The 72,089-nt window shown below is 41.6% G+C and overlaps 3 protein-coding genes across 8 annotated transcripts in view; all 3 read right to left on the reverse strand.

Moving 5' to 3' along the window:
• Positions 1 to 4,550: 4,550 nt before the first annotated feature.
• mark4a (MAP/microtubule affinity-regulating kinase 4a) lies at positions 4,551 to 38,565 on the reverse strand. Of its 5 annotated transcripts, none has more exons than XM_019857763.1 (18): positions 37,721 to 38,565; positions 33,930 to 34,127; positions 32,654 to 32,707; positions 20,999 to 21,047; positions 20,846 to 20,911; positions 20,069 to 20,139; positions 19,910 to 19,966; positions 19,254 to 19,490; positions 14,733 to 14,852; positions 14,552 to 14,651; positions 14,316 to 14,425; positions 12,561 to 12,750; positions 12,160 to 12,371; positions 10,881 to 10,984; positions 9,884 to 10,165; positions 8,383 to 8,465; positions 6,036 to 6,084; positions 4,551 to 5,980 (listed from the first exon to the last, which is right to left on the reverse strand). In XM_019857763.1, exons 1-18 carry the CDS (start codon positions 37,772 to 37,774, stop codon positions 5,623 to 5,625), a joined length of 2,394 nt encoding a protein of 797 aa, XP_019713322.1. In that variant the 5' UTR covers positions 37,775 to 38,565; the 3' UTR covers positions 4,551 to 5,622. The 5 variants fall into 5 exon arrangements, with proteins under 5 accessions (XP_019713322.1, XP_019713319.1, XP_019713318.1 ...); XM_019857762.1 differs by having other exon boundaries at positions 5,800 to 5,959; positions 6,040 to 6,084; positions 37,721 to 38,564; XM_019857761.1 differs by having other exon boundaries at positions 5,800 to 5,959; positions 6,040 to 6,084; positions 12,160 to 12,386; positions 37,721 to 38,564.
• A 14,794-nt stretch (positions 38,566 to 53,359) lies between these two features.
• exoc3l2a (exocyst complex component 3-like 2a) lies at positions 53,360 to 67,975 on the reverse strand. Of its 2 annotated transcripts, none has more exons than XM_019857774.1 (14): positions 67,211 to 67,975; positions 67,107 to 67,117; positions 65,280 to 65,844; positions 64,559 to 64,776; positions 62,350 to 63,109; positions 62,113 to 62,227; positions 61,928 to 62,038; positions 61,715 to 61,815; positions 60,400 to 60,510; positions 60,161 to 60,296; positions 58,867 to 58,989; positions 58,614 to 58,769; positions 55,980 to 56,101; positions 53,360 to 54,189 (listed from the first exon to the last, which is right to left on the reverse strand). In XM_019857774.1, the coding sequence occupies exons 3-14, from the start codon at positions 65,822 to 65,824 to the stop codon at positions 53,868 to 53,870; spliced, it is 2,820 nt and encodes a 939-aa protein (XP_019713333.1). In that variant the 5' UTR covers positions 65,825 to 65,844; positions 67,107 to 67,117; positions 67,211 to 67,975; the 3' UTR covers positions 53,360 to 53,867. The 2 variants fall into 2 exon arrangements, with proteins under 2 accessions (XP_019713333.1, XP_019713332.1); XM_019857773.1 differs by having other exon boundaries at positions 67,061 to 67,117.
• Positions 67,976 to 68,674: 699 nt separating this feature from the next.
• The window catches only part of ppp1r14aa (protein phosphatase 1, regulatory (inhibitor) subunit 14Aa), a 7,005-nt gene continuing 3,590 nt past the window's right edge, over positions 68,675 to 72,089 (reverse strand). The window contains exon 4 of the mRNA XM_019857781.1: positions 68,675 to 69,758. Within this exon, the coding sequence (XP_019713340.1) occupies positions 69,585 to 69,758 (174 nt within the window). The 3' untranslated portion in view covers positions 68,675 to 69,584. The remainder of the gene's footprint in view (positions 69,759 to 72,089) is intronic.

The raw sequence follows: 72,089 nt of genomic DNA on the forward strand, positions 1-72,089 counted from the left end.
CAGTGGAATCATATATTAATTTCTCTGTCTGGTGGGATCACAATTTATTTATTTACTTCAAGGTTTGCATCTCAGTATGTTACTGGAGCTGAGTAACTACGCCATTAAGGGCCCTATTTTTCTGCCCAGCTCAGGTCTAGCATAAAGTGCAGTCAAATTATGTGCATAGGTGGGAGTTTTCTTTCGTTTGCCATATTCGTAGACGGGTATAGTTACAAATAGGCGTTTGCGCCATTTTGGGAGTGAACACAGCCAACTTGATTCTCGATCAAACAAAGCAGCTTCCCTCATCCCCTTTAAATTCGGTGCGGTCTAGACAGCGGAAGCATAACTGACTAGCTGGATTAGGTGCAGGAGATCGTCGCATGCAAAGCCCATTTTTGAGGAACTCCAAGAAGATCTCCACTTGCGGATGATGTACAGTTGGCCGTTGCAAAGCGGGCACTTGCTGATCGTCTTCAACTCCTGATCAAACAAAATTGTAGTTATGGGGGAACCCGAGACAAAAATGCTCTTTGCAATATTCCATTCTATTTTTCCGCACAAGTCTAAACACGCTGTTCTGATTAAAATTCTGTTGGTGTAATAAGAATTAATTAGATTATTTCAAGAGTTTTCATCCACTTCAGGGGGTTCTATTGTGACATTATACCGCCCTCTGCTGTTGACCAAAACTGATTTCAAAGTGCCCTCGAGCTGGCAATACTTGTTTTCTTGGTTTGCTCACACACTTCAGTACGTACTGCACATACTTTGCATTAAAACGATAAATGGTAAATACAGTTTATTCGCGAACCTTTTTAAAATTAAACATTGAAGTGCACAATAACATCCTGTGTTATTTCAAATCCATTGTGTGCATAAAGGAGAAAAAAAATGGGCGAAAAAGTTCTTCTGCAACAAACTATTGTGATTGATCGTGACAGTTTGCACACCCAACGACAAAGACAAAGACAAAGAAAGAATGCCAACATCAGTGAATTTTATTAACCTTCAGCTCGATGTTCTCCTGTAGATATCACAACCACTGAAGCTCAGTTTACAGTTGTTTTTTTTTTCGTTGTTGTTGTTGTATTTGGGGAGGAATTAAAAGAGCAAAGCAGTGAAAAGGCTACCAAACTTTCATCGGTCTCATTGAGGCTCTTTTGCATACATCGACTTCTTTTCTTTCCAAGAACAACAGTGCATGTTTAATACTGTGCACTCTGGGTTCAAAAATACTGTACCAGCCGTCAAAACTACCTTTACCACAAAGGTATTAAAAAAAAAAAACTGAATAGATTGCACCTTTAAATGAATGTTTATCCATCCTCCACTAAGTTGTTTGCTTGAGACTTTTTTCTTTCCTCTCTCTCTTGAGTTGGTTCCACTGCGATGCTTCACCTGATACACAACCCAGTCAGTGGCGTAGCTTTCTATGGCTTGAATGCAACACAGGGCTTTTTTTCAAGGATTGGCATCAGTTTTAGATAAATGCTTCGCGATTCCCAATTGAAAGAGGGATTTCACATTTGATGTTTTCTCTTTTAGTAGGTTATGTGGGTACATTTCGAAAAACAGGCGTACTTTCTCATGAGCCTGACGATGCCCTGAATGTAGTGAACAATGCGAAGTCACTGCGTTATACCCAAAAGCTATCTGTCCATGTGTGAGAGGGGAAAAGCTTGCAGCCATACCGATCCTAGCTGTGCGTCATATTTCATTTCTCCCTTTGAATCCAAACACTGAAGTCATGCGGGATTGCAAGTGGGTTGATTTTTTTTTCTTCCCCATTGTCACTGACAGAAACAGCTTTTGTAAATTAGATTGACGATCTCTTGCTCTAGCTATAAATAAACCTTGAGCTCTAAGATATATAGTATTTTTCATAAATTGTATATGCAGTCAACAACTGACTGATATAAATCCTGTTTTCATGATATTATTCTAAAAAATAAATTAAGTACCTGTGCAAATATCCACAAATTGAAGTTGTTTCACATTTAAGACATTGGCGCCTTCCAGTGGCGAGTTGGGGTTATCCCAGAAAGGTCCACTGGAAGGAGCTGATTCAAGTCAAAGCAAAGTGCACTGAGGTCGATATGACCTCATGCAAATATATACCACAACGAGTTAACGTCCAGGCAGAGGACAGGGAGAGACCCCCTGGTGTCCACATTGCTTTTCACCCTAAAGAGGAGGTCAGGTCAAACCCAGTCTTCCTCCTCCTCCTCCCCGGCCAAAAAAGCGCACACACCAATCAGCAATGAAAAGATGTCATACATGATTGTACAATGGCTCCCAGTACAATTGAGAAAAACAGGGTCTTGAGGTTGAGAAAAACAAAAACAAAAACAGATGTTTCTTGGAATGATTGAACTTGAAGGTGGTAGACGGTTGAAGTTGGCATCCCTGTTTCATCGAGTTGCTGATTTGGTATGAAAAGGAAAAATGGACATGAGGGATGATGATGGGTGTTGGTTTGGGGGTGTCATCATGAGAAAAGCCACAATTGAGAAAGAGTATTAACAGTAAATCAGCAGCCAAACATGATCTCTGCAGCCTACGTAAATATCACAGTACGGTATTCACTAAAAACAGGGTGGAAGAACAGAAAGCAGTCGCGACTGGTTCTGTCTCTTCCTTTTTGTACATTTAAATATACTGTGTGAAGGCGCTGGGGTAGTTCACTTTAAAGGCAACTGGACTAACAAGAAAAAAAAAACAAAAAACGTCCATAATGCCTTCATCATGCCTTTCCGGGAAGTACTCCCCCCCCCCCCCTTATACGCAACAGCCCACAGTCATCAAGAATGGACAGACAAGTTTATATACTGTGCCACAACAAGAAGAAGAATGTGGAGTGTGTTTTTTCCGTATACTCCGATGGGTTTTGCTACTTGGCTCATCCATTTTTTTTTTTTTTAGGTAGTGACAGTGGTAACCCCTGCATGGCGCAGAGTGAAGCACGACCACTGCATCGCACTGAAAGTAAACCAGTTGCGATGGCACAACGGTTCTACCCTCGAGGGCAATAATACTTGCCACATCTTCAGCTGCCCACGGCGTCGTGAAACCGTACTTCGTAAACGTTGAAGTGAATGAGGGCTACAGGTTTGGACAGATTCTCTCAAGTATCTGTCGGAATTGCTCTTTCGGTGCTATGCGTTTGACGAAAAAAGGGGAAGGGTTGAGTCTGACACACCAGGACAGGTCGAATAATTATGATGCTTCAAACGAGCACATGAACGAGAAATCCGGCAATTTGCAATCTGTTTCACGTACAGTTAAGCCATATATTATTTATACCCTGGCCAAATTTTAGATGCATTAAAGTGATAATGGTTTGATTGAAAAGGTCGGAAAGGACAAAGTAGCAAAATATTTGCTTGTTTTAACATTTCGAAATTTATTGACATCCCTATGGAATACTTTACACCATTCCACAGGGAATGAACAAGTTTGCGTAGGAAAAGAAATGTATTACACACATTTTTTAATTTCTATAACAGCCAACAAGTGATTCGGTCACTGTAAATTCGTTTAAAATGAAATCATGGATTTACTTGTTCTTATTGCCTTGAATATGAAAAATTTTATTTATTTCAAGTTTTATTACTCAATCATATGAATCCTTTTATTTTCAAATACCATTTAAAGTGCAACTACCCCGTCATAAATTTTGAAATATACAGCAACCAACTTGGCCATTTGACAGTTATTCAACGCAGGTGACACACAGGTCAAAAGCCGTCGTTCATCCTGGGCAGGGATGCTGGTTCGACAGAAATTCACCTTGCTCCTCTTCGTTGAATAGTTTCTTTTAATTTTATACACTGAAAAAAAATGGGATGGTGAATTTACCGGTATTCAGTTTTATTTTGTCAAGTGGCTGCACGCTATACAATCATCTGGATCCAGTTACGTATTTTTAAGCAGATGTATCATTTACTTAAAAATTATATCTGTATGTAGATGATTTTACTTGACTAAATACATTCAAATAAATTACATCCATCCATTTTCGGATCCACTTTATTTTCACAAGGGTCGCAGGGGGTGCTGGAGCCTATCCTAGCTGTCTTCGGGCAGTACGCGGGGGACACGCTGAACCGGTTGCCAGCCAGTCGCAGGGCACACACAAATGAACAAGCATCCGTGCTCACACTCACACCCGAGGGACAATTTGGAGTGTTCAATCAGCCATGCATGTTTTTAGAATGTGGGAGGAAACCGGAGTACCCAGAGAAAACCCACGCAGGCATGGGGAGAACATGCAAACTCCACACTGGAACGCCGGAATCAAACCTTTGCACCTATGCACTGTGAGGCCGACGCACTAACCAGTCGACCACCAGGCCACCCACTTTGCACAACCACTTGACAAAATAAATTACAATAACTTCAAACCACCATTTTTTTTCAGTGTATAGTCATTATTTGGTGCCCCGTAGAGTCCACGGCGCCGTTAGGTCTGCCTATCGCGCCTAATGGTTTGTCTGTATTTACTCTGTGATTGACTTGCGACCAGTCCAGGGCAACCCTGCCTGCCTAAATTCAGCTGTGATCGGCTTCAGCTCATATCCTCATGAGGGCAAGTTGTATCGAAACATTTCCATCAAGAGATCAATTCACCAAAAGATTAAAAAAAATAACTTTAGGTCCAAATTTGGCCAGGTTATTAATATATTTCGGCAAAACTACCAAATGTGAAAATATTTTCCATACATTTCACTTGGAGGTTGAGCGTTGAAAACAAACAAACCAAAAAAAAAAAAAGCTCTATTCGTTGAATGAGCTCATCTGTGTTCTCTCTGCTGACACTCAAAAGTATTTTTCTGCTCATGTGGCACCGGCAAATGTGTTGAGAAGCCAAAAACCCACAGCCTCGTTAAGCTGAAGATGTCACAGACTCATTATTGTTAGTCAGTTTCCGACTGGCCAACCCTGCTCCCATTGACCTTAATCCGGTGCAGTTGTCACTGTCGTTTGTACACGAGCGATGTGGACTAATCAAAGTAACGCAACTCCACTGCTTGTCTGGCACAGATCCAACCCATCTCCATATGTTATGTCCGGAAAGCGTATGAAAAATTGAATAGCGTACGTCAAGATGAACAGATTGAATATTTCAAGAGGATGGAGCTTGTCAGTGAAACACAATTAACCATAATATTTTTTTCTGCACTAGTAAAAATAATCGTGAATTCAAAACAACCATCAGAGCAATAAATTAAAAAATAATATTAGAGTTATGGCTAGAGTAGTAGTAAAAAATATTGAACTAGATTCAGTCAGATCCAGGTCCAGTGGGTGAAGTTTGTCAGCGAGGAGAGCTGAGCTTTTGTGGGGTGACTGGACGGAAAGAGGGTGTGGGGAGGTGGCTTGGAGTTGTTGCCTCAGTGCGCGTGTGTCTTTGTAAGGAGCAAGTGTGTGTGCATGTGTGCGTGTCTACGTGTGGGGAAGTTGTGAACAAGCAGGGGAGAGAAGTTATTTCTCTTGAATCCAGCCCCTTGCCGCTTCTCCGCTCCATTATTTTGAAATCGTCCCAACTCCCTTCCCTTTTCACACCTAAACACTCTTTCGACCACTCGCACACACACTGACACATCCCCACACCCGTTGTCAAAGCCCACCCTCCATTCAGAGTTCAAGATCCTTGGATATTTGGGTGGCAATGTCCCGAAAAGCTAGTGGTGCCCCCCAGAGTCGTGTGTAGCGCACCCCGTTTGAAGTCCCGGAGGCGCCCGTGGAAAGATGGCACACCTCGGCCTCAAAAGCCACACGGCCCCCTGCCACGCCATGGGTGCAGGAGAGCAGAAAGGGGCCGGCATGGTGCACCTGGCAGCCACATCCGAGTGCTGCCTCCCGCAGAGCCAGTACAACCTCCGCAGGGTCCCGCCGGCCACTGCTTCTTAGATTCCAGCCACGTCCGACGGCCCTGGGCTCGGACGCTTTTTGATACCCAGGTAGATGGCAACTGGAAAGGTAGACACAGTGACTGCTCCGATTGTACTCAAAACAGGAAATAAGACTTTGAGATGTGACAAGCGCACTGACCTTGTGACCGCAAATCTCCTGATTCCCTCAGATTCATTTGTGACCCTGGAAGACAGAGATGCTATGTAAGAGGTAATCCGGAGTGGTCAACAGCCATCGAAAACTGGCCAGTGAGATGAGATGAGGTTCCGAACAAGCAAGCATCAACAACAAAGCAGGCCATATATAACCTTACCAGCTAGCTCACTTCAATTTAAAGCATGCATTGATTCCTCTTTAAAGTACAACAGTGCACATTACTGGAACACATGAAATAAACATTTAATGAGTTTCAACCCATTAACCACAAATTGATAATGAAAACTCTCTGGCAACATTGAGCACATAACGTATGCAGAGGCCGTTCACAGTGCAGCTGCTGGAAAGCAATACTGCCATCGCGATCAATCAACTGACTTAATCAGGCATGAGAAGTGCACGGAAGAGACATATGTGTTGTGGAGCTTCACTGTGAATGAACTTTCACTCTATTTGAGGATGTGACATGACTACAGACTTCTTTCCTTTTTGTGTCGTCGTTAGTGGACAGTAGTCCGGTCCTCGAGAGCCCCGTGCCAGACTGCTTTACATGTTTCCTTCCTCCAACATAGCAGATGATGAGATCATCAGCAAGCTTTGCAAAAGCCTGCTAACAATCCTTATCATTTGAATCAGGTGTATTGGAGGAGGGAGACAAGCTAAAAACAGGCTGAATAGGGGCTCTCGAGGACCGGACTTCGGCAGCTCTGGTGTACCTTAATTTGGACACAAAAAGCAAAGGTATGTAGTCATGTCATGGTGCCCCCGGTGTACACACATGTGTTTTGGATACAGTAGAACCTTGATTCAACGGCCCGAGAACCAACGGACCCCAAAATCAATGGACAGAAAAGAGTGTCCACTGCCCATAACGGCACTGTGGCGCGATCAGCAGACAGAGACTGGTAAGCTGTTTCTGGCTTGCATTGCTCTCTTTTCTTACATAACTAACAGAATAAGGGGCTCTTCGGAAAGTCAAACCTGCAACCTTGATGCCATCTTTCCTTATGTTGGAGTACGTCATTGGGTAATGGAAAGATGATAAGGTCTTAATAGTAGACGACAGCTAGCAATGCATGCACATATGTAGCGGCCATATTAGCAGGGCTGACTGTCCCATCAAAGGTAATGTAAACAGGGTCATTAGCTTACACGTAGCATGACATCGCATGCTTTTTACTCAGGTGTTAGCTGTGTACATGCCTCTCCAACATGCTATTTTTGGTACAGTACGCAGTTGTTTTTGGGTAAACCCTTATCTCGGCATCTAATAATAATAATAATAATAAAAGGAAGTAAAAATATCATGGCTCATGAACCTGACGACAAGCACCCCATTATTTTCCCCCAAAGCACCAGCAAGGTATGTTTGGATCAACGGGCATTTTTCAAACAGTTTAAATTGTTCATCCATCCATCCATCCATTTTCTAATCCGTTTATCCTCACAAGGGTCGAGGGCATGCTGGAGCCTATCCCAGCTGTCTTCGGGCAGTAGGTGGGGTACACCCTGAACTGGTTGTTGGCCAATCGCAAGGCACACATCGATGAACAATCATTCGCACTCACAATCACACCTCGGGACAATATAGAGTGTTCCATTAACCTGTCATGCGTGTTTTTGGAATGTGGGAGGAAACCGGAGTGCCTGGACAAAATTCACACAGGCACGGGTAGAACATGCAAACGCCCCTCAGGAAGGACAACCGAACCCTGAACCTCTGCACTGTGAGGTGGGCGTGCTAACCAGTCGACCACCATGCCGCTTAATTGCTAAATTAATGGGCATAAACAAACATGCCTTTTTAAATATCTGTCTCACTTCCTGTTACAGTCACGTCATCTTAGGGCACGACACCATCAGACCTTAATTTTTCATTCAACAGACTCATGGGAGTTGACTGGCTAGCTGTGTATCGATTTGCTTTTTTTTTCTATAATGCCCGTTTTTCACGTTATGAAAATGTCTGAAGTGTGTTCAATGTCACCAGAGTATATGGGCATACATGGATGGATGAAGAGTTACAACACAATGACATTGTCTCATTTGTGGATTACAACGACCCTGCAAACAACAAATAATAAAGGCAAATCAGGCTTTCTTGCTAAGTGCTAAGTCATGCTTCAAAACCTAATGGATGACAAATGCATAAAATGAAGATCGTAGTTGGAAAAAAAAATCATGCAAAGTAACAATAATGAACAGATAGAGCCATACAGAAAAATCTGTCAAGGCATTCATGTACTGACGTAACTCCCATGTGACCAGGCAGACAATGGAGCAGTGCAGGCACACAAGGAAGAAGCAAGACACACGGGAACTTACTAACGGTTTTTGATCCTTGTGGAAGAGTGCAACCCGACACTGATTTGTTTGAGCCCTGGCGCTTGGACGGGTCAAGGTTGACCCTGATGCCACGACGGTAGGAAAGCAGATTAAGAAACAATGGCGGAGAAAAGAGGGCAAGAGCGGTGAAGGGAGGAGGGGGGTGGGGGGTTTCAAGAGATACAAGAGAGATAATTGAATCGCGGGAGACCGAGTGGTAGAGGAGAGTGTGGCACAGGAATTGAGTGAGTGGTAAGGATAAAGCTGTGGTTTGATTAGATTAGTCATGTGTGATTATGACGACAAGAGAGAGAGGGGAACAGGGGATAATCCGGGGCCACAGACAGATTTGCAAAGATGCTAATATGAGTAAACAGTCTAATACGTATGGATCCCAGCAGGGTTGAACTCAAGTTGAATGGAAGAAACTTTTTTCACTTTTTGATGGTATTTGAGGATTTTCCCCTTCTCGTATTGATCTTATTTTTATTTATTTATTTCACTGGGACAGTGCACATTAATCAACAAGAATAAACAGCCTAAATGCGCCGGATTTAGCAATATATGCTAATTTTCAGCCGTAGTCCCAAGGTAGGTTTCTAAAATAATGTAGTGAGACACATAAAATTTTAAGACAGAAATGAAAACGTTTAATTTGATGAAATTTAAAACTTGAAATCTTCAGAGCACCTTTCACTCCCCACGAGCCGAGCACAAACTTCCAGATTTCAAAACAGGATGTAAATAGATACTTAAAGCCTGTGTTTTAGTTTCTGAAGTTATTTGTCAGAATGGTAAAGTTAGCTACGGATTGGACAGATGTAGCAAATAAAAATGCTGACGTTTGCCAGGTCAAGATCTGCTAGAAATAATGCTTCATGGCTATATGTAGAATAATAGAATATTGCTTTCGAAGCTGTTTGGTAAGAATAAAAGTGGGCTAAAAGCATTTGCCACTAAAAGGAACAGTTAGCAATTATAAGATAAGATAACCTTTATTTGTCCCACACTGGGGAAATTTGCAGTCCACAGCAGCAAAATTGGGGGGAAGAAAAAAAATGTATAAATGTATTTAATCATACCTAAACTAAGTTGTGAAACAGATTGCGGGGAATAGATTTAGTGGAGCCTTGACAGCAGCTCCTATACTTTTTGTTCTTCTGCTTTCTTCCTTTCATAACTTTGCAGTTGTTAATTGGAAATTTCTCCATTGTGAGACGAATAATAGTTTTCTTATTAGTTATTTAAAACCAAGCTAGACGATTTTATTGTGTTTTGATGTTGTTTTAGGTGGCAGGCGTAAAACCGATGAAAAGCACTGATGAAAAATTTTGGCTCCCCCTAGCATTTCAGTTGCCCATCCCTAAAGCAAATGTTAGATTTTTGCTTTTATGACATCTATACACATTTCCAATTCGATACTAGATCTGAAGCGCAGTCGTGAATTGTAGATTATTCCTAAACACAGGGAATTGAATGACGTAGAAACCGTACAAGTTACCTGCGAGTGAGTTTGGAGGTCAGTTTGGTGAAGAGGTTGGAGGTGGCCCTGGTGCGAGCATGGGGCAAAGGGCTGGCATCATGGTGGGACAGCGTGGGTGAAGTGGGCGGGGCCGAATAAATCGGAGGGCCACGATCCCTCAGCTGTCCACCGTGGAAGGTGCTGCGGATTGTGGATCCTCGGGTCAAGCGGCACCGGTCCGAAGAAGAGGACGATGCCGCTCCAGCCCCGGAAATGCTGAGTGTGGAGGGAGAAGCCGCGGGCATGCGGTGGCCCAAAGAGCTGTATTCAACAAACAGAAACAGGAGGTTGGGGAAAAAAAAAGCCTTATTTCCAAGTGCGATCATCAGCTTATTTGAATCATTGAAGAGTTGAACAGTTCAATCGAGAAGTATTTTGACTGTCACGTTTGCGAGGTGATGGTGTACCCCAAAAAGCAGGCAGGAGGGAGGAGCAGGGTGTACTTGAACAATTGTATTAAAACGTAGAGAAAACTAAATCCAAAACAAACAAAGTCCAAAGTATCAAACAAAACACATGACTGAAGATAAAACATAACAATGACCAAAACATGACTGAAACAAACGTGACAGCAGCCAAAAATCAGCAACAACGACCCGACACTGAATGGTCGTGCCGGGAGTCCTTATATAGCCACTAATTACCTAACGACCAACAGGTGTGCAGCTGCAGGGAAAAGCCCCACAGTGCCACCTGTTGGTCACAAACCGAAACATGACATTGACCTTGACTTTGATGTATACACTTTGCACTATATGCGACTATTTACGTCCTGTCAAACCAAAATGTTTCCATACCCGAAACAGGACATCCACGCATATTTCTGGGGAGCTCAAAACCTGAAAAAAAAAGCCTGCGCCCCGATCAAATTCAACAAAATCGCATTTCCACATACTCCGTCTATGAAAATGGAGCCCCCTGAGTTGGTGTATCTTTGAAAAAAAACAACCAACAGCAACAAAAGACAGAGCAGTACCTGTTGTCTTTGCCGTTCTGCAAGAGAGAGTGCCTGTCGGCCCCTGAGCGATCCGTGCACACGTATGTATTTCGGCGTGTCATTGCGCTTCCAGGGATGTTATTCTTGATAGTCAAAAGTGAGGGAGAGAAACAAATATTTGTCACATGGAAACCGAAGAGAATGAAATGTACGTTGCGCTCATTCTACTGGTCTTGCACAAAAAGCGAGATCTAACTCTCATTCCACGTGATGATGTCAATGAAGTAGTTTGACAACACGCTGTAGTCTATCATTAACTTTTTCAGGGGCAGCGGTTAGTGACTACAGTGGACATCTTATCATATTATCAGGTTACAGGGTGCATGAAAGGGTTAACGTCCACACATGTCGGAATGAAATCTAGTCATTTGTGGGTTGATTTTTCTGTCCAATCATATTTCAGCTTCAATGTGTTGCCATGCAAATATTAGTTTGTGATTCTGCTCCTATCGCTGCAAAAACTGCCGTATTTTCCGCACTTTAAGGTGCTTCGGAGTATAACGTGCACGTTCAATGAATGGCCTATTTTAAAACTGTTTTCATATATAGGGCGCACCGCATTATAAGGCGCATTGAATAGAAGCTACAATAGTGGCTGCGGTTGCGTTATGCATCCACTAGATGGAGCTACGTTAAAGGTAATACAATACAATACAATACAGCTTTATTTATATTGAGCATTCACAACCGCTGCAGTTGTAACAAAGTGCTTTACAGAACATTTAGAATACTATGTCCAAGAAATCAGAATATCGATCCATATATAAGGCGCATCAGATTATAAGGTGCATGGTCGGCTTTTGAGCAAATTGAATGCTTTTAGGTGTGCCTTATAGTGTCGAAAATACGGTAGTTCATTCTTTTCCATTCCTAACCTCATAATCACATATGTGAAGACCGCTAGGAACTAAGAACTTCCAGTAGAGCTTTTCATTGTCACAAACTGAAGGTTGGGCATTGAGTTGGAAGTCCGGTTAACCATAAAACTGTCAGAAAAATCATCTCAAAGGGTCATATATGAGAATTTAATGCTTGATACCCGCATCATTTGCACATTTGTCGTTGTATCAGTATCCCCGCACTACTGATATGTTACTTACTAATTTACACTATTTTACGCTATTTTGTCATGGTGGCTTGTGTGCTGTACTACAAGAATGCCTCCAACTCACAATAAAGATTATTGTGATACAGGTTAGGAGAAAGGCCTTGAATAAATGCCAGTGGCCCCTCGCGCACTGAGTGGGAAAACACTCACTGTGGTGGCAGTCATGTCTTTACGGCGGTCTGGTATCTCCGACTTGTTGGGGTTGTTGGCGCTGCTAACCATTGGACTAGAAGGGGGGAGGCTGTGGCTTCCCATCACGCTGCAACTGGCCTTACGTGAAGGCATTCGTCCCTCTCGCAGCTCCCTCTCGCCCGTGCTCGTTGGGCTCCTTTTGGGGTGCATGACGGGCATGGACGGTCCGCCTTTGTTGTGGAGGACAGCAGTGCATAGACAGACAAGAGACTCATATAAGGAGTATTCTGCATCGGCAGCCCCCAGTACGCTTATCAAAGGATCGCTGAAAGTTGAACCAGCTTCGCTGACGAGCTACATTCCACACTCCACTGTAACAGTAACACCTTCGGAAGTCACAAGTTAGAGTAGATACTCACAGAAGTCGCTGTGTCGTCGCTGCCTGTGGTAAGTGGAGGCACTGCGCTGTGTCTTACTGTGTGAGGAGGAGGTGGAAGAGGAAGAGGAACCAGTAGCTGTTGAAGAGTGTTTGTTGGTTCCGTTGGTGATCGGGCTGGGTCGCACCCGCGCCAAGGACAGGGTACTAGCTGTGCGGGCCTCGCTGCCCTCCTAAAATGAGATGCAAAATGGATGAAGGACACTTTAGAAAGAATGATATGTCAAGGAAGCTGTCGAGGATTTTTGATGCACTATAATGTTTTTTTTTCCTCTCTAAATGGTAGAGGTTTGGACTTGCTCTGTATGTTTTGGACACTGTGTATGTATCAGGTGCATCCCAATAAAGTAGAGTGTTGTGGATTTGTCGATTCACAAAGTGAAGATTCGCTTCACACAGTAAAATATTTGGTGTTTTTATTTTAAATAATTTTCCTGACCATAGCTAACATTTGACCTTCATTAATATAAACAAAACAAGACCATGCAACCTGAAAGATGTGCTTTGGACTCTTTCCGTTTTAGGTGAGCGATTGCTTTTTGACCATTTTGGGGGAAAAAAATTAAGAATTTCAAACTTCTCCTTTTTTACAGGAATTAACCCTATAATGCCATTCGTATCATATTTGATACATGCAGTTTAATTATGTAACTCATTCTTTATAGTACATGAAATCATCTGTATCAAATTTGATACGGCAGGTTTAAAATATGATTTTCCCCAAATTTTCAGTTTTTGATGTAATCTACATAATGCTTATAAATGTCATACAACAAATATCTAAAACAAAATAATATGGCAAAAATATTTTTGTGGATTTTGTTGTAAGGGTTAATGAACATCTCAGTTCTCAAAAATCTGATTTTTCTGGCTATTCCTTGTCGGGTCAGGCATTAAAGGGTTAAGGCTGCTCACTTTGATTCTCTGAGAAGTCACAAGTTAACACAACTACCAAAATATTACTTTCTGTTCAGGAATCCAGGTAAAATTTTGACAGTTTGTTATGTTTTATGTATTATGTTGATGTGCCTCATATGAATTTCAGCTGACCAGCTGTTTCTGGAAGTTCCGAAGTCTAAATGGCAGCTTAGAGAGGAGATCGCCTTTCCTTTCATGGTCCTAAATTGTGGATCAACCTCCCCCAATGCACATCAGACAAGCACCCTCACTACCTATTCTGAGGTTCAGAGGTCTCTTTACTTCAACTGTGGTCTCTTCATAACCTGACAAGAGCGTGATTGATACGTGAATCAATAAAAGGAGTTCTCCACAGTATGAATCTGGGACTGCTCCAATGTGATCCTATCAGGAACAACGTGACATTCAGTACAATAATTGGCGCTGATTGGCTGATGCGGTACCAATCCACTGCAAGGCTTTGAGATATTTTCTTGGTTAATAAAACTAAAGATTTTTGACAACGGCACTTTTTCGTTGGATGCTCATATTTAAATACAAATAACAAAATAGACAACTTCAGAACTGTTAAGGTAACTTGGCAAGAGTGATTAGCCTTGAAGTTGATCCACCCGGTGAAAGACAGCATTTAACAAGAGTAGCTAAAAGACTTCTTGAGAGTCTGCGTTAAGAACCCGGTAGGAGATTAATAACGATGAATCGTGACAATCTCACTTGACAGGTACCAAGGGCAGCAGGGATGTAAATGATGCCGTAAAAGAAACCATATCACATTCCTTCATACATAGATGATAAATACAAGTCGGTGTATATAACTCACATCGCCTTTGCGGCCCAGCAGTAAGTAGGTAGCGGTGACCTCATTGTATTTCTGATTGAGCAGAGAGTCCTTGATTTCATCCGGGGTGAAGCCCATGCCGACCATTACCTCTGAATCACACAAACAGTAAACGGTGATGTCAATCATCTCGCATCCTGACAATATTGAGCATGTTCGGTCAGCAAACAACCAATAGAGATGAAAAGTGTATTATTGTGCGGCCGCAGTCGACTCACCAATGCGGGCTGGATCGCTGTAGTCTTCAACGGGTTCTATATGGGGCTTTAGGTCTTCACCATCGTACCCTGAATTTATCCACTTGTCCTTCATGACTTGCTGTAGAGACATAAAACGTGAGTTTGCCTTGTTTGAATCGGAAATGAACTCAACTCGTTTTTATTTTTTGGTGCTCCTCACGTCTAGGGTGCAGCGTTTGGCGGGATTGAGCACCAGGAATCGACGAAGGATCCCTTCACAGTCGGTGGACATGTAAAAGGGCACGCGGTACTTTCCCCTTAGCACACGCTCCCTCAGCTCCTGTCGGTGGGTACAGGATTACAGATGCTTAACATTTTGAGGCGGTCGGAGCCACAAGCTTATTTTCAACACACAAGAAAGTCTAACATTGGTCACAGCCCATTTATATTACTCATAGCCATTTAAATATTTAAAGGACACTAACTTTATTTTGCAATTTTCAAGAGTAGGAGTTAATATTTTGTCTTTGATGAATTGGATAACTTTGTTATTTTTCATGTGCAACAAAGACAGCTTGCCAACGTCACATCAGCCATGATTGGTTGTTACCTGAGACCCGAGTGCGTGTGATGCCATTTTCAGTTGACAGCAAGAGGCAATATGTGCACTGAAAAAATGTATTTTGACAAGTGGTTGCAGTAAAGAAAATTATCTGGATCCAGATTACATTTATTAAATTGACTATACGTTTACTTAAAAAATGTATCGGGATCCTGGTGTTTTTATTCAGTGTAAAGATCTGCTGAAATAAAATTGAATAAATTCAACAAATAATTTTTTTTCAGTATGTTCGAGGTTAATTATACATGTGCCAAATGGTACTGCATTAAAATTTGCTGAGAATCAGAATAAAAATATGACTATTTCAAAAGCAATCACGCTCCTAATGCGAGTCTCATTAAACTGCACACAATATCAACGTGACTTCACATACAGTGGATTGAAAGTAAACACACCCCTGTTTAAATACCCCCTTTGTTAATATAATAATAATAATAATTAAAAAAAAAAATCAACAATGAGACCAAGATAAATCATCATCGGATGAGTGAAGCAAGGTGACTATAATCTCCCAAACACGTGTGAATGAAAATGTGCTATGGGCCAGTGAAAACTGCTGAGGGACAGCGGTTACGACAGTGGACAGCTTATCATGTTATCTGTCATGATTCGGTTTGGGACCAACAGGTGGCACTGTAGGGCTCTCCCTGCAGCTGCACACCTGTTGGTCATTATGTAATTAGTGCTTTAAAAGGACTCCCAGCCCGAGCACTCATGGTCGGGTCATTGTTTGTGTTTGTTGCTGTTTGTTTGTGGCTGTATGTTTGCCTCTGTCATGGTTGTTCCGGTCATGTTTCTGTTCTAGTTTTTTGAGCTTCAGTCATGGTTTTGTTTGATACTTTGGATTTGTTTTGGTTGTTTGCACTTTGTTTTGGATTTAGTTTTCTCTGTGTTTTATTAAATACAATTCATCAAGTTCACCTTGCTCCTCCCTCCTGCCTGCTTTTTGGGGTCCACCACCACCTCGCTATGTGACATTATCAGGTTACAGGGTGCGTGAAAGGGTTTTAAACTTTTTGGGCAATAATTACAAAAGGTTAGTTTTTCACTAGTTTTTCACCCAGCTGGCCTGGGAACGCCCCGGGATCCCCGGGAAGAGCTGGAAGAAGTGGCTGGGGAGAGGGAATTCTGGGCTTCCCTGCTAAAGCTGCTGCCCCCGCAACCCGGCCCCGGATAAGCGGTAGATAATGGATGGATGGATAGTTTTTCACAAACACAACACTGCAATAAAAGAACACCATAATGACTAAGAAGTATGGTGGTGGTGGGAACATCATGCTTTGGGGCTTTTCTCTGGGGCCGAGTCCATAAATGTCTGCACTTTGAACCTTCGTGACTGCGTAAAATGCTGTAATTCTCACAACATCAATCCATCCATCCATCCATTTTCCGATCCACTTTATCCTCACAAGAGTCATGGGGAGTGCTGGGGCCTGTCTCAGCCGTCTTCGGGCAGTAGGCGGGGGACACCCTGAACCGGTTGACAGCCACTCGCAGGGCACACAGAGACGAACAACAATCGGCGCTCACACTCACACTCATACCTAGGGACAATTTAGAGTGTTCAATCAGCCTGCCATGCATGTTTTTGGAATATGGGAGGAAACCAGAGTACCCGGAGAAAACCGACACAGGCCTGGGGGGAACATGTAAACTCCACACAGGAAGGCCGGAGCTGGGATCGAACCGACGACCTCTGCACTGTGAGGTCGACACGCTAACCACTGGAACACCGGGCCATCCGATTTCAACAACATTGTTCTTTCATCTTTCATATGATCAAACAGTTTAATAGTGAATAAATAATGGTTTGTTTGTTTTTTGTTGTTGTTTATTTTGTTTTGGATGTTTTTTGCTGCAATTGGTCGGGCGGATCGGTGGCCGACTGGCTAGCACATCCACGAGGTCCTGAGTTCGAATCCAGGATCCAACCTTCCTGTGTGGAGTTTGCATTTTCTCCCGTGCCTACACGGGTTTTCTCCGGGTACACTGGTTTCCTCTCACATTCCCAAAACATGCACAGGAGGTTCATTGAACAGTCTTGTCAATAGATCTGATTGTGAGTGTGAATGGTTGCGTGTCGATGTGTGCCCTGCGATGGGCTGACCACCAGCTCAGGGAGCTACCAATCAGAAGTCAATTGGGATAGGCTACAGCACGCCTGCTGTCCTGGTAAGGATAAGAGATGGCAGAAAAGAGTGCTTCCACCCATCCTCATCCCGCTAAGTGATTCATTGCCTGGTGAGATGAGAGCCAGTATCAAGCAGCTTTGAGGATTATATAAGATTTTATGCTGTCATACTAAAATGGACCTCAAGACTACTAATAAGGAGGCTTTTATTTGATTCTGTCAGTATTCTTTAGATTTTATCAGGAAAACAATAGCAGTGAAAGACAATGGAAATATCGCTTTGTTCCAGTTGAGTTACAATTGTTGTGACCCCATTTACCATGCCTCTGACTTGTAAAGGAGTCAAGAGACATCGTGTCTGGTTGCTAGTGCAACCAGAACTCATTGCAAAACATTGTAGGGAGCTTTCAGCACATTTTTTGCAGACTGGACTACAGCCTAACAAACTTACCATTATTCAAGGGCACTATTAAGCCAAGGCATGTTGATTTACTGTGCAGTAGAGTGTTTTCAATCGTACTCTCATCTGCCTCAGTGGGCATTTGCGTTCCAACCATATCGCAGCCACACATGTCTGCATTTGGTCTGTGCGGAGGATAGCTCCTCAAAAAGTCGAAGTCAAGTTAGCAGCCACAATGAGTTGAGTCAATGTGTTAACTTCAGAATAAAAGATTAGACATCGATGTCCGTGTACAGTCACTTGTGAAGCTTTTATTTTGAAGTTGGTATTGTGGTGCGTTGCATATCGAATGAACAAATAGCTTCTTGACTTGAGAGGTGGCGGCATTGACCACGGGGACGCCGCCGAAGGGATGCTCAGTCTCTCTGGGTCACGGCTTTGGCGGCCCATAAACATACGTTGTTGCGTGAAACCAGTCTCTGGTGCAAAAAAAGAGTGGGCACCAAACCGCTGCCCTTAGAAAACTGTGCGAAATCGACTGAAGCTGCCACGTGGAGAAACTCAAAACAGTTGCTAAGGGCCAGAACAATATGCTAACTCAATTGTCTATATCTTTTTTAAAAAATAAATTTAAAAAAACACAAAAAAACCCACTCAAATTAAAATTATTATATCAATTTATTAAAAGATCTGAGGTATGAGGTATATTTGCCCACGTTTATGCTAATTAGCAAGCACAGGAGAAAAAGGATATTTTACAGTACAGTTAGAACATAAAATGTGCAGTTGATTTGCAATTCATCACAATTTAACTATGGAAATCATATGCTTGTTTATGATTAGAAATTTGAACAGACTGACAGTCCTATACTATACATACTATACATACATTTGTACCAATGTCAACCCCACTCCACCCATAAAGTGCTTGTTTTATGGTGGGGGATATGGCTACGTTAGCAATGGTAGCTTTGTTCAAGTGCCATTCATTCGTAGTCTGGGCATGGAGCGCTCAAAACCTTCAGCTCTGGAGGGAAGCCCAAGAACTCGACAAGGCGTAAAATAAGGAGAAGCAACTCACTTTGTGGCATGCCCTAGCTCCGCCCTAGTTGTAAAACTCCAAATGAAATGGAAACGAAAGCTTGGCATGATAGAGACAGAAACCTCCCCCCCTAAAACTTTCAACCAGTGTGTGACAAGTAGATATTAAGTCTGTTTGAATACTTCATCACTTGTGTATTTTGAATGTTAGATAACTTATTAAGACCGTTAGGAACTACTTTGATTTGAGAAAAAAAAAATGGATATGGTTCCTTGAAAAAAAATGTCAGTACTTGAGAAGGTGTAAAGAAACATCTTGCACATGTCAGAGCAATGCTCGAATTAGCTTATATACCCTTTAAGTGACAACCTCTGGAGTGGGGGACACCCATCAGAGACATCAATAGGAAGACTCCACCCCTAAAATGTGAGGCCTTTCAGTTGCAATGTCTTTCACAACCAAGAAGAGTCCGGTCACCACGATTCAACTTTTGTTACGATGCAATTCAAAGACCCCTTACGCAGTCGCCCATTCCAACCCACTTGCCTTCAAATTCTGCCCATCAAAAGGCAGCGAGCCGCTGACCAGTGTGTACAGGATGACTCCAAGACTCCAGACATCCACTTCAGGTCCATCATATTTCTTTCCCTGGAAAAGTTCGGGGGCAGCATATGGCGGCGAGCCACAGAACGTGTCCAGCTTGTTGCCAAGTGTGAACTCATTGCTGAAACCGAAATCGGCAATCTTGATATTGGCGTCGGCATCCAGCAGGAGATTCTCTGCCTGTGTACGTTGATGCAGAGGAAGAGATGGTGAAGTATGGAAGAGAAGGGAGCGTAGAGAATGCAGAGCACAGAAAATAATAGGATGAGGGAGGAGAAAGTGGAATAAGATTAAGTTGGAAGACAAAACGTAAATTGTAAAGGAAGGAAAAAAAGGATGCATGTAACAGATGGGAAAGGGGGTGGGGGGAACTGCATGTTGTCCAACAACACAGATAGCTTCACGTGACTCATGCGTGTACCGAGTGCTCCGTAATCTAGTGAACGCATGCCAGCCTTCGCCTACTTTGAAATTCTCCATCCCGTATGATTAAGGCGCCATAGGGCCCCTTTTTCACACGCAAAGATTAAGACGAGTCTGAACTAGCCTTAATCCCCTATTTCTGAAAGCAGCCCAAAATGTGTTCTTAGCTTTCTTACCTTCAAATCTCTGTGGACAATATTCTTTGTGTGGCAATAGTGGACAGCAGAAACAATCTGTGGACACAATCAATTTGAAATAATTACAAGGATTATTCAAAGAAATGTCGCCCATAAAATAATAAAGAAATGTGTGTGCGTATCTGCGTGTGTTTCTACCTGTCGAAATTTGGCTCTGGCTTCAACCTCCTTCATTCTTCCATGAGACACGAGGTAGTCAAACACTTCACCTGTAATTGGGAAAAGGTAAAACAGTAAAAAAAAAAATTCCAGATGGAGGCCAGGGGTGTTTAGTTACTCAACTACAGGAAGTACCATGAGTTTGATCGAGTGGTGGAGAATAGTTCTGACAATGGGAATGGAATGTGCCACTGCCTCACATTAGCATTTTCCATTTGAGTCCTTTTGTTCTTTGTTCCTCTCAATAGTGTGGTGTCGTTGAGGGAGGAATAAATTGTTCCTTACTTGTTTTCTCAACATTACTCAAGACCACCTCAATACCGAAGCAAAAATGAGACCTGATTTAGCTCTTCAAAAGTATGAGCAACCCACTACGGCACTATGTCTAATTCACTTTGCATTTGCTACATTTGCTGTGAAAAGACAATGCTGATGTTTATTTCGTTTGTTGAAGAGACTTATCACAATACTGGCGCTGTTTAAAATTTGCCGTGAGAAGTAAATGGCAAGACCCACTCCTCTTTCTTGTGAGTTTCAAACCGACCTCTTGTTATGATGTCACACTATTTCTGAAGCTTACGGTACTATCTGCTAAACTTGTCTGCCATCAGCTCCAGACCCGTAATAGAAACGCTACCCAAATCGAGTAGTAGTGCATCAGTCCACGCCTACATTAACTGATCTGAACGGCTTGGAAAAAAAAGTTTTTCTTTTGTTCAAGTGAACAACACACAGCATGATAGCTGAGGTACCCACCTCCACTGGCATACTCCATGATCAGGTAAAGGGTCTTATCTGTCTCAATCACCTCAAACAGCTGCACTGTGGCCCCAAACCAGAAAGAGATTCAACTCAAATGCATACATACAGGTTAATATTGTGGATAGGAACTGTTTGCTTGAGTCTTACCTATGTTGGGGTGATTTAAGCCTTTCATTATTCGCACCTCCCGAAAGAGCTGAAAAGAAATGACATGCTTCAATAACGACAGTAATAATGGACCTACAATTTCACCAGCACTTTGCTATTTCTGTTATTTAGTATGTAATCATTCGTTTCATTCTTTTTTGTGGTACACTGAAAACGTTAAGGTTTGATATCAGAAGATGAATATGAGACAAAAGCTCATCAGATTTCCAGGTATTTATGCCTGGTACACAACTTTGATGTCAACATTTTGTTTAACCCTTTCATGAACCCTGTAACCTGATAAGATGATAAGCTGTCCACTGTAGTAACCGCTGTCCCTGAAAGGGTTAAATCCGCATATCACAAGTGAGCAAAGGTACATGAACGTGAGATTGACAGTTGTGTTTTGTTGCCAATGTGCGCCAATGACATCCTGCGATTTCAAACCCAAATATTTTCCATCTATACAGCAAAAATAAACAGCTCAAAACATCAGAGCAGGACTAAAAAGTAAAACACTGTCAAACACCGGCTATTTGACGGGATATAATTGACACCCATGAATTTAAAAAAAAAAAAAGAACACCCTCAAAATCTTCACACACACTGACAGACATTGAATATGTTTTACAGGAGAAAGGGGTATGGGATATAATTGACACCCATGAATTAAAAAAAAAATAAAATGAACACCCTCAAAATCTTGACACACACTCACAGACATTGAATATGTTTTACAGGAGAAAGGGGTAAAAAAAAAAAAATGAACCCAACACCCCAAAACACAAAATATATTAAAAAAAATTTCTAATCTGCAAATATGCAAATCCACGGGTGCTGAACCGCAAATATGTGGTGGTCGACTGTATTCAAAATCATATTAATATTGGGGGTTATTATGATGACATATGACCCAAGCTTTAGCACCCAGAATGTGAACGCTTTACTCAATATTTCAGTCCTCTATAGAAGTGATTCGCAACTGGTGGTTCGGGATCAAAAGTCGGTTGCAGACCCACTTTGGGTGGGTTGCGTACATCTAGTAAAAAAAAACCAAAACAAAACCAAAAAACATACATTTGGATTTCTTTTTCTACGATAGTACAGAGACATACCATGTTTGCACATGAAACAATTAAGTAAGCGACAAGAAGTGTAGCTACCTCACGCTTTAGTCACTAGTTTAGTTCGTACACAAGCTTGCCCTTTATTTTCCTTCATGCCTATAAAAGTGGGTTGCGACCATGCAACAAAAGTGTTGGCCCCAAGCTGACAACAGTTGAGAACAAATTTAATTATTTTCAAGATCAAGAAGCAAACAAGACATATGTACTGTCGCCGGACATACACCGCACAACTCTATTCTATTGCCTTAAAGAAACACACACGCATGATGAATTTGCAAACGCAAGAATTTGTCACTGCAGGTGACGTGTCGGCTCCAAGGAAAACCTACGAGTTGTCCGTTTCCTGAAACACACCCGGATTTAAATGAGTGCAAAATTACTCGGGTTTTCTGCTCTCGTTTTCTCAGTTCTCATCTCTTCTTGTTTCTCCCTCCCTTCCCTCCTCCTCCGTCTCCAGCCATTTTCTCTCATTGCAAAGGCCAACGTCACTGTTGCCATAGCAACCCAGGTATTAAGACCATGATCTTTCTCGGCTTCTCCAGCTGTGCTTATATTGTGAATCTTGGGAGATGTAGTGCGTCTGTGTGAGCGTCCACACCATGTATTCGCAGCACCAGCACACCAAATCACCTAAATGAAGGAGTAAATCCACAATGGAACTAACATGGAAGGACACATACGATATGTAGTTCAAATTTGACACTGCAATCCCTTCCAAAATTATACGGAGAGCGGAACATATCTACTGCTGCCATTTCGAAGCAATCCCTCTTATGATGTTCGAGCTTGAGTTAGCCATCTGTGCCTTCACTTCCCTCTCTTGCCCACCCTTGCAAAATGCGTCACGTATTTTCCCTCTTCATTCATTACTGTTGAGAGGGTGCTAATGTTAACTTGTCCGATTTTTTTTTCCTAACCTATGGGTATGTAAAGAAGCCCACTAATAACAAATTGTAAAATGATTCAGTCCAAATCCTCTCTCACGGTCTAAATGTGGCACCGTGATCTCTCACAACAGCTGGTTGGCAACAAAAGTAGGAAGACGGACATGAATGAAACATTGACTCGTTTTCCTGTGATGTAAGCATCTGAGCTCTAGTGAAAAATACAAGGATTATGGGATGTCAGCGATCAAAAGGGCAGGGGCTTGATAAGACAAAAAGGAAATGACATTATTTTCTAAAGCCTTAACGACAACACAAGGTCATCACTTTTGTTGTACAAAGACTGGGAGAAAGATTAGTTGTAGATTGCTAAAAAATTAAATTGTTCCATTTTTTATTTTCAAAAAGCAAGCCAAATATTCGTACCGATTCAATTATTCCATTGTATTATGGAAGTTATTAAAAATGGCCATTTCTGTCTGCACATCGTCATATTTACACTTAAAGATATAATAGTATGTAGCAATATGTCACACATACCAATACAAAAAAAAATTCTTTCTTCATTGATTTATTTGTAGTCTCTCTACTTCTTGCCCGAAGCAATGCAGCTCATGCAGGCTGTGTGGGCCAAGTATAAGGTGGACAGACTTACGGTTCAATGAGTGAGATACTTTGGCCCATATGTGCATAGAAGCAGCATTAACGGCAAATATGGGTGGATTGGATGGTTATATGAAGGCTTCATCTCTTAAAGGTTCACCACAATATGAGCTCTTTACGCTTACCTGACTGATTCAGTCACATTAGGCCGCACATGACAGGGCAGGAGAGCTTTTGACATGACTGGATGATTGGATTTCTGTGCATGTGATGAGATGGACTTCTTGTCAGCCATCTTTGAATGTACTGTATATGTGTGTCCAGCTCCAGATGACTATACGGTGGACCCCGGCATATATGGATTCACCTATTTATGGATTTTTTTCAATATATCCATCCATCCATTTTGTTATCGGCTTATCCTCACAAGGGTCGCGGGCGTGCTGGAGCCTATCCCAGCCGTCTTCAGGCAGTAGGTGGGGGACACCCTGAACCGGTTGCCAGCCAATCGGAGGACACACATAGACGAACAATCATCCACGCTCACACTCACACCTAGGGACAATTTAGAGTGTTCTATTAATCTGCCATGCATGTTTTTGGAATGTGGGATGAAACCGGAGTACCCGGATAAAACCCACGCTGGCACGTGGAAAAGATGCAAACTCCACAGTTGAAGCTGGAATCGAACCCCGCACCTCTGCAGCGTGAGGCCGACGTGCGAACCAGTCGACCACCGGGCCGACCTTTTTCAAGCTAGCTAGCTATTTGCATAGCTAGCTAGCTAGCTAGCTAGCTATGCAAATGTTTTGATTGGACATAGTGGCTTTAATTTGGTGATCGATCAATGACATCATGGGTCGGCTTATCAAAATGAAACATTACACTGCAGTGTTTCCCACGTCAACATTTACCTGTGGTGAACCACCACAAATGATTTTTGGCCGCAACTAAAAGATTTTGGTGCTACCTGTCTACACCAAACTCTGGTACTAACTTTCACTGCTGCACGGAAAGCCGCTCTGCTGCTTCTGTGGTTCTTGTGTGAGACTAATAATCAATACCACGACCAATTTCTTTTGTGGTACAAATGCCTCAAATTACTGAACTATCAACCATATCAATGTTTAAAGTTTGGCACTTCATCTTAATGGTATCAGCTCAAACAGGATCAACACACTATGTGCTCCTTTTGTTGTCTTATGGCACTTTTGCATGAGCCAAGCTTCACATCGAGACGGCCCAGGGTTAAAGATGATAGTGTCACAGTACGGGAAGAAGGAAAAACTAAATGTAGGCAAGCAGGGAGGTGAGGTTGGAGTCCATAATGGTATCAGCTCAAACAGGATCAACACACTATGTGCTCCTTTTGTTGTCTTATGGCACTTTTGCATGAGCCAAGCTTCACATCGAGACGGCCTTGCTCGGCCCTGAGTATTCACTTTTCCAGTAGGCATTTTCAGGGCAGAGCGTTTACAATGGAACCGCTTTTCAGAAGCATCTCGGAGATGCTTCTAAAACACAGACCATCTGGGGCCGAGTGGGGCTGTGTCATCATTTTCATCTGATCAGCTGATCGCAATGCAGCAAGGAACTTGGCTGCACATGCTCATTTCCTAGTGACGAGCGAGACAGAGCCGCCCACTGCCAGTCATTAATATACAGTATCTACAATAAAAATAATGTTTTACAACAACATTTAACATTTAATCACATTAACAAACGCTGCTCCCCTGGCCAGACGGGTGTGGCCACCGCCTCTGGGTGGCGACTTTGGGCGACCACCAGAGTTTCGGATGCTGTAGAGTGAGCACAACGAGCCTTGACTTGGAGAGGAACCCAAATGATTGAGTCTGACATCTCCATTCAGGACTAACGAGCGCTGGCAACGAGCTTTACGTACCACTGGCAAAATAACTATCACACTACTTCAATAAATTGTAAATATGGTTGGATGTTTTTGTTGTAATTCCCCTTTTTGATTCTGAGCCTATGCCCGTGCAATGCTGCAGTTGGCCTTGATTGCTGACAAAAAAGTGCACTGGCCGGCTTTGACCTTCACGCACAGTGTCCACCATTTAGGCTCAAAAATGAACATGCTGAGCAGCAGGAAAAAGATGACGACAGGGAGAATTTCAAAAGACTCCAGTCTCTACACAATGACCACTAAACCAAACATCCATAATTATGAGTCAGATTCAAACACACTTTGCTACTTCTGTCTTTGTTATCCCTAGCATTGTGTATTCGGTAAGGGTTACACAACTTCAGGTTTTTAAAAGGTTTTTAACGAATGTACTAAAAGTTGGATTAACAATGAATAGTCGCTGCGAACATAATTGTTATGTTTTAAGTAGAGTAAGAGAATGCTTTGTATAATTTATATTACTAACGTACAACCTCAACACCAAATTTAGGCAGAACAAATGAGCATAGACATGAATTGGGTGAAGCATTTTGTAGCATAATGGTATTTACAGAGAAAGAATGTATTTGTCAGAGAAAGAATATCTATCCGGACATAGTGTTTTTACTTAGTTACATGGTGAAAATTTAATTCATTTAAATTTATTTATTTTTATTGTCCTTTTCCAGTGGCTTCCCAAAAAATCTCAATCAAAATATGAATGACAACTGCTTTTCAGGGAATAAAGTAAAGGCAAAATAATAAAAATAAATAGAACAGTGCTTCAAATAACATTTAGGAATAACTACAATTTAACCAGAGTTTTATGAATACAATTTCGTCTATTTGTTCTAAAGGCCCCATTTTATCCGACTGTGGCGTCTCAATCTGAACACAAGCGTTACCGTGTAAGAATATCTATCTGATAGATGAAAAAGTTCAAAGACACACAGAAACATAGCGCTGTGTCGAATGAATCCTGGGGAGCTCTGTGCGGTGTACTGTAAATAAATGGAATACGAAAAGAAATGCAAGACTGATTCTTGAGAATACCACACCAACCAAACCCTATTGACTGTATGAAACAGGGAGTCCAGACAGTGACTGCCGGTTCATTGTGACAGTTTGATAACTCAAAGGTAGAACAAAGATCATGTTTTTTTTTTTCATGGAGCGAACATAACACAAACACTTCAGCTGTCAAGAAAAATGAGTAAATATACTGTGGGGGTTACCATATGTATTGCACTATAAGGCGCACCTAAAAACATTCAATTTTCCCAAAAGCCAACAGTGCGCCCTATAATTAAATGCACCTTATGTATGGTGTTACACAATCTCTTTATATTCCCCATTGAGTTATTTCCCTGTTAGTGTTCCTATCCCATCTCGTGGTGATTATTAGCAGGAACCAATTGTAACCTAAAAGGGTTCTGCCCGACACAAATTCACATGTGCATTCGCCAACGCACACTCAAACAGACAACTACTTTGTGAGCTCTGCGTGGCCATGATGAAACAAAGATAATACCAAAAGCAGAGTCAACTACTGACTAAACGAAGGAAGAAGGAGACAAGCAAGACTTCGAAGGATATTTATCCACTTGTTGATGTGAGCCCACAAGGTTTGTGTGCCTTTTTGTTGAAGCAATTGTTTTCATAACTTTTGTCTTTCATGTATTGTTTTGTATTTGTATTTATATGTTTCATGTTCATGTTTGTGACCAGCTCTGCATAACTTTGCTCTGTACAAACAAAGCTGTATTGTATTGTATTCCCTTTAGCATATCTCTATCGAGTGGATGCATACCGCAGCCGTTAATGTAGCTTCTATTCTATGCGCCTTATAATGCACCCTATATATGAAAACAGTTTTGAAATAGGCGATTCGCTGAAGATGCTCCTTATAATCCGAAGTGCACTATAGTGCAGAAAATACGGTACTTTGAGGTTCTTCTAAACGATGGATGTTTCAAATAAGCATTGCTGCGTGCTACCTTTCAACAAATTCAGCCACTATAATAGCAAAATACGGTACTCTCTTTGAGCAAACCAATGTGGGGTCCTAATAATATGATAGCCATGTATTCATATCCTCGAAGAAAAAAAAAAGCTGATTTTTGTGGTCCACGTAGTCCATTGCAGAGCACATTGATGATGTAACCCAAAGAACATGTTGCCCCAGCTCTGCTCCCCATGGCTTGGGCACGCCGGGTTTGCTGCCAAAGGACGATCTGCTTCTACGCAGTCTGTGGTAGGCGGTCAGTGGGGGCCCCTCCATCTTGGCACAAGTGTCACGACGGTGAAGCCGCGCAAATCCCAGAATGCCAATGCCAAGTCAATCCTTGTCATACGTGTTTGTTGATGTTATGATGTTATGTTACCAGTAATTTGTTGAATGTATGCCTTATTTAATAACTGCCGGGTTACATTTATGTTACACTGTGTTTTTAATGAAACCCAGACAATGGGTAGTGTCTGAAACCTGTCGCTGTTCTGCCCCAATTACCGAAGTGGTTCTGCGAGGTTGGAATTTGCAGTGCAAATCTTCATATGCGACGGAATAAATCCCCACTCTCCGTCCACTTTGACAGTGTGGACAAATTGATAAAGATCCTGGTGGAACCCCCCACCCCCACCCCCCTTTCTCTGATTCTTAACTGACCAAACTGCGCATTCAGGAATACAAGACAATTTAACCCTTAATACCTGACCCATTAAGGAATAGCCAGAAAAATCTGATTTTTGGGAACTGAGATGTTCATTAATTAACCCTTATAACAAAATCCACAAAAATATTTTTTCCATATTATTTTGTTTTAGATATTTGTTGTGTCACATTTATAAGCATTATGTAGATTATATCAAAAACTGAAAATTTGGGGAAAATCATATTTTAAACCTGCAGTATCAAATTTGATACAGATGATTTAATGTACTATATAGAATGAGTTACATAATGAAACTGCATGTATCAAATATGATACGAATGGCATTATAGGGTTAAATCAATTAAAGTGACAGACTCTTTTAACTCAGCACTCCCATTTGTTGCAAGCCGCTCTGCGACAACTGCACATAAAGTTCTAAAGGTCATTGTGAAGCAACTCCAAAAACGAGGGCAAGGTTAGGTTGAGTGACCACTATTTTCCAGATGAGCAACGCCCAAAAAGGATACAAGATGATCTTTTCTCAATTGCCTCTATAAGCACACCTGACAAATGTTACTTAGCATTATTTAAGATGGTTTGGTTTTTTTTTTTAACGCTGTCATGCACCCTGTAACCTGATAACACGATAAGCTGTCCACTGTAGTAACTGCTGTCCCTGACAGGGTTAAAGATGATAGTGTCACAGTACGGGAAGAAGGAAAAACTAAATGTAGGCAAGCAGGGAGGTGAGGTTGGAGTCCACTCAAACCCTGGAGAACCCAAGAACCCTTTTCCTATTTGGAAAATGATGAATTATACATTAAATGACTGCTATATGTTCACTGAACACCAAAATATGTTTTTTCAAATATTCAATGCCTTACTCCTAATTTAGGATCAGGGCCAAATTTGACCCTTTGGGATTTAAGGGTAGCATTTGAGTAGCAGAATTTATAGGGGCCAAATTGGACCCTGTGAGTTCTCCAGGGTTAAAGGAACAAATACTCAAAAAAACGTACGAGGGTGGATCATAAACTAAAGTAATCTGTGAGAGCTGGAGAAAATTCATGAAAAGGACCGATAGACACTTCTCACGGAAATTCCTTAGTTCCGACACCCCTAGCAAAAGTACTAACAGCCACACCACTCTGCTTCAGAAGACATATAGAGTACATTTACCAAGATACTCTCATTTATTATTTACAAAAGTGATCAATGTTTCACGTGGTGAGGCATGGATCATAATACAGAGAGTCGTGTCAAATATTTAACTTCATTGGACTGTATAAAAAAGCGCAATAACTTACCTTTTGTAGGCTAGTTGGATTCAACTGAGTTTTGTCGATGATTTTTATTGCGACCTGGAAAAAAAAAGAGCGAGAGAGAGAGAGAGAGAGAGAGAGAGTGAGAGAGAGAGAGAGAGATTTTTAATGATCTGAACAGACCAGAATTATATTTAATTAAAAGTATCACAAGGTGAACATTGACTGGTTTGAATAATGATGTCACATTAGATTAGCTAAAAGTATGGTTGACTGCCATATATTATGTATTTACACTTCAATATTTTATTTTATTTTTTTTATATTAGATTGAATTCAATTGTGCCAAATCACAACTGTTATCTCAGAGTTTATTGATATAGGGCATATTTAGGCTCATATTGCTCACATAAGTAATGGCACCCCCTCCGTGAGCCGTCACCTTACCGTGGTGGATTCAGCTGTCAAGAAAAATGAGTAAATATACTGTGGGGGTTACCATATGTATTGCACTATAAGGCGCACCTAAAAACATTCAATTTTCCCAAAAGCCAACAGTGCGCCCTATAATTAAATGCACCTTATGTATGGTGTTACACAATCTCTTTATATTCCCCATTGAGTTATTTCCCTGTTAGTGTTCCTATCCCATCTCGTGGTGATTATTAGCAGGAACCAATTGTAACCTAAAAGGGTTCTGCCCGACACAAATTCACATGTGCATTCGCCAACGCACACTCAAACAGACAGCTACTTTGTGAGCTCTGCGTGGCCATGATGAAACAAAGATAATACCAAAAGCAGAGTCAACTACTGACTAAACGAAGGAAGAAGGAGACAAGCAAGACTTCGAAGGATATTTATCCACTTGTTGATGTGAGCCCACAAGGTTTGTGTGCCTTTTTGTTGAAGCAATTGTTTTCATAACTTTTGTCTTTCATGTATTGTTTTGTATTTGTATTTATATGTTTCATGTTCATGTTTGTGACCAGCTCTGCATAACTTTGCTCTGTACAAACAAAGCTGTATTGTATTGTATTCCCTTTAGCATATCTCTATCGAGTGGATGCATACCGCAGCCGTTAATGTAGCTTCTATTCTATGCGCCTTATAATGCACCCTATATATGAAAACAGTTTTGAAATAGGCGATTCGCTGAAGATGCTCCTTATAATCCGAAGTGCACTATAGTGCAGAAAATACGGTACTTTGAGGTTCTTCTAAACGATGGATGTTTCAAATAAGCATTGCTGCGTGCTACCTTTCAACAAATTCAGCCACTATAATAGCAAAATACGGTACTCTCTTTGAGCAAACCAATGTGGGGTCCTAATAATATGATAGCCATGTATTCATATCCTCGAAGAAAAAAAAAAGCTGATTTTTGTGGTCCACGTAGTCCATTGCAGAGCACATTGATGATGTAACCCAAAGAACATGTTGCCCCAGCTCTGCTCCCCATGGCTTGGGCACGCCGGGTTTGCTGCCAAAGGACGATCTGCTTCTACGCAGTCTGTGGTAGGCGGTCAGTGGGGGCCCCTCCATCTTGGCACAAGTGTCACGACGGTGAAGCCGCGCAAATCCCAGAATGCCAATGCCAAGTCAATCCTTGTCATACGTGTTTGTTGATGTTATGATGTTATGTTACCAGTAATTTGTTGAATGTATGCCTTATTTAATAACTGCCGGGTTACATTTATGTTACACTGTGTTTTTAATGAAACCCAGACAATGGGTAGTGTCTGAAACCTGTCGCTGTTCTGCCCCAATTACCGAAGTGGTTCTGCGAGGTTGGAATTTGCAGTGCAAATCTTCATATGCGACGGAATAAATCCCCACTCTCCGTCCACTTTGACAGTGTGGACAAATTGATAAAGATCCTGGTGGAACCCCCCACCCCCACCCCCCTTTCTCTGATTCTTAACTGACCAAACTGCGCATTCAGGAATACAAGACAATTTAACCCTTAATACCTGACCCATTAAGGAATAGCCAGAAAAATCTGATTTTTGGGAACTGAGATGTTCATTAATTAACCCTTATAACAAAATCCACAAAAATATTTTTTCCATATTATTTTGTTTTAGATATTTGTTGTGTCACATTTATAAGCATTATGTAGATTATATCAAAAACTGAAAATTTGGGGAAAATCATATTTTAAACCTGCAGTATCAAATTTGATACAGATGATTTAATGTACTATATAGAATGAGTTACATAATGAAACTGCATGTATCAAATATGATACGAATGGCATTATAGGGTTAAATCAATTAAAGTGACAGACTCTTTTAACTCAGCACTCCCATTTGTTGCAAGCCGCTCTGCGACAACTGCACATAAAGTTCTAAAGGTCATTGTGAAGCAACTCCAAAAACGAGGGCAAGGTTAGGTTGAGTGACCACTATTTTCCAGATGAGCAACGCCCAAAAAGGATACAAGATGATCTTTTCTCAATTGCCTCTATAAGCACACCTGACAAATGTTACTTAGCATTATTTAAGATGGTTTGGTTTTTTTTTTTAACGCTGTCATGCACCCTGTAACCTGATAACACGATAAGCTGTCCACTGTAGTAACTGCTGTCCCTGACAGGGTTAAAGATGATAGTGTCACAGTACGGGAAGAAGGAAAAACTAAATGTAGGCAAGCAGGGAGGTGAGGTTGGAGTCCACTCAAACCCTGGAGAACCCAAGAACCCTTTTCCTATTTGGAAAATGATGAATTATACATTAAATGACTGCTATATGTTCACTGAACACCAAAATATGTTTTTTCAAATATTCAATGCCTTACTCCTAATTTAGGATCAGGGCCAAATTTGACCCTTTGGGATTTAAGGGTAGCATTTGAGTAGCAGAATTTATAGGGGCCAAATTGGACCCTGTGAGTTCTCCAGGGTTAAAGGAACAAATACTCAAAAAAACGTACGAGGGTGGATCATAAACTAAAGTAATCTGTGAGAGCTGGAGAAAATTCATGAAAAGGACCGATAGACACTTCTCACGGAAATTCCTTAGTTCCGACACCCCTAGCAAAAGTACTAACAGCCACACCACTCTGCTTCAGAAGACATATAGAGTACATTTACCAAGATACTCTCATTTATTATTTACAAAAGTGATCAATGTTTCACGTGGTGAGGCATGGATCATAATACAGAGAGTCGTGTCAAATATTTAACTTCATTGGACTGTATAAAAAAGCGCAATAACTTACCTTTTGTAGGCTAGTTGGATTCAACTGAGTTTTGTCGATGATTTTTATTGCGACCTGGAAAAAAAAAGAGCGAGAGAGAGAGAGAGAGAGAGAGAGAGAGAGAGAGAGAGAAATGGCACAACAAATCTTTAAATGAGGCAAGTTCAAATAAAAAAAATAAAAAAATCTTTTGAAAAACACTCAGGAAGAGGCAGACATCTGTCTTCACCAACTGTATAAAACTACTAACAATAACAACAATAATAATACAATAACCACCATTACACAGTATTTTTCTCTCATTTTTTTTCAAATCAAATCTTATAATGAGATTATTCATAATACTGTCAAATATTAATCTTTTCCGATTGTTTATTGTGGTTGGCTGATGAAAAGTTAAAGCGGACCCAATTGACTTCTCTTGAATTTGTATAAATTCTGTATATTTAAGATGGACAATTTATAGAGAGACAGGTGGCGCATGATGTTGAGCATCATCACAATCCCAGGATGAAGTGGACACACGGGTATTACTGTACATACTCATACTCACAAAACATTAAGCGTTATTCTGCTTTCAGATGAAATAGAATGCACTTTAACCCCGATGATGTTGACCCATCGCAAAACTTCTAAATTTTGCTCTTCGGCTCCTTGCTACAGAAGAGCAAAAAATAGTTAAACATTGAAGAGCTAATAAGCATTCAAAAGTTGAGAGAAGGTCAAAACCCGTTAAGTTTATCTGTATTTACGTTTATCCTGAAATATTTTTGTGAATAGTCTGTAAAATACAGAATCCAGTGAATTGATTAAAAATGACAGTTTCATTACTTTTTGAACAATTTGTTCCCATATAACCAGGAGCTAAACGGCAAAATCTACAACCGGTATTTAATCAGGGAATCAAAGCAAGACATAATATCGTACTTGGAAATGGATTAATCGTGGATAAAACGCCTGTTGGGAATTTTGCGCTTCGGCTCCTTGCTACAGAAGAGCAAAAATTAATAAAACATTGAATAGCTACAAATAAGTATTCAAAAGTTGAGAGAAGGTCAAATAAAGTCCACCCGTAAAGGTTATAATGTATTTACGTTTATCCTGAAAAATGTTTTTGTGAGTAGTCTATAAAATACAGAGTCCAGTGAATTGATTAAAAATGACAGTTGCCTTAAAACTGCCAACGTTAAATGAGCAGAATACTTCTTATTAACTATTTGAGTTTCCTCATCTTGGTAATGTTTCAGTCACTCTGTCTCCCTTCATTATTACTGTATATCAATAGCTGGTGTCTTACCTCTCTGCCTGTCAGGATGTGGCGCGCCAACTTGACCTTGGCAAAATTTCCCTTGCCGATGGTCTTGAGTAAACGATAGTTTCCGATGTGGGGTTGCTCGTCAGAGCAGGAGGCGATAGAGTTCCTGCACCGGGCGCCAAGCGAACGGCTGGACTGACTCGTAGCCTTGTCTGAACGGCTGGCCCCCAGCAACACATGCTATAAAAAAATATTAGAAGAAAAAGGAGAAAAGAAAAAAAAAATTAATTACACAGAGAAGAAGGTTGGCCAATGAGCTCCAGACACACCCACTCCGGAAAAGTGAAAATGATCGCCAGGGCTTGATTTTCGTGACCAGCGCAAGTCTGGCACGAGACACACTCTAAATCTGCGCAGGGGCGGGCTTGACTTAGTATTCGTAATTTCTCAGATGTACACCGCTTGCAGCTCTGTGAATGCGAACACAGCCAACTTGATTTGTCGCTAATACAAGCTTCTCCTCTCATTCAATAATCGGAGCGTGAGAGGCGCACAGTCGTTGACGTAGCAGAAGAAAAAACTAATTTGCTGGAGTCCACAAAGAAGGCACTTGGACACTGCCTTCCAACCCATTCCTAAATATTTGTAACATTTCCAAACACCCTCCCTGGTGCCTCTACCCATCTTGTTTCTGGCATCGTATAACCCCGATTTTGGCAAGCTGATGCAGATCCATCGGAAGCTCGGAGCCACCATACAAGCAAATGGCTGCATGAGGCCCCCATAGCAGTCAAGCCGATAGAGGCCCCAGTTTTAGCCCAACAGCTTTTCAAGGACCCTGTGCGCTTGCTCAAGGACCACCTTCCAACCACCTTCCGACTCAACTGCTGAACATCGCTCTATTACCTGTCCATGCCACGCCTGGGCAACCTGGACGGCTATGTCAGTCACCAGTCCACATTGAGAATAGCGAGACCAGAACTTCAAGGAAGTCACTTGTCACCGAGATGGCATATCTAGCGGCGCAAGCCCTGCGATCCATCATTTGTCTCGACTGGTCGGTCAAGACATGACGTCATCCACCTGCAACTCTGTTGGTCCGTTGTCGTGGCCATCCATCTCAAAGCCATGATTAACCCCATGTGCTTGGCATCCTGGGTATCCTCCTGCCCGGCCCTAATGCCCACTTGTCTGGCATGCCAAACCGGCCCCCAAGGGCCACTTTGTCCTCTTTTTCTGGTCATCCTCCAGAATGACCTCGACGAGCCAAGTCTTCTGGCTCTTGTACCTTGTCCCAGGTCCACTCGCGCTTACTCTGATTTGAACTGTTTTGGTGGATATCCATCCGTTAGGGGGGTGACACTGTCATGATCTGTGCTTTTATTCGGCTTGTTGGTTTTACTCTGGAACAGATCGTGTCTTTGGGTTTATTTGGAGTTTCATTTTCCTCTGTGCTCTTCGTTCTCACCAACCCTGCTCCCCTTATGTCTACAAATCGGCTCACTTCAGCCCTTCCTGTCATGTCCAGGTGTGCCTCATTGTCTCCTCAGTCTGTTTGTATTCTTTCATTCTGAGATTGCCATTGTCACATCTCATGTTGCCTGTTGTCAAGTCAGAAATATTTGTTTTTTGGACTTTTAGTTATTTAGTGTTTATCCTGCCGCTCCAGTACTTTTTGCTTTGACTTTTTGTTAGACCTGAGTTTACCCTGCACTGCTTCTTTACCTCCCCTGCGCTTGTGTCCATCTTTTCCCACCATAGCAATATGACAAATCCCGCAAATGTGACAGCGGGGAATATGTCCCCAAAAACAAACAACTGAAAGTGGTGGTGGTGAAAGCCCGGAAAAGCATCACAGAAGAAGAATTCGAAAGTTTGGCGATGTCACAAGCAGGATGCAGTTATTCCAAGCAAAAAGTACACTACAGTACTTAATATTAAGTCTTAATCTGTTTGCATTGTATTGTTTCCAATTTTTCTGCTTGTCTTAAAAGGAATGTTTCTTTATAAATAATGCCAACTACTAATCTTCAAAGCTGTTGCCCAGTACATATGTTAATAACTCATAAAAGTTCCACTGTTGTCCTCTTGTCCCATTTTCATCTTTTGAAGTACATACAGCAAAACTGTCTACCGCAAAACCGAAACAAAACTTTCGAACTCAGAGGGTGCTTTATAGTCAGACATATAAGATTTGTTGATTAATTGAGAATTGTGAGCAATTTAACTTCAGATTGATTTGTACTGTTACAAAGATTTTGAAAAAGTATTAAAACAATTGCGTGCATTTTCAAAAGTACTTTCTGCCATGAAAAATCATCAACGATCTTTTGCGCTCACTCAAGGCGATTCGTAGACTGGGAAACAAGAGCCAAAAGCAGAAGGCGGAGGAACCAGGATGTTAGAGTGATAAGTGGGTGAGGTACACAAAGACAAACAAATAAAAGGAGGTTATACTCAAAAAGGGAGCAGATGCCGACACAGTAGTCCCTGGCCAGTTCCGGGCCCTGAGGCATCACACTTCCATTCACCGAGCTTGCCATCTACACACATGCGCACACACATACACACATGCACACACATACACAAAAACAGGCAGATACAAACTCTCAAACAGTTCCTCCCTTCCGTAGTGCCATTCCTCCTCTCACGCCACATCTCTGGAGCCAATTTTGGATCTCTCTCCCAATAAACATCGGCAGTGACAAGACACAAGCAAAAGCACTGTGGGGGCTTTTTTTTTTCTTTAACAGCAAGAGGGCCAAGCACGTGAATCCACACGTCAACCCAAGCCTCACCTTCACCAACGTGGCGACAACATCTCTATTGTTCAAATCAATCATCGACCCTAATCACTTCGTTGTGGAAAGCAGATCAAGATGATTCGAATGGGAACGGGTGAATGTGAATTCATTATCAATCATGCATCTTGCACGCATACACTCTCTGGCTTAACCATCCTTTTGTGCTAAAAGCTCTGCTAACAATCAAGCGGGTTGGGGGGAGGGGGGGTCATGCAATAAGTGTAGAGAAATAACATCACGCAACATCCATCGGTGATGTCACAGATAGATAGATAGATAGATAGATAGATAGATAGATAGATAGATAGATAGATAGATAGATAGATAGAGAGATAGATGCCACACAGTGTCAACCCTCTGTCTGCTTTGCACAGGAACTGGATGTATGGCGCTGTCTGACACCCACTGGCTGTGGGGTTGGGCGCTAAGCAGCCTGCGCAAGCGGTGACTGCACATCATTCCATGAAGTAATCCCCTGTCGCTTCATACGAACAAGCCAGGCAGGTGTACTCTACATTTGTTTTGGCCTGTGCAGCCGTCCCACCCACCCGATTGCCGGAGAACGAATGCATGCATGCACACAGAGGAAGCAGCAGCGGCAGCAGCAGCAGCAGCGACGGTTATTGTGACATCACAATCTCCGTCCAGCCTTCTAATAAGATGTGACACCTGCTTTGAAGGCTTTCTGCGCATATTGGTTATTACATGCAGAGTGCCTTCCTGCACTGAGCTATACATGCATGTCCAGGCACTCAAGGTTAGCCCGTTTTAAGACTCTCTCTCTCTCTCTCTCTCTCTCTCTCTCTCTCTCTCTTTTTTTTTCTTACACAAATATAAATCCAATACTACCCCTCGAATCCCAAACGTTAAAAACACATAAACGGATCAAGCTACGCATCCAACCCGCACCATTAACGTAGCAGCGAATGCATACCAGCGAAGGCCAAAATGATGAAAATATTTGTTTTAAGGTCGCACATATCTTCCCGAATGCCCCCAAAACAGGCTTTAGGCTGCAGCTGCACTTACATGGTCTCCGGTACTCCTGTCGTTGCCAGACGGTAATGCAGATCGAGAGGACATGTTTTCTTTCTCCCCTTTCCCTGAGTGACAATCGCGACGTGTTTTGAGTGAGCGGTTCTTGTAGGCTCCACCGGCAGAATAACATCCGCAGATGCGACCCACCGTCCCGAATCAATCTGCCTCTTCTCCAACCGGCCGAGCCGCGGTCGAGAGCAGTCCTCTGCCTGTCATGGCAGCAATTGATATCCGGAGGGGGGTGTCCTCAAAGCAGCTGCATCTTCCATCCACCATGCACTTTGCAAAAAAAAAAAAAAAAAAAATGGAGACGAGAGAAAACGGTCGATCAGTGATGCAGCAAATGCAAATCCGGAGCATGGAATAGGTGCTAAAATGCAAAGATGTTTGGCCGGAGCCCAGCGTCTCTGTGGCGACTATCCACCCCCTGCCTCATTGCTGCACAAAACAAACACGGCTTATTCAGGATACGTGTCATCTCCGTCGATCATAACGCGCGCATAAAATAGCACTTTTTAAAAAAAATTTAGCCCATCGACGCTGATGCAAAACGCACGCTTAGCGACAGCACACGGGAGGTACCGCCGAAGGTGCAGCAGGGGGGGGAAAAAAGGCCGAAGTGGTCAGCAATCGGTATTCTCCGTCTGCGTGTTGCGCTGCACCACCAAGCCACGAAGAAGAAGAAGGAGCTCGGGCAGGACTAACAAGACTAAAAGCATCAAACGGCGCGCGTCGGCCTTGATCATCAGCACTGCGTCCATGCCCTTTTGAAGCAGGAGCAAAACTAGGAACTGAACATGAGGGGTGCTCAGACCCCCTAAATCAGAACATGAATCGTACTGCAATATTAAAAAAAAAAACCAAGAAGAAAAAAAAACATCGTTTAAAAAAAGAATATTGCGAAAGAAAATTAATTGCGGCAATGGCAAATAATTTTAACCACTTTTTTAGATACTCATTACAGTATTAAAATCCACTGATTGATCTCTGATAGCGTCAAAAATAATTACAACTGAAGAGACTATTATAATAGACCTGGTTTAGGCTGGACTGGTTATTGAAACTGGAGGCAAAAAAATCACAAGGTATAAACTGTTATTTGATTTGATATTGCTGGCTATGTTTATTTGATTATAATTGTTAATGCAAGTTTTGGTCCTCGTCTTTTAATTTGGAAGGCAAAGTTTGACACTTCCTGTCTAATCTGTCTGTCTGGTTTTCCTTTACACGGGCGAGCTGTGCCATCCATTTTCCGATCCACTTTATCCTCACAAGGGTCGCAGGGGGTGCTGGAGCCTATCCCAGCCATCTTCGGGCAGCAGGCGGGGGACACCCTGAACCGGTTGCCAGCCAATCGCAGGGCACACACAGGCGAACAACCATTCACGCTCACACTCACACCTATGGGCAATTTAGAGTGTTCAATCAGCCTGCCATGCATGTTTTTGGAATGTGGGAGGAAACCGGAGTACCCGGAGAAATCCCACGTAGGCCCGGGGAGAACATGCAAACTCCACACAGGGCGGCCGGCGCTGGCATTGAACCCGGTACCTCTGCACTGTGAGGTCTTTGTGATAACCACTGGATCACCGGGCTGCGAGCTGTGCCACAGCACATAAACTGACAGATTAAACTCAACATTTTAAATGACTTGTATGTTTGAATTAGGTTTGCACCTATTCACTTTATTTTGAGACAGCGGACAGTTAAGTGCTTACATTGAAGTGTTCAATGATATCTAGTATCACCTATTAATAGGTTGCAATTTTGATACGACTGCGTTTTATTTTAATCAGATATTGATTAAAAAAATAAAACTAGCTTTTCTTGAACAATAGGGGTGCCTTTTTGCCTTTTTCAATCATTAACAAATGCAGTGTAGTCACGGAATTTGGGGTTCTTGTTGAATTTCCTGTTCACAGATTTTAATGTTTTTCTGCCATTTTACTATCATCTGGCATCTTACAATAGTCCATTATGAATGGAAGTGGCAAATAATCACACTTATCCTTGAGCTTAACTGAGCTATCCATCATGTCTGTGAATCGTTTGTCCTCAATTGTCATTTCAGTCCTTTTCTTCACATTTATTTTCAGGTAAGTCCTTATTATTTGATTATTTTGCTGAAGGAGCAGGTTGTCCAATGTTGATAGTGATATGTAATTGACAAGCAGATATGATGCCAATTCTGAGTCCTTTAAAATACAGTCATTGTGAAGCTGTCATGATTCTGTTTGTGACCAACAGGTGGCACTGTAGGGCTCTCCCTGCAGCTGCACACCTGTTGGTCGTTATGCAATTATTGCTTTAAAAGGACTCCCTGCACGACAACTAAGTGTTGGGTCGTTGTTTGTTTCTTTGCTGCTGTCACGTTTGCTTGTTCTGTGATGTTTGGCTCATGTATAGGTCATGTTTCTGTTAATGTTAGTTTTGAGCTTCTGCCATGGTTTTTGTTTGATACTTCGGACTTTGTTTGTTTTGGATTTAGTTTTCTCTGGTTTTAATCAATACAATTCGTCAAAACAAACTGCTCATCCCTCCTGCCTGCTTTTTGGGGTCCACCACCACCTCGCAACGTGACAGAAGCAGACCACCCTAATAGACTCTTGACAGCATACAGTCCACCAATTTGGACCTTCCATGACTCCGTGAGCTAGGGTGCATTGTTTCCAATTAGGAGTCCTATTTACGCATATATCTGTGACAGTTGGATCTCATTCAAATGTGACCATTGTACACTTCAGCAGACTGCACACCTCCAGGCCAGTCAGTACATATTTTGTTTCTAGCTTCTCGTGTCCTAGAGTTAGAAGAGTAGCTGAACTACCTGAATCGACAAAGGCAGAAGTTTGAATGATCTGTCCGAGCTCTGATGTTTAACCTGCACTAGCTATGTCTCGATCATGCCATGGCATTTATGCTAATTGAATGTTAACTTTGACCCTTTCGTGCACCCTGTAACCTGATAAACCGTCCACTGCAGTAACCGCTGTCCCTGAAACGGATATAAAATAATACTTGGGGACTTCTTATGTTAGTTTTAAATATCTAATCTGTTGACAATGGCATGCTGTTCTATACTTAATTCATCTACCTTACATCAATGCCTGTGTGGACTGTCAACATTCCAGTGGTGTAATGCCTGAATTAGGCACTAGAGGTTAGCAATATGTAAAGTATATCACAAGTCACTGCTGTCTGGACTGGTGTAGGGATGAAGTGCTGCAACAGTCAGTGCGCAGTCACAGGATTAGATTAATTTTGATTAGAATATGAAATGAAGAGAAATTAGAATACCTCAACAGATTTTTTTACGCAAATTTTAGATACCATCCACCGTCATCTTAATATCTGTGGTAATTATCCTGTGGTATTTTGATGAAAAGAAATATTTTTGTCTATTTTTTTTTTTACTCATGACATCTTAGTTTAGTTACATTTTACCATGCAGCGAATTAACGCTTATTATTATTGTTATTATTAGCATCAGACTCTTTGATTAAACAAATCCAATCAGATTTTTATTACATTTATTAATTCATCTTCATACAGTTCTGAGTTTATTTCATGGTACCATCTGCGAAGCACCAACAAAAGTTTTGTAGCTTTGTAGATCCTGGTTAATGTGAGTAGTGAGTATAGCCCAAGACACAGGCACCATCATTCATCTTGTTACGTCTGTCAGCAACCAGATAATCAAGACGTAGACTTTCACATTTACACTCCTGTCTCCAAATGATTCTTGATTTTCCTTGATGTGGTGAACTGGATTTTCTTCACTAAAGAGTTTTACAATCATCCATTATAGTTGTCCTCTGTGGTCCTCCATGGTTCTGTTTGTTTAGTTTTGGTAGAAGGCAGGCTCGGAGGGCGTTTCCTCCAGCTCCATATGGGATCACCATCATTCATCGTGACCCGCCTTTATAAGACTGCCACGTTGACAACTCGTCGGATTATTGCTGCCTTGCTCACGACTCTCATACTAAGTACCTGAATTGACTTTTTCTAAATGCTGTCATATTTTTCTGAAAGCTTTGGTTTACCAAAGTGTTCTGTTTTCCAGTGTTTCTTGTTGCCCCTGCAATTAGCTTGCTACTGGGCTAAGGTGTACGCTGCCTCTTTCCCAAAGTCAGCTGGGATAAATTCAAGCTCACCCCAATCCATATGAGGGTCAGCAACTCAGAGGTTTTAAAAATGGATGGATGAATTGACTCTTGCTTGAAGATAAACTATTATGTCAGTGCGTCGTATTGTCCCCATGTACCCTCTAGATGTCAGGAGTGAGCTTGTAGCCGCACAATGAGGTCTCCCCTGTTTGGTTCTGTAGGTGTCCTCTGGAGCACTCTTGTGCCACACATTTTTGCACCCCTGATTTGTTGCGCTCTGTAAACAGCAGAAGTAATGGAAGAAAAGGCGTTGAGGTCGTACAGATTGCACTGACGAGTCTGAGAAAGGACGAGTGAGTTCATGTGTCAAATAGTTGAAGCCAGGGACCAATTGTTAAATCGGGGCTGTTCGGCAGAGCGCTGTCAGCAGGAGGGCAGAAGGATGTGGAGTCATTAGGCTCCAACTTAAATGCTTTCCTGATGAAAGATTGATTGTGGTTCAGGGAGGGGTGAGAGTCTCTGCGTTGCATTTTTAACTCTCCTCGTTGGTGGTGGTGTTGCAAGTATTCAAATTGTCTGAAGACAACAAAGCTGGAAGAAGAAAAATATTGCTTGCTGTGATTTGGCATATGGCCTACAATTCATATCACAGTATGAATGAAATCCCTTCATGGTAAACATATTTCGCATTACATATGAAGATTTTTTTTTTTTCTTGACTGCTTACCCTTGGTAGGGTTGCAGGTGTGCTGGAGCCTATCCCACCTGCCATTTGGTCACCCTGAATTGGTCACCAGCAAATCACAGGGCACACATCGGAAATTAACCATTCCTACTTACAAAGGCACAGGGAGAACATGCAAAATGCAGTGTTGGAGCTACACATATACGTTTTGGTGACAATTTAATTGCAATTTGGCACACCAGGCGATGTTTAGATTTCTACATTATGGTTTTGACCAGGGGTCACCAACATTGTTCCCGCAGGCACCAGATAGCCCTCAAGGCCCACATAAGTGGCCCGGGGGCCTGTTCTAAAAATAGCTCACCAGTGATGAAGCATTGTGATTTTCTAGTAGTGTTGTCAAAGTAAGAATTTGAAAATGCAAACTCTGGCAAAGGTTTCTAGAAATAGTATCGCATATTGAAATTGATGTTTCCTAATTATTGTGAGATGAACATTTATAACCGCAACATCATTCACCCCAATCCGTCCATCCTTTTTCAACACCGTTTATCCTAAATGGAGTTTTTTACAGCAGCATTATGAAAAGTAATTTCAGAAAATGTCTTATTTCAGGGGCGACATGGTGGTCGACTGGTAATCACGCCGGCCTCACAGGGCAGAGGAGCAGGGTTCAATTCCGGCTGCGGCCTTCCTCTGCGGAGTTTGCATGTTCTCCCCGTGCCTGTGTGGGTTTTCTCCGGCTTCTCTGGTTTCCTCCCACATTCCAAAAACATGCATGGCATGTTAATGGAACATTCTAAATTGTCCTTAGGTGTGATTGTGAGCTTGAATGGCTGTTTGTCTCCGTGTGCCCCTTTGATTGGCTGGAAACTAGAGATAAGATCTTAAGCCCAAGCCTGAGCCCAACCCGACCCGACCCGAAATTCGGGTCGGGTCGGGCCTAAAATGTCAATCATTGCTTCGGGTCGTTTCAGGCCGGGCTTCTCTCTCACTAACTTTTTTAAAATAAATATATGTTTTTAAAAATGTATACTAAAACGATGTGTGAATACTAAACTAAGTAAAACAGTAATCCCTCGTTTATCGCGGTTAATGGGGACCAAAACCACCCGCGATAAACGAAAATCCGCGAAGTAGCGAGCCCCCCCCAACCGTATAGGTACATGTACAGGTGTATGAGTATAAAAAATATTTATAAGGCCAAATTTAATGGTATGTATGCATGTAGAAGTCAATTTTGTCGTAATTAACATTACTTAATGCTGTATACTAATAGATTTAAACATGTAGAAGTTAGGTTAGGTTAGTGTATGAATAACAAAATACAGTAAACATATACATGTAGTACTGTATATGTTGCTCTGAGTGACTCGCTGTTGTTTTGCTGACTTTCGCTGCTTCTCCCAGACCATTTGCGGACTTTTTGCGGACTTAATTTTTTATTTATTTTTTTTTTATTTTATTTTTTTTTTTTTATGAATATGTTTGAAAAAATCCGCGATGCACTGAAGCAGCGATAAATGAACCGCGAAATAGCGAGGGATCACTGTACTTGTTTTGAGGCATTTCGAGGCCGTGAATAGTTTTGGCCACGAGAGACCGTGGTTCGCAAAAAAACAGAAGTCGCCTCATCACAACACATACCGGACTAAACTCTTGCAATGACAATTCAAAGAACGCCTTCCTGTCTCTGTCTATTATCCACCCATCATTGTTCTTCTTTGTCTCTCTGCTTCTCTCTCTTAAAGTCCCGCGCTAGATTCTTAAGGACGCACTGCTGCTGTGGTTTATGGCCCAATTTTCAACCCGTCAAAACGACGGTTGGCCTTAAATTTTTCCCGTCAACTCTTAAAAAAATCCGTCAATGATGGAAAATTGTCAGTTAATGTACCCTCGTCAGAAACAGAAATATAAAAGATGTATATTTTTATACAGTCTTGTTTAAGTTAGATTTCGTTGCAAAAGACAGGCTTTAATTTGTTATCATAAATCACCCCTCCTCCTCCCAATTTCTCACAAACAAAATATGAAATTTCGGGTTTGCTTCAGGCTTGGGCCTGCAAATCAAGTTAATTGGTCGGGCTTGGGCCGGGTCGGGCCTTCATACCTGCGGGCTGGGTCGGGTCGGGTTGGATTTTTTTAGGCCCGATTTTACCTCAACTGGCAACCCGTTCAGTGTGCAACACGCCTACTGACCGAAGACAGCTGGGATACGCTCCAGCACGCCCCACGATCCTTGTGAGGATAAGCGGATCAGAAAATGGATGGATGGATGGATGGATGGAAACCCGTATCCCGCTAAGTGACAGCAGTTTTCAAGTATTTGCAAACGGAGTGTTTGTTGATGTTTCAGCATGTTCAAAGTTTGCAAGCGTCTGCGACCTTGAATGAACCCGGACATCAATCCACATTCTTTACCTTCACAAACACTCACAAACCTTCGCCGCTGAGTGGGATATGGGCTTTTGAAAAAGTCACAATTCGCCTGTGAAAATTAACAAATACAGAAATAAATTTTAAAAAAGTTAATCTAATATCCATTCGTCCAAAGTTTAGTGGAATTCGCCACACAATAGACAGGTTATCCTTCAGGTCAGCTCAACCTCACAACAATGTGGAAATTTGCAGTCAAAGCAGAGAGTGGGACTGAATCTTGACCCTCCTCCAGATAGTACTGCGTAGGTCACGTTTGTTTTTACCCTTCTATTCACCTTCTTCAGACAAGAGAAGCCCTGATTTGCAAGTCTGTGGCAGTCGGTTTACTCTAAATCTGACCACAGTTTTTGGGTTTCCTGCAACACCTCTTCCTGGTGGGGTAAAGAACACAACCTGCTTACGTAAATAAGCCGAGGGAGAAGGCACATGGAGCCAAAGGTGAGCCGCCTGTTGCCATATTTCACAAGAAGAACCATTGTTTGGCTGCAAGCTTATTCCTTGCAATGCGAAGTAGTTTCCCTCTTTGCAAAAAATGACAGGAGAGAAATGTTTAGCAAAGCAAAGTGGAGGAGGCTTCTTCACAAACAACAAAGCTGCTTTTGTCCCACGAAAGGCTTCATTCTCAACCAGTGCATTGTCCCGGCAACATAAAGCACAGTAATTATGTGAAGACAAGAGGAACCATTCCTCCCAAATCCACAGTATTTCAGATTGTCTGTTTGTCATTCGACAGGTTCACTTTCAATTCTAACAGCTCAGTCACCGACCGCCATCGTGAATCAGAGATTCATTCTCACTAATTATAAACCTTGCTTTTTGTGCAAGCACAAGAGACAGGAGCTCTTTCTCGCCAATCATGACGAATAAGCAATTACATAATTCATTTCTAATTTCAGGGCGACTCGGTGGTCAACTGGTCAGTGGGTCGGCCTCGCAGCGCAGAGGTGCAGGGTTTGATCCCGGGGCTCCGGCCTTCCTGTGTGGAGTTTGCATGTACTCCGGTTTCCTCCCACATTCCAAAAACATGCATGGCAGGTTAATGGAACACTCTAAATTGCCCCTAGGTGTGAGTGTGAGCACGGATGGTTGTTCGTCTATGTATGCCTTGGATTGGCTGGCAACCAGTTCAGGGTGTCCCCCCGCCTACTGCCCAAAGACAGCTGGGATATGCTCCAGCAGGGTTAATACGGACGGTAACATTCTAAACAATGAATGCAATAGGATGGTTATTGGCTCATAAATTTTAGGTTACTCTTTCACAACTACCAACCAAGCCCTCCACCCGCAAACACACGCACTTCTGAAAGCCCCTGGCAGCCACTGAGCGTGTGTGTTCGCGGAATTTCCACCCTCGGCCTTCCACCGCGGAAGTTTGTTTGAGTGGACAAATAGTTTCATGTTACAGCCCACAGTGACGTCTCACTTCAAAAGATGCCATGATAGAATAAATATACATACTGTAAAGAATATTCTGCCACAAAAATGAATTCTGCCCTACCACATTAAAGAAAATCACAAATGTGCAAGTTTCTCCGCAAATTATAAAGGATTTGGTCCCAGAAAAAAAAATAAAAATCAATGAATAAATAGACTATAAACACACTTCTGGGTGTGTCAAGTCATTGTAAGCCCTCAAATCAGGGGTCTCAAACTCCAGTCCTTGAGGGCTGCTTTCTTGCACGTTTTAGATGTTTCCTTTGTCCAAAACACCTGATCCAAACGATCAGAGCCTGATAACAAACAAACCTGACCATTTGAATCAGATGTGTTGTCCGAGAAAAACGTTTCACAACATGCAGGAAAGCAGGACCTCAAGGACCAAAGTTTGAGACCCCTGATTTGAGGGTTTCCAATGACTTGACACACCCAGAAAGGTCATCTATCCTCTTCCATAGTGTCATTTATTTCCCACATGTTGATTCATTATACTGTATTAAACGTAATGTATTCATATTTTTACAGATTACATTATTTAGGATATTTTTTATCACCATAACAACATCAAAACCTTCAACAGACCACCCTGTTGGCAGCGAGCCCTACTAATTATACCTGAAGTAGTATCTTTGACACTGTAAGGTATACTGACAACATAAGCAGAAGCAAATATAACTGTGTGATTTGATCCCAGTGGTTTCCTACTAAGTTATGTTTAACCCTTTCGGGGGACAGCGGTCACTACAGTGGACAGCTGATCATGTTATCAGGTTACAGGCTGCATGAAAGGGTTAAAAATATTTTAATTTTGTTTCGATGTTGGTGGGGTTATTTTTTCATTTGCTTGTGCATCGATTAAGACATGTTTTCCTTTCTCCTCAAATGCACGACTGTATTTTGAACCAATGGGATTTTCCAAAGGAAGTGCATTCTCCCATTAGTTTTCTGTAAATTGGGAATTTCTCCATTGTGAGACGAATAAAGGTTTTCTTCTTCTTATTGACCACAACTATTGCGACAGTTGAAGACACCATTTCACAACAACTGGCTGTTTTAACCCTTTCATGCACCCTGTAACCTGATAACATGAGAAGCTGTCCACTGTCGTGACCCCTGTCCCTGAAAGGGTTAAAATGGAAACATATCAACAACAGCACAGGACAGTTGTCGAATTTCAAATGGATCTTTTTGTGACAGTATAATTTTATGTTGATAAAATGATACCAAGAATATCCTTTTTCGACTGGTTATCCTATTTAGGGTCATGAGTATGGGAAAGACGTAGTGTACACACTGGACTGATTGATAGTCCGTCACAGGGCACATTTAGACAACCATCCACACTCATATTCCCACCGATTTAGAGTCTTTGATTAACCATTATAATAAACAATATTCGAGACTGACTCTCATTCATTCATTCATTGGCTGAACCGCTTATGCTCACTCGGGTAGCGACCGCGCTGGAGCCCATCACACAATCGTTCCTAAAATTGAAAGAATTTTCCTGTGGTAAATTAGGAATCAATTGTAATTGAAAATATTGATCAAATATTTTTGAGATTATTCTTAATGAGCTCAGTCATTTTGCTGAGGGGTGGGAGGGTTCTTTTTTTGTGATGGACAAGCATAACCCTTGAGGATTTATGGAGGATCATCACTGGCTGGGGCTCCTCTTTTCATTATTATTTTTTTCATCGATGATTGTATCAGTGGTTGATTGGCATTGAGAGCCAGTGCAGTACACGTCCGCGAGGCAATGGGATGTGCTCACGTAAATACAGCCTGACCAACAAACGCCTCACCCTGTTTTTCTCTCTCCATTATAGAGACGTCAAAATAGTTTAAACAAAGGAAAACAAATATCCCCACAGATTGGGATGTTTACAGTCTCGGTGGCATCAGGCCAGCACAGAACTCCAACATAACATTCTTATCCATGTGTCCACCCAGCGCTGGTGAAATATTTTGGGAAGGAATCAAAATTCTCAAGATGAACGTTTGATGAATGTACATGTTTTGCTCATAAATTCCAAGAGTGGCTAATTTAATATTAATGCTTTCCAAGAGTTAGCTCCAGTCTTGAACAAAGGTGAACTTCCTGCACTCTGTCTGAGGCCAAGGTCTGAGAGCATGATTTAACATCTGTTCATAATGAAACATTTTGGCATCATTTTTAGTCTAATCTTCAGACATGTTGGCACAAGCTGCCTGGACCATGCACCTCCTCTTTGCTAAATAAAGTTACGCTTGATAGAGACCTCAGATAACATAAATCAGGATATCCCACCTGCAGTGAAAAAAAAGTCTACCATTGTTTTGGTTCAAGTGGGCAGCCATCCTGAATGACAGTGTGTACTGGACATGGGAGAGGACGGGAGGTTCTCTCTTTTGAATCTGAACGAGACGTTTGCATGTGTTATGCAAAGTGTCGGCTGACCTGATCACACAACCAGCAAAAATACCTGGACGAATCTATCAGGCTTTGCTTAACAATTGCTCATTTGGGAAAGGACTAAAATTGTATTGTGTGTTATCAAACTGGAGAAACTCTTCTACATATCTTAGAATTTAGATCATGGATCAGTTGGATGGGATTTTCATTCTATATAAGCTAGAAGTGACCAATCTGGAGTGCCAGAAAATTCCTGGTAGGCCGGGCTGGTTTATGGTTTGCTAAGGTGAAATCAGCAAAAAAGTGTGTTCGGTAGTCCGAGCTGTGGTATCAACCTTCTCTTTACAACTACAATTCTACATTGTATGTAATGTGCAGGCCATTATTAGCAATGACTGCACTTTTTGTTCCTAAGAATTTCACCAAAAGTCGGATGAATTCAATAATAATAATAATAACAATAATAATAATAATAATACATTTAATTTTGAAAGCGCTTTTCATTGCACTCAAAGACACTTTACAAGAGTTTGAAACACAGGATAAAATGTACACTTTAAAGGCACACAGAATACCAAAAGTAGCGATATATAGAACTTGACTTGTGACGATACTCCACGGGGTCTGTACAAAATAACACATTACATCGACATAGTTACAAGTGTCAACTGTATGTGCAACAAAGCATGCTGAGAATACCAACGGCCTAATTTTCATAGGCGGATGCCCGTGTACAATGTAAAAAAACGGGTGCAACTTCATTTTGGTGCTGGGGCAAGTCTAGTCTACCGTGTTTGGGGCCGTGTTGACCCTTTATGACACACAGAATTTTTCTTGTAGACTGCACTCAGCTTAGAAAATGAAGCATTCATGTCGGGGCATGTTTAGTTTAATGTGTTTGTGAATTTGGTACTTGGCGCTGTCACTTGGCATTCCAGGGATCAAGGGAATTTTCTATTGCACGCTCCCCAGCATATCTGCAAATTTTGTGACAAAATCTAGAATCGATTTTAGACTCAGTGCAACCACGTCTAACTCAGGGTGTAGGTGGTGTTGTCATGGTTCTGTTTATTTAGTCTCCAGCAGGTGGGAGTAGAGGGTTTTGCCTCCAATCCCTCACCTGTTCCTCGTCATGTCATTATCTGTCACGTTATAAGAGATTGCCAAGCCATCACCAGTTGTCAGATGCAGTATTGGCCAGAATATAATACGGTGTTTTTTGCATTGAAATAAGACTGAAAAAGTGGGGGTCGTCTTATATTCGGGGTCTAGACATTATACCCATTCACGACGCTAGATGGCGCCAGATATCATTGAAGCAAATGCTGAACTTGACTCCCAAGGCCAAAGTGAACCCCTGTCATGAAGAATAAAAATAAAAATAGCGGTAGCACGAAGAAGAAAAATAAAAAATAGTGGTAAGAAAGAAAAGAGAAGAAAATAATAGAAGAGATAACAGAAAATGGAGAAACGTAGCGACAATCTGGAGAAAAGTGTGTCGAAGATCGGCCAGGTTAACCGGCAGCTGAGGAGAAGTTATGATGTAATTTACATTTCAAAAACCAGAAGCCATTCATTTACGAATGTGATTGCATTTTAGTTTACATATTTAAATGTTCAGATATTATGATTTTAATGAGGCAAAATAACATGCTTTTTCTCTCAAATATATTGTTATAATCATTTGTTTCAGATGTACTGTAATTATTTTCTGTATAAAAATTAATTTGGTGTTCAAAACGTCTTTTTCCAAACTTGAGTCTTGAAAAAGAGGGGGTCGTCTTATAATCAGGGCCGTCTTATATTCGGGCCAATACGGTAATTTGCCTTGCTGACGACTCTCGTATCAAGTGCTTGTTTTCTCGACCTTCTTCGAAATCGCTCATCATCATAGCCTTGTAAAGTACTTTGTGCTTGTTAAGCGTTCTTTTGTTTCTCTTGCCTTTTGCAAGCGCTTTTGGTTAGTATCATTTTTTTTTTATCTTGGTTCTTTGTTCCCAGCGTGTTATGTTGTAGTTTGTCGATCTCTGAACCTTATTTTGTAAATAGACCTTTTTTTGTACTCGAATCTTATCCTCGTCTTCGTTTGTGGGATCCGCTCCTGTTCCAGACTGGTCCAAAACCATAACAGGTGTAAATGAAAGCAATTTTGGTGTATTTGATCGAGGCGCAGGCAGACAAATTCCCCGCTTAACAGACGTGTATAAAGGATCTCATCGGATTTCATTCAGCTTGGGACAATCCCTGTGAATGATTATAGAAATCAGTTCATTGAATGAATTCTGGGCGGCCCGTGGTCCAGTGGTTAGCGTGTCGACCTCACAGTGCAGTGGCTGTGGGTTCTATCACGGCTCCGCCCTTCCTGTGTGGAGTTTGCAGGTTCTCCCCGTGCCTGCTGGGTTTACTCTGGGTACTCCGGTTTCCTCCCATAAAAACATGCATGGCATGCTGATTGAACATTCCAAATTGTCCCTAGGTATGAGTGTGAGCGCAGATGGTTGTTTGTCTCTGTGTGCCCTGCGATTGGCTGGCAAACGATTCAGGGTGTCCGCCGCCTACTGCCCGAAGACAGCTGGGATAGGCTTCAGCCTCCCCCGCCACCCTTGTGAGGATAAAGCAGATCGGAAAATGGATGGATGGATGGATGGATGAATGAATTTTAATCATTATCATCTTAAAAATATTTTAATAGCACCTCCATCACAATTGGCAGAGGATGGGTGGGGGAGGGGGGAATCACACATGGACACACAGTTGTGGGTGTAAAGTGGTCTCCAATTGCTTCCAAATTGAAATCCTTTATCCACAACAAATTACAGAATAGCGCATCTATGGTGCGTAGACATGGGCCACACAACAAAGGAACCAAAACATATTAGGACCAAAGAATCCTGCGGCTTGACACCACTGGACGCAGCAATTATATGACAGGCAAACAAACGGAAAAGCCTGGAAGCGTGAAATTGTATGACAGTGAAAACAAAGACAGGGCAATGCTTGCTTCCCATAACAAACAGCAAATCCAGCCAGATGGATTTTCCATTGCAGAGCCGTGTTAATGAAAGGAAGTAGGGGAGTATTTCCCAGGGATTGCATTGTGATACTGAAGACTCTTCCTCCTTCAAAGCTCGATCGAGAGAAACCTCGATCAAGAGTTTGGGCCACATTCCTAGCTGCCTTTCTCAGTCACAAATGGTATTCCCCACACGGGATGCCTGAAAAACAGCCGCCCGGCATCCGCCATTATTTTGATATATGAAAGGATGTCTGATAATGGTTTTACCGAAACTTGTGACTGACAATTCACATTGCCAAAGCTAACATTCAAGTGATGCCGACTTCATGTTTTTTTCTTCTCTGTACTACGGCTTCATGGAACTTATGAACACACAAACGCATGCCAGTTTATCTGTATGAGCTGAGGCCAAAAATAACCGAGGCACTGATGACAGGTTAACAAATTGAAGAAGTACATAATGTTATGTTCTGTAATTTCACTCTTCAGTACTTCCCTTGTTATGTTTGGTCATCAATCGTCTTGGAATGTGTGATAAAAGATCACATACTTAATTTAGTAATAAAAAGACAATCGAATGAGAAACCAAAACATTACCTCTAACTTGCACTTGGCATTTTGACATTTTTTTTTTTTTATGATTGTGATGTGTACAATACAATGCATTGCCAATTGAGTCCAGAAAACACTTTACGTCCTTTGCTGCTGTGTTCAGATGTACAAGTATAAGTTTTGTTTTTTTGTTTTTTTTGGGGGGGGGGTTGTTTCCAAATAACAAAAACACAATTTTTTTTCATAGTCAGATACACTGAATAAATGTATCTATGGTTCCAGAGGATGACACAAGCAACATGTCTCTTGATTCTTATTGTATTACTTACTTACTTACTTTACTTAAATTCTAATGCAGCCATGTGCTCCGAGAGGACTGAACATGCAAAAAAAAAAAAAAAAAAAAAAACACTGCTGTTCTATATGAAAAGCACATGAGCAACTCTGACAGATGCGGTAAAAGTTGTGCTCCTTGCCGCACATTCACCATTGACTCAAAGTGGGCGAGAAGGAAATTCCCCTGGTGAAAAACGTAAACTTGGCTCCAATAAAGGCATCCGTTGGCACCTCAGCGGACAACAGGAAGTCTTTGTTTATCGAAAAACATCCCGCTGTTGGCCTTGGGGCATGTGTGACGCTTCTTGTTATACAGAGGGAGAGCGTCATGAAGTAGTCACGGCGGAGCCCCCATATTTCAAGATCTTGCTGAACCAAACTGCCACATGCTTAAGATAAACAACTCAGACACGTGTTTGTGCGAGCCGCGTGCGTGTTTGTGTGTTGGCGGTGTTGCTTTTGCGTCATGAACTTGGTCTGTTTGGTACGTTTGGTTTAAAATAGCTGTAGACTGACACACCCGCGTATCGGGACCACAACACGCTAAATTTAGCAGCAGGGGGAATAGGACAATTGTTCAATCACACAGTCTTGACATTCAACCGTGGTAAGCCGATGAGGCACAAGCCGTTATTATTTATACATACAATGACACCACTTCAAATCTACTCCATCCACCCAATCAATGGGTCTTTATTAGGTTTCCAGCAATGGATCCATATCATTCACAGTGAGAGTTCAACACATCACTATCTTGCCATAGTATATAAACCATTAATGGGTACAGTATATATTTTTATCACCTGGTAAATAAATGATAAACAACAAAGCATCATATTGAATTGCCTCTGCTTATGATGGCATTATCATTTCATACTGGTTGTGGGCCCCAAAACAACTTAAGATGAATTGCTGTTTCTTTTGTGTCTGTCCATGGACTGTTTAGACCAAAAAAAAAAAAAAAACTCAGAATAGTTTTTTGTGAGCGTGAACAGAACGAGCAGTACCTCAAGTCAAGTTTCTTTACCCTGCTGCTTGTATAAAAGCTGGCGCTGTCAACATTGGGTTTTTTTTTGTTTTTTTTGTTTGTTTTTTGTCAAGGTGCATATACAGGTATGTCTCATCCCATCACAGTATGACTGTAACTGCTCTTCTCACATTCACACCAATAGCTATTCTTCTCTGTTGGATTTATTTGTGTCTTCAATGTTCTGACTCTCGGTGGATTGAAGTCTTGTGTTTCTGGCTATTTTCCTGCGGGTTTGCCTTGGTCGGTGCTCCGAGAACCAGTTGGCGACAGCCATGGCAAGACGCAGGAATCCCAGGCTAATGCAGTGCACCTCGGAGGTAATGGGGATCTCAGAAAAGATGGCACGGTCGCGGCAGATTAAGGCAGAGCTGCACTGAAAGTCTTTGACTATGTTGAGGATCTCGAGACGCTCCGTCTGACGCATCATGCCTCGTATGTTCAGCAGGGTGGAGACATGCTTCTGCCTGTTGAGAGGAAGGACACGGAGGTGATGAGTGGAAGGTGACGACTGCTAATGGACGTGGACCCTGTTTTGTGTCATTAATACGGGAACGACTTTGCATCATATCCATGAGTCATCTGTTTCGGGGAAGGAACTCGCGATATTTAAAACACATTGTAACTATAAATGGTTCCAAAATATGTGCTGTAGACAAATGCTATTACTCTTCCGAGCCACTGCTAACGTGGTTAGCAATGTCTGTCCTGGTCTATTGTCTTGTAATTGACTACTGCAACTGCTTGGATTGTCTGTTTAATGATGTTTTACCGATTTGGTTCTTATTTCCGTCATCGTGGTTTTAAAGTTTGATGTGTCTCACTGTGCTATTTTAGCCTTGTGACTACGACTGAAAACTAGCATTTAAGCTAACTCTGGCGCATATACACTGTTTATTCTTGTGTTGATTCATTTGCACTGTCCCAATGAAATAAAATAAATAAATATATGTCAGAATCAAACAATATAACAGAGGGCGCAATATTATACTGGACATCATCACAGTTGTGATTCGGTCACATGGTAGACATGAGGCCGCAGGCCACTGTGTAACTGCTCATGAGTGACTTTCGAAAATCAATTTTTAACCAAAATGTGCAAATAATTTTGCAGGCTATATTTCTTAAAGAGAAAAAAGGTAAATTGTGACCTGTTTTATGTTTGGTGGCCTGTGATTAATGTTTGTGCGTCAATCTGCGCATTGCGTGGGTTGTCATGATTGTTGTTGATCTTGTGTTGGTTTTGGTTTTTGTATGACTATTTGCATATAAAGTACATCCAGGATGTACAGTACTGTACTTTATCTCCTCAAGCAGTGTTTTCCCCTTTAATATATGCAATGTACCAATGATTGCTACACTAAAACATCAAAATAACACAAATTGGTTCACAAAATGACAAATTTTTGGGGATTATTTATTTACAAAGCAAAACCATTTTGGGGAAAGGTGTTCTTTTTTTTTCAAACAATCCCAATACTTTTTTTGAGGGGGGTGGGGTATTTATTTAAATAAATAATTCTTTCTTTTTTTTTTTTGGACCCATTTGTTTTTAGAGCGTAAATGTGTCATCCCTTGAATATATAGCATACAATCACCTGAAAAAGACGTATCTTTTTACAACTCAGGAAAAATATATATATTAGTGCCACTAAAGATTGTTCATCAAATATCTGTCTGAAATGCTGAAATGAAATATTGCAAAAAATTCTAAAATAGCAACAGGGAATACCGCAGTTAACAAAAAGAGTGAGTTAGCCTGTCAGGTCTATCTATCCATCACTATGTGGCACCAGTCTGTCTCCTGCAGAGTGGCAGGAACAGGAAGTACTGCGCAGCAGCTTCCTGTCTGCTCTTTAGAGAGTTCTGCGTCACAGGCGGTAAGGTTGCCAACTGTCATCTCAGTCTTAATCTGTGAACAAACATCTTTGGTAGTTTGGGCTCCATCCTATCCTGAGGCCTCTTGGCTTTATTCATTCTCAAAACAGAATAGCATATCCCAAAATAGCAAAGTTAACGTATGATATGTATTCATGCTCCTTTCCTTGTTTTGATCCATTGTGGCAAAAAAAAACCCACAAAAAAACCCAGACATACTCATACATTTCCCTGTTTGGCTTGCCGCCAAAAACAACTGAATGTGCGATAGTAAGCATGAATAATATAAGCCCATTGGGGATACGGTGCAGAGAATTTGTTATTATAGACACATCCTGACAGAAATATCCTAACACATTTTAGATATTAAAACCCTTACCGAATATCTGGAAACTCTTTCACCAAGACGGCAACCTCCATTTGGATGGAGGGTGTGTCTTCCAGGAGAACAATGTCAGCGAGGTGGCAGATGAGACCGTCCAACCAAGATGAACTTGATTCCTGAAACAGACATGTGATGGGATTATTTACCATCGGAATATATTCATTACTTTCTTTGATACATTTCTGAATTCTTTTTATCTTATTCCAAGCTTCAGGTTCACCATTTATACATACAACGAAATGAGATTTGAGAGCGTTAGCTAGCCAGGCATCCTCCGGGATTTTTCTTATAAACAGCAAAATTAGCCTTTATATGGCATACTTAGACAAAATGAATGTCAGTATTGTGAACTGAGAAACTTGTATGGTGTGACAACTCTCTCAAAGGCCAGAGGGTGAAAGCGTTGTGGATTTTCTCAGTGAATAACAAAACTACAACTGTTTTTTCTGCTCATCGTTTTCCTCAAAAGACGGTGGAATTCTTTGGTTTGGCATTTGCTAAAAATAACAATCTCTTTTTTAAACCATCACTAAAAAAACACCCCCACCCGAGTTCCCATTTTCCATAGTCGCTTCATTCTACTCGTCAGCGACAAAGGCCATCAAGGCCATCCCGGACTCACTTCAAAGTCATCCAGCTGACAGGAACAGGAAGTTCCCTCTGAGCGCAGCAGCTTCCTGTTGTCAACCGAGGTGACGGACACTTGTTTGAACTCGGTCACAGAAAGGGGGCAAATGCCACGCTGTCAGGCATAGTTGTTTTACAGCCTCTTCCCCCTTCAGGTTAGTGCTAACGTAAGCCAGGATCATCCGTCTCCATATCACTGACGGCAGCCATTTTTCAGAACTCACTCCTGTATCAACACTGTCTGGCTTATTCATGACCTAGGAAGTTGGAAGGGCAGGCTCCATTCTCAGCCACCGTCCTTGGCATTCGCCTTGGCAGAATATTCTATTGTATTCTATTCTATTTTTCTGTATACGGTACTGCTGTAGCTGAAAAATACATGGTCCTAGATCAATGGTCCCCAACCCCTGGGCCGCGGAATGGTACCGGTCTGTGGGTCATTTGGTACCGGGCCGCACAGAAAGAATAAATAACTTTCATTAATTCCGTTTTAATTATTTCGGAACCTGAAAGATGTTTTATTTTGAAAAATTAACAGATTCTATCCTAAATCTGTCTACAGTATGTCACTCTTGACGCAGGTGAAGCAGCGCTTCTCGGTCATGTGATAGGTTACTGCTAAAATGAAACCCGGGAGCTAGCTAAATGAGTAAAAAACAAACGACTTTGGAAAGTTTCTGTGGGAAGGGGAAAAGGCCCAGCCAGGAGACAGAAGAGGATCCTATGACTTTCAAGAAAAGGAAGGCTACATGTAATAGACAGTGTCAGGAGTCCTACTTAAAATACGGATTTATCTCAACGGGAGATTCCCACGCACCAAGCCCACTCTGCATAATATGCAGCGATAGTGAGTCGTATTTTTAGGTACTTTTATTTGCGGTGTATCTTATTTTGAAGGCACGTTTAAATGGTACCATAGCGACGTGAGAGTATTGCGCCCAGGTAGGACGTTCCTCATGTCACGATTCGTGTTTGTTAATATGTTTATTAATATGTTTTCATGCAGGTCATATCATATTATTTTGTTGTATTGATCCACCACACCTTAAAGGCTGGTCCCTGAAAATATTGTCTGACATTAAACCGGTCTGTGGGGCAAAAAAGGTTGGGGACCGCTGTCCTAGATGACCACATTGGAACTGGCATCCTCCACATGTTTTGATGCTGTATAGGCATTTGATACGGAATGTCATTATATGTGGTAAGGTCGAACAGGTTGGAAATTAGGACTAAATGTAATAGTCCTAAAATGATTAAGGTCATTCTTGAAAGAAATGACTTACTTTGTGACCATTGGAAGCTTTGAATCTAATAAAATGGTCATAGCATATGGGGTCCCTCAAGGGTCATTTCTTGGACACTTTCTGCTGAAGCTGTATATCTATCCTTGGGTCAAATTCTTCTGAACTATAATGTCGACAATCACGCTTATTCAGATGCCACACAGATTCCTATAACTAGGTGGTGTGCTGATAGATTTGAATCTTTTAGCAGTCATATCAAATCAGTCACTAAAACAGCCTTCTACCAGTTGAAAAACATATCCAGAGTGAACGTCTGCATGTTCCAAGCAAACCGGGAGAAGTTTATTCAGACTCTTATCTCCAGTAAACGTCCATCCATCCATCCATCCATTTTCTGGAGCCTATCCCAGTTGTCCTCGGGCAGTAGATGGGGGACACCCTGAACTAGTTGCCAGCCAATCGCAGGGCATACGTAGACCAACAAACATTCGCGCTCACACTCACACCTTGGGACAATTTAGAGTGTTCCATTAACCTGCCATGCATGTTTTTGGAATGTTGGAGGAAACCGGAGTACCGAGAGAAAATTGCTACAATTAGTTTGAATCATAATAAGAATGAGGTAAACCTTTGGACCCAAGTCGAGAACTTAAGAGCCACCTGACTTTCTCTTTGTTAGTAAGGCGACTGCGACAATTATACCATTTAACTCTGCAATACCTGATAATGTAGAATTTAGTCTGAAGGACTGACTCACCAAATCCTTAAAGAGTCCTTTAAGTTGTTTGGCTTCATCTTGTAAGCGGAAAGCCATTCTCTTTCTCATCTTGGAGGAGGTGCAAATGAGCCGTCCCCGCATGATGGCTCGGACATATTCTACCAGGACCCGACGGTGAACCTCACCCACCAGCGTCTGTGTCATCCGAAAAATCCAAAGAGAATGTTTTTTTCTCACGTGACCTCAACCTCACCAAACACTAGATACACAGATTATTTCTGTTAACACATACCTGATACGGTGGAGGATCCATCCTTCTGAACTTTTTGAAGTGTTGTTTAACGCTGGCTTCAATGGCCTCAAATGTGTCTGTGTTGTTCAGCCATTTTCTCTTGATCATTTTGTCAAAAAAGGGCTGGAAATAACAATGGAGCAAAAACGGTTAAAATGGGGGGGGGGGCTTTCTGATGAAAACGTGTTTAGTCATTTGCTGGTCGAATGAACGAAACTGTTGCAGTGCAAACGTGACGAGAAAAATATTCTCAGCCATTCTTTTCATTTACGCTGCTAGATTACTATTTCATTTCACTTGTATATTGTTCGCTGGCTATGCAGTATGTGGTCATTGAAAGCGAAAATAAAAGTTGAAAATGACAGAGCCGATTTGAAGGCTTAAGAGTGAGTATCGAGTCTGTTGTCTGCCTAAAGTGCTTCTGAAAAAAAAGAATCGATCAGCTAGTTAAAAGAGGAGCGATCTGATCCATTGTGTTTATTTTTTATATCTTCATTGGTCCTCATTTCTCTATACATATGTACTGTTCTCATGAGGATTTTGAAACAGTAATTCATGTCTTCGTCTGGATTAATGTAATGCACTTTACTTTGGAGTCAGCCAATCCTCCATGAAACGTCTCCAGTTGGTCCAGAATGCTGCTGCTCGCCTCTTGACTGGTACTCACTCGTAAGAGGGAGCACATAACTCCTACTCTGGCATCCCTTCACTGGCTCCCTATACATTATAGTTATTTTTGAGATCCCATCTCTTTGGAATGACCTCCCATTGAACATTAGCAAGCCCCCTTGCTGCCCATCTTTAAAAGTCATCTCAAAACTCATTTGTATTCTTTGGCTTTTGACTCAGCATGACTAAGACTTGATTTTGTTTTACTGTTTTTGTGCTTTCTACTGTCTTCGTTATTAATGTATTGTTTTATTGTTTATTGTTGTATATATGATATTTGCTCCATGTACAGCACTTTGTATACAGCGGTGGCTGTTTTAGACTGCTCTATAAATACAGTTGAGTTGAGTTGTATGTACCATAAGCTGAACAACCATTCATACTCACATTTACATTTTTTTCCTGCAATTTCATTATCATCTAACATGTAGATCTTGGATATTTTCCCTCCATAGTAGTCCTGCAGATAATGGTTTATTTTATTTACATTTTTACCATCTATTTTATTTGAACTTTCATACCCATCTTACTTGTCATGTCAAGTCTTGGAATTCTTTTGTCATGGCTGCTGTCTGCCATTGGTGGTTTACTGTATTTCAAAACAGCTGGCTGAACATCTGCTCACCCTGATGTGCTCAAACAGCCGATCAGCCAGCACCCTCACAGACTGGTTGATGATCCTATCCAGGGAGGAGTTGGCTCTCTTTGCTGAGTCCTCGCTGGCCTGTGGGTCACACTGCCTGCAGCGCTCCACGAAGGATCTACAGTGTCCAGCCATGACATCAACATACATATTAAAACCAATTACTGAAACCCATCTTCAACAAAAAATAAAAGTATAGATTGAATAAATGTGTGTTTCACCTGAGAGGAGGGCAGCAGTTGACTAGAGCAATGGTCCTGGAAACATATCCATCACCTCGATCACCAAACTCTGCCTGGGTCTCATGAAACATCTCTACTTTTCTCTGAAAACTTGTACACAACATTTTCTTTGAGAATCTCGCTCCAAGAAATAGCCATGTTGAGCAGTAGCAATTTTGTATAAAGGACAAGAGCAGATCCAGCAGATGTGGAAACTCGAATGTCAGACTCAGTCTTTTCAGTGATGCTTGTCGATTTCTGTTTGGTTCAATAGTAATAAATTAGATAGGGGTTAACCCCAAATGGTGTGACTTTGATGGTTCTCGGATGTCTTCTAGTTTTAGTACAGACTGGTATTTTGCGGCACATTGGTCGACTGGTTAGCATGTCCGCCTCACAATGCAGAGGTGCATGGTTTGATTCAGGCTCTGGCCTTCTTGTGTGGAGTTTACATGCATGAGCTTTCTCGGGGTGCTCCGGTTTCCTCCCACATTCCAAAAACGTCCGCGGCATGTTAATGAAACACTTAAAATTGTCCCTAGGTGTGATTGTGAGTGTCAATAGTTGTTCGTCTGTGTGTGCCCTGCGACTAACAGGGAAACCAGTTCAGGGTGTACCCCGCTTACTGCCCAAAGACAGCGAGGATTGGCTCCAGCATGCCCCACAACCCTCGAGAGGATAAAGTGGATCGGAAAATGGATGGATGGATGGATGGATGGTATTTTGCTAAAATTGCTGTCGGGTTGTGAGATTATCGATTCTGGGTATTTGACGGCACACACTGAAATAATCCACAAATTGTGTTACTGTTTTGTTTTGTTTTGTTTTGTTTTTTTACTTTGATATTGTTTTTGGAACATGGGAGGAAGCCGAATTACCGGGTAAAAACTCCACTCATAAAGGCCGGAGATAAACCTCAGAACTGAGAGGCGGGCATGCTATAATCTTGGTTAACTTGTTATGGTCATTATAATTATATTTTTACGCATGAAAAATATACGTATATCTATTTCATGGTGAAGACTATATTTCTTCACTGACTGACTGGGTGAAGTTAAAATTCAATGAAATATTAGCAACTTATATGGTGGCAAGTTTTGACTCATATCTAAGTTACCAAAAAAGACACATTTTCTAATTCAGATCCACATGTAAACTGTTATTTTAGCTTTACAATAGTAGCACACTCTTTCATTCCTGAACTCAGGATGTACGTAAATTATGCATAAATCAGAAATAAAAGTGATCTTTTTTCCGACAGTAGCTATAAACTCGGCATGGTCACTACCGACCTTGGTGTTGTTTTTCAACTTACCTATAAAGAAAGTCAGCCAAGCCGATGAGACTAAAGCGAGCCACTCTTGCCCCTAGGAACTGGTTTACAGATGTAGATTTGTCTAGATCTACTTTCAGCCTCTAGAATTGTGAAATACAATGAACAAAAAATACAAATACAAAATCAGATGTATAGATGTGTTGAGATAGTTGTATCATCTTTTTAAATAGCCAAAATAATCATAATAATTACCTGAATGACCGAGCGTGCTAGGTGGGATTGATATTCCTCTATGTGTAGAGTATGGGCCCATCGTCTCTCTTCGTCATCCAGAACCTGAATTAACTCTTTTGTCACCTTCTCCTAGATTTCAAATAGCAAGTTGAATCTATTATTCCTTTTTCAAAGAGGCAGTCAAAAGGAAACTCTTTTCTTACTTTGACAATATTAAGGCACTCCTTTTCTAATTGGTCCACCGTGTCTGGAGGCAGAATAGGTTCCAGGGAGGCATAGTTGATTGGCGTTGCAGTGCCAATGGTTCCCAGAACATCACTTGTAAAGATAAAAATGCAGGACATGTTTTTTAAGTACTTATTCAAAATAAAAGTTCATGTTATTTAAGTAGTTTTAATGAGGTACACTCTAGCATTGGTATAGTATACAATGTAATCTACCGGTTGTAGATGTTGTAGAACCAGTCCAACAGTGAGTAGACATCAGTTATCTGCAGTGGGCCACGGGTAAGGTTTCTTAGACGTTTAGCCACGGCTTGATGATAACTTTCCACATACACCTGAAACGCAGAGAACTCCTCAGGGTAAATGGACACGGCGTTCCTCTTGGCTGCGTCCACGTCATCCACCATCCGACTCCTCAGGCGCTCCAGGTATGACGCCAGCTGGCCTGCCTGAGTGTCCACCTGGTGCGGCAGGCTCCAATCAGCAGCCTCTGCCACAGCTTCTCTCCACTTCATCTTCATTCGCCGAGGACGGTGGCTTTGTTGGGTCTGGGGAGCCACGTCCGGATCTCGTTCTGGCTTACTGTCCCCTCTGAGAGCCCAGGTTACATCTGCATGCTCTTCCTGTTGAATAACCAGTACCACAAGCCCAAGATTGGGCCCAGCGCTGGGTTGCCGGAGAGATTCTCTCACGACATCCCACATCTCCTTCATCAAAGCCTCATAGAGGAGCTCTACATCCTTCTCTTTCCGGCGACTTGAATCCAGAGTTGCGTTGGAACTGAGTGACTCATCCAAAGATGAACATGATTGGGGAATCATGCCAAGAGGACTGCAGGGACTAAAAGGATGACTGAGGAGGGGACCAGTTGGAGTTGGCAGGAGAGACAACAGCTCACACTCTCGTTCTAGTTCCTGAATATGTGTGTCGGCAAGGAGCAGGTCTCGATGATTGACTAACTGTAGAATCTCCAGTACTGTTGAAAATAAAGCATAGACCAAATTCATTCCAGTGATTTGGAAAAAAAACATCTGAACATATGAGAGGACACGTGTTTCCATCATGTAGCCCGTCTTCCTTGAGACGCAGACTAACCCTAACCATATTTTGTCACTTAAACACAAATTAAAAGGAGGCAGTAGGACTTTCTGATTTTCCCCAACACTTTTTCGATACATTGGCCCCTCAATTTAATGAACCCAGAAACCAATGGTCCCCAAATTCAAGGGCATTTGCGTACAGCCTACTCAAAACGCCACTTCTAAAATAGCTTTTTCAGTCTGTTATTTCCACAATTAGCCGCAATTTGCCACAGCACCATTAAAATTACGCTTTGATGTCATTAACAAAGACTGGCCACATGTTACTAGGCTGTACTGCTCCTATCATAGATAATTAGACCAATGGTAGACTCGAGCAGGCTAAAACATGCGTCAATTTGGTTGCCATGTTGGCAGTGGCAATGTTCCAAATGGAAAGCATGGGCATTAGCCTGCAGCTCAAAGTGCCATGTTGTATCTACCTATTCATACATATGGCTGTTTTTACTCTTTAATATGCAGCTGCTGGCGCAGTGCACAATTGTTTTTTTTTTTGGGGGGGGGGTTTATGAAAGCCTATCGCATCTAATTATAAGGGAAGTGAAAAAAGCAAGTGCTAACATTGTGGCTCATGAACGATGTACATCATTTCCACCCAATCACCAACAAGGTAACTTTTAAAGTTTTTTTTTTTTTTTAATATTTAATAATTTTGTGCCATAGTGGGCATTTTTAGTCTTCAAATAAAGTACAAAACGGTAGCCCAGTGGTCCAGTGGTTAGTGCATCGACCGCAAGGTGCAAAGATTGTGGGTTCGATCCCTGCTCTGGCCTTCCTGTGTGGAGTTTGCATGTTCTCCCTGGGCCTGCGTGGGTTTTCTCCAGGTACTCCAGTTTCCTCCCACATTCCAAAAACATGCATGACAGGTTAATGGAACACTCCAAATTCTCCCTAGATGTGAGTGTATGTGCGGATGGTTGTTTGTCTCTGTGTGCCCTGCGATTGGCCGCCAACCGATTCAAGCTGTCCCCCGCCTCCTGCCCGAAGACACCCCATGTGACTCTTGTGAGGATAAAGCGGATCGGAAAAAAAAACGGAATGGAATAAAGTACAAAACAAAAATTGTTTTCCTGTATTGGGTATTTTTCGGTCACGAAAGAAGTATTCATAACAGACAAGAGAGACAACCCCTTTCCCCAATCAGTCTGTTTAAGTAAGGTTCCACTGTATTTGAATTTCCAACTGAGTGTTCAATAAGGGATTAAAAGAACTTTTGCACTTGATGTGGGCAGAAAGAATAAGGATTCCCAAAACAAGAGATATTCATTGTAGTTTCACCGTATCACTTACGATGATCTCTAACTCATTGCTTCCTCGTTCACTACCTGAAAGGGGCTCTCTGGTTTTGACCACTGGCTCCTCTTCCTCTGATTCATCCTCAGTCTCCTCTGAGGCCTTGTCGGACATGGATTCCCTCTTCAGCTTGCCAAGGCTGACCATCCTGAGGAAGGAGGACCGCCTAGAAGCCTCCGCCTCGTTGTCTGCACTCAGGTCCCCACAGGGCAGGCTTTCTCTGCGCTCCTCTTTACAACGGCCAGTAATGCTGCACAGAATCCGCGGCATAAAACAACATAACAATATAAATGGGGTGAGGGGATGAAGAGGCTTTATACATGACCACATGAAAGGCTTGGTGCTAAATATTGTTCCTGGAATAAATGGCTGTTTTTTTTTTCGTTTGTTTTTTAAGTGACTCCTATTTAAAGTGTAAAACTGTAAAATAGTCACAGTCAGCATGCAACATGCCACTGAAAGCACGTCAGCAGGTAATTACATAACAAGGGACATAAGCACACAATATTAATTACTGTCAATTAAAATTTCCCAACACTTTTTTTTTCCAACTTGACCGAAGGAAAAGTTGTCATGCTCTTTTATTTATTTATGTTATTCTTAATCATGCCTTGATTCCTTAATTCTAGATACATAACACCTCGTAAATGTATACATATATATATATATATATATATATATATATATATAAAATAATTGTAAATATATGTATAGGATTTTAGTCGCAAATAATGATGTTTCACCCATCCTCACCGGAATAGAGTCATAATTCCCTCTGAGCTTCTGCGTAGTCCTTTCCTTTTTTCTCTCTCTGTTGGGAGTGTGTATGAGTCTCCGGGGCTATAGTGTGGTGAGTTGTGCCCCCACACGCTTCGTCCAGATTTGCGGAGCCCCTTGCCCAATTTTCCAAGGGTTTTCAGTGGTGACACACCACAAATCCGCTCCAGGGTGCCCCTTAGCGGCTTTCCTTTGGGATTTCCCGCCCCGTGTCTCTCGGCGTTGAGTTCATTTTCTTCCTCTTCTCCATCACGAGAGGACCTGAGCTGTAGGTTACCCCTGACGTCCCCCATGATGAGGCCCGTGTCACCGTCGTTCCTCTCATCCTCATCCAGGTCAACATCCTCAAATGGGTTTAGGTTCTTTTTCAGCTCTTTCAGGTTGTGCAACTCCTTCAGATCATTAAGATCATTCAAGTCCTTGAGGTCCAATTCAAGCCTCGAGAGAATAAGTTCACCATTCACTCTGGGGAATTCATGGCAGCTCTTTGACCTACCTGGGAGCTTCTTTAGAATGGGCATGGTTGCACTTGCGATTAGACCTGTTGAACAAGAACAGGAGGGAAAAAAAAAAAAAACTTGAGTATATCGCTGCAACTATGCAGCCCGCATACATTCTTTATCGTACACAAGATACGAGATTAACAACAAAAGTTTAAAAATCTTGTACACATACAACAATAGACAAACCAACTTTTCTCACCTAATGTGCAGTTAAGCATTTTATAGTTGAATGATAAGTTTTCATATGCCGTTTATTACCTTTATAATACATTGCTGGTGTTACAAGATTGCAACGATACATCCTCCCGGAGAAACAATCATCTCACCATGAAAAGAGAGAAAGCTCCTTCACACTGACGGAGATGAGTAAATCAAACCACTTTCAGGATTCATAATTTGCTTTAGATTCGGTTTTCTTCATTTTCTTCAAGTGAACAGTTTGCTTTTATATGCTAATAATATTCAAATGTGGAGCCGATGCATCTGTGCCTTATGACATCCTGTTTTTGTCATTTTTGACATGACAGGAGGTAGACAAATTTTTGTTAAAGTCAGAAACAAAACCTTTTTGTCTAAAAAAATCATCGTATATTTTTGGCTAACATTCTACAGAATTCATTTATTTATTAAGGTCTGTATAAGCGTAGTCTAAATGTGTTGCACCTTTTGCACCCTTCGTTTTTTGGGTTCCCCCCCACCCTTCACCCCCGTCCCCAACGCCTACCTGCGTAATCTGGACAAAAAAATTGAAGACATTATCATAATTATGAACAACTGACTTTTTATGCATGGGGTAAACAATTCTTTTTAACCCTTTCATGCACCCTGTAACCTGATAACACGATCAGCTCTCCACTGTAGTAACCGCTGTCCCTTAAAAGGTGACTATACTTTCTCAAATATACTGACAAGAAACATTTTTTTTCTACATAGCACACTTACATACGTGAGTATTGTTGGAAGAATAGAATCAATTTCTGATTCAATTCAACTAATACAAATTGGAGGATGATAGATGGCGGGGTTTGCTTCAGAAGCCACATTATTAGATACACCTACACAGCGAAATAGAATCAGCTTTAATCCTCGATGATCAGTAACAATAATTATGTTGATGTCGCTGTTTTGTGATTGACTTGTTAGTCGCAGTTTGCAGGGGATCATAACCGCCGAGTTTCACTTGAAATATTTTGAAGAGGATTTCAAGGCATGCGGGGTTGTTATATCGGATCTTATTAGGTGGTGTGGATGTACCTGGTGAAGTGTCTGACGAGTAGACACCATCTATTAAAGACGTTACCTGTTTCACACCTGTAAGAAAGAAAACAATGCATCAGAAAACACAAACAAACCACACTGGCTGCCTTCTAGTGATGGAGTTGACTGAAACGCAAACCGTCTTACCTGAGAAGCTATTCTCACAGTCTTTCAGTAGCGTGTCATCCTGGAGTGTGCAGGCTTTTGTGTGCGTGTGTGACTGATGAGTGTGAGAGTGTGTCTGAAAGTATTCATTGACTCAAGAGAGCAATGTGGCTGCCCATGGTTTCCTGGTGAGCTCTATTGTGGTGGAAGGTGATATGTTTTCCTGAGGAAAGGCCTGTCCTGTCGCTTCTAGCCCTCCTACACCAGCAAACCTTCGACCCCCACTCCCGTACCCCACCCTGCATGCACCCAAGGGAACCTTCTAGTTTAATTACATTGAGTGCCTAGTGCAGGAAGACTGGCCAGAGCATCCCCTGTGGTGTATTATGATGTTATCATGCGTGCACACTTTGTTAGAGTGCATTAACCCCGTCTCACTTATTACATTGAGTGGGGAGAATTCGTGGCCTTGATTGCAAACTCTATTCATGCATCATCAGCAGCGTACGCTTCCTCAGTGGAAGAATTTAGAACTGAACGAAAAGGAGGATAAAACCTTGAGTCGTTGCCAAATTCTTTAGAACATAACTAAGGGCTTGGCTGCCATAGCAAGGCTCATAATATCACATAAAGGAAACTGCTGAAGGTGTGTTTGTGCTCGTGCACGTAGGTGAGTTGTGATGTGCAACGCTTTAATGAAAACGAAGCAATGAAAGAAGTCCAAATGTTTGTACAGCCCACGTGGAAAAGCATTCTGACGCTGTACTGAACTCTTGTTGCTCGTTTCTGCCACCTAGTGGACAATATGGTAATTGATTTTCGTGCCCCACACCGGGGCTCCTCGATTTACGGCGTTATTCGGTTGCCTCGTGGCGACGTAACCCGAATGTGGACGAAAGTCGTCGTCGGCAGCACACTAATAAAGATATACAGTAATTACAGTAAATATTGGCAGGAAAAGCACTGAACTTATGACACAAACTAGTTTATTGCACATCATTCGTAACCGAGAAACTGTCGTAAACCGAGGACCCATTGGGGGCCCCACGTAGGACTACGCACTTCCTAGTCAGATGTATGACCAAAAAAACAATGCTATTTTACATATGGACAAAATACGTGCTCATAATATATTAAATTTGTTATGATGCGTTTTTCAGTACATGTACGAAAAATCCATTATCCAAACTCAACAACAGAGCTCATTTTGTCAAATGTTTTCACAAAAATTAACTCACTCATAATTATTGAAGTACTATGTTCGTCCTGCATATCATTCCAAATCAGCAAAAATTATATATATCAGGCCTACTCATAGACAAAGAAAGGAAGCTGCAAGTCAAGATGCTTCTTTCATCACGTGTGGATATTTGCACAACACGAACCAACACGAGGCAAACTCGAGATGGCACCACTGCAGCTCGAGTTTACGATCTAAAATATGCCTCCGCTGAGTTGCGACGCGGCTCTCGATGTGATCATGATGAAAGTTTCATGGGACACAAAAACAGTGCGGCGGGTTACCTTTATTTAGCGACTCGGTGTAGAAGCAGAAGCTCAAAAACAGAAGCAATGAATATCGGTGACGTCATTTCAAAAGTTTCACCATGTGAACAATGAATCAGGGGTTCATTTAACATGATAACTGATAATGTGGGATAGCATCACATGCCAATAATACTTTGGAGGAAAATCGTATACTGTCGTCAATGAATAAAATACTGCAATGATCCAATTTAATACACTTTAACACTTTCATGCACCCTGGAACCCGATAACATGATAAGATGTCCACTGCAGTAACCGCTGTACCTGAAAGGCTTAATATCGACCATTACATCATGAATCTATGATGCTGAGTGACGCCATATTTAAACACATGCATAATTTTTATGACTACACTTTCACATTGATAATCGTTTATAAATGATGGTAATAATATGTGCCATAAGATTTTTTTTTTCAGTGGATAGGCTTTTAGCCTGTGCTTCTCTTTTGGGTATGACCTCTGTGGGGGACACGTAATGTACCATATTTATTTTTGTAAAACCGAGTAAATTATGTTCCACTCCTCCCAAAAGTTTTCCGAGTATTATTTTACATTATTAGTCAAAAGTCAGTTGAAATCCATTAATATACCGGACAAAACCTCCTGTAAAGGATACAATATTTTCCTATCACAAAACATTGACTGGAATAAGTTTGATATTTAAGGAACAGCCACTTCCTTCCTATCTCGCTGTGCCACATCCGCACAGTTGACAGAACGACACAACACTGTCAAACAGCAAACGTTTTACATATCAATTGGCATGGATTTGACAAACTATATGTAGAATTAGAGTAAATACATGAATGTTATGCTTTGTTGACAGTTTAATGGGGTGCTTGTGTGAATAATGGAGGTGGGGCTTCATCAAAGGGTCTGGTTCTGGCCTTGGGTGTGGTGGAAATGGCGCGGGTCATTGAAGTGATAAGGTTCGTGGCGATGGTGGCTGTGACCGATGACTGGATGCTCGATGCCTTCACTCTGCAGCTCTTCCTCCTTATGAACTCCATCCAGCTTCTCCACTAACTCTTTGATGAAGGCCTTAGGAAGAAAACAGCACATCATGTCACAGAATGTGCCAGGATTTCCTGTTATTTCCTGTAGGGTGGTGACCCTTGGGACCACTTTCCAATCTACATTTTGCAGTCAAGTGCTGTTATTTTTTTGGGTAAAAATATGTTTAACCGTGACCATTAACTTTTTGTTCAAGACAACTAGGGGTGTACTGGCACTAAAAATCACCCCTGCTATTTCTGTCTCACACCAGCCCACACCCACACAAATATGCAAAGACCTAGCAAGCTTGCAGCTATTTCTGTAATTGAGAAGTCATTGTTTATCATGCTATCCACAGTCAGGATTTCATGAAATAAAACACAAAAAAGTATCCAGAACTTTGCTCAACACACTCATACTACAAGTAGAATCAAGTCGAAGTAAAAAGCAACATTTCCTAAGCCTTAATTTAATAGGAAATCCCATTTTATTTGCAGTTGCTTTGCTTACAGTCTATTCATAACATTAACTAGCTGACAACCAATCAGAGCTACACTGCCATTAATGGCATTCATTCAAACCCTATCTAAAAGGAACAATGACACCAAACACTGCTTTTTTGTTGTTGTTCCCGCATGTATTAAGAATGTGTTGAGAAATGTTGTGGATAGGTGTGCATTTTAATTAATAAAACTATTACCCTGGGCAGTATGATAATGTCATCTTAGCCATATTTCCTATGATGTGAAAATAGTGCAATTAATTGGCATTGACTATAAGACACAATTGTTTTATTTTTTTCTTTCTTACTTTTTGAATAAATAACATTTTTATATCACTACCCTTCTAATGCACAACATGGGTCTAAAATGACCCATATTCATTTTCTATGTTATTTCATGCATTGCTGAGTTTTTTTATGATATAACTATAATTTACTCTTCCAAATATGCAGCAAAAGTTTTGTTTTTGATTACCACCGATCATTATTTCCACTTTTCCTTTCTTATGGTATGAACAAGCACAGCTTTTGTATTTCTACCTCAAGTTGACACACATGGGCCAGAAAGACCCACATTGATTTACTAGCTATTGCCTTTGGAGAGAAAAGACATTTCACAGCTCTGCACAAGCCTCTTTACCCATCTCTAATTCATGTAAGTATTGTTTTTCAATTACTCTAACGTTGCCTCAAAAGATATTTGATGACATTCGTGAATGGCACATAATATTTGATTCAGTTTAGTCTACTTTGAGTGAGTAGATTCTTTGTTAGAAAGTTACAGGTAATTATGATTAGCTAGCTCTCTCGCTATAGTGGTGTTTGCTAGTAGTGGTGGGGGATGCTGGCATATTTTTTTTCATTGGGGGTTAGCTAAATCACCAAAATAAATCTGTATGTATGTGTGTGCATATTGATGTGAAGTCACCAAAATAAATCAGTATGTATGTGTATGCATATTGATGTGGATCAGAAAACATTGTAATGCTTTTGTTTTTCTTTATCTAGAGTATTGCTGTTTGCAGATTTACTGGTGAAGAGGTTGTAGCAATGCTGCAGCAAGAACTAGATGAGGAAGATGAGGAGACCATTTTTTTTCTGATTCAGAGTCTGAAATTTCTGATGATGATGAACCCAGAATATTTGCAACAGAGTCAAGCCGGAATTGTGGGTGTGTCTGGAAATCCAGCTTTCCTGCATGAAGAAGACTCCTCTCATGACACAGAAGATTCCTCTAATCAATCTTCTGGAGAGGAAACTCAGACTCAGTCCAATAGACTGAGTAAAAATGGATCTTACTGGAATGAGAATCCCTCCACTCAAGGCAGAACAAGAAGCCACAAACATCCTGAGGAGTTGTCTGGACCTCCTCTTGGAACATCAGCTGTTTCACCAAAAGATGCCTGGATCTTCATGAGTGACAACATCATTGAGGAGGTTCCAAAATGCACCAACTTAGAGGGACAAAGAACCGAAACACTGACAAAGAATGCATGGCTTTTGTCGGTTTGACCCTCATTGCAGGACCAGGTGCATGCCCAGCAAACCTGCAAAATATGGGATGAAAATCTTCTGGATGTGTGACGCAAGGTTACCTTATGGAATAGAAGGAACTGTCTTGACAGGGAGACAGCCAAGACAGGAGGTTCAAAGAAATTTAGGAGAGAATGTCACACAACAATTATGCAGTGGAATCAGACAGATAGGTGAATATACAGGACAATAGAGAAAGTAAGTTTTAGCACAACGTAAAATTGACTTTTTAAAATTTGATTTCTTTGAGGGCAGAATCGAATACAATGCTATGCAACCAGTTTACAGTTGTAAAACTACTGATTTAGCTCAACTCAATAGCTGTGTGCTTTGTTGTCAAA

Source organism: Hippocampus comes, unplaced genomic scaffold, assembly GCF_001891065.2.
Source record: "Hippocampus comes isolate QL1 unplaced genomic scaffold, H_comes_QL1_v1.1 scaffold248, whole genome shotgun sequence".
In the NCBI taxonomy this organism is placed as follows: Eukaryota; Metazoa; Chordata; class Actinopteri; order Syngnathiformes; family Syngnathidae; genus Hippocampus; species Hippocampus comes.

Excerpts from the sequence above, each read along its gene's own strand:
- mark4a (XM_019857763.1), bottom strand. The coding sequence starts at position 37,774 with ATGTCCTCTCGATCTGCATTACCGTCTGGCAACGACAGGAGTACCGGA. Across the intron at positions 32,708-33,929 it reads ACATCCTGACAGGCAGAGAG|GTCGCAATAAAAATCATCGA; the intron begins GTAAGACACCAG and ends TTTTTTTTCCAG. Across the intron at positions 20,140-20,845 it reads CATGGAGTATGCCAGTGGAG|GTGAAGTGTTTGACTACCTC; the intron begins GTGGGTACCTCA and ends TCCCAATTACAG.
- exoc3l2a (XM_019857774.1), bottom strand. The coding sequence starts at position 65,824 with ATGCCCATTCTAAAGAAGCTCCCAGGTAGGTCAAAGAGCTGCCATGAA. Across the intron at positions 63,110-64,558 it reads AACCAGAGAGCCCCTTTCAG|TACTGGAGATTCTACAGTTA; the intron begins GTAGTGAACGAG and ends TATTTTCAACAG. Across the intron at positions 62,039-62,112 it reads AGTGCCTTAATATTGTCAAA|GAGAAGGTGACAAAAGAGTT; the intron begins GTAAGAAAAGAG and ends TTTGAAATCTAG.